General features: G+C 44.9%; 2 protein-coding genes across 3 annotated transcripts; one reads left to right on the forward strand and one right to left on the reverse strand.

Annotated features, from left to right (window-relative positions):
* Positions 1 to 201: 201 nt before the first annotated feature.
* Positions 202 to 37,595, reverse strand: Pla2g7 (phospholipase A2 group VII). The gene is made up of 12 exons (XM_040729308.1): positions 37,402 to 37,595; positions 18,984 to 19,139; positions 13,637 to 13,758; positions 12,548 to 12,692; positions 10,684 to 10,777; positions 9,419 to 9,487; positions 8,388 to 8,511; positions 7,096 to 7,209; positions 6,369 to 6,460; positions 3,793 to 3,963; positions 1,181 to 1,329; positions 202 to 728 (listed from the first exon to the last, which is right to left on the reverse strand). The coding sequence occupies exons 2-12, from the start codon at positions 19,087 to 19,089 to the stop codon at positions 592 to 594; spliced, it is 1,323 nt and encodes a 440-aa protein (XP_040585242.1). The 5' UTR covers positions 19,090 to 19,139; positions 37,402 to 37,595; the 3' UTR covers positions 202 to 591.
* Positions 37,596 to 48,948: 11,353 nt separating this feature from the next.
* Ankrd66 (ankyrin repeat domain 66) lies at positions 48,949 to 66,546 on the forward strand. Of its 2 annotated transcripts, none has more exons than XM_040729497.1 (4): positions 48,949 to 49,002; positions 55,267 to 55,441; positions 58,241 to 58,469; positions 64,940 to 66,546. In XM_040729497.1, exons 2-4 carry the CDS (start codon positions 55,279 to 55,281, stop codon positions 65,124 to 65,126), a joined length of 579 nt encoding a protein of 192 aa, XP_040585431.1. In that variant the 5' UTR covers positions 48,949 to 49,002; positions 55,267 to 55,278; the 3' UTR covers positions 65,127 to 66,546. The 2 variants fall into 2 exon arrangements, with proteins under 2 accessions (XP_040585431.1, XP_040585430.1); XM_040729496.1 differs by lacking the exon at positions 48,949 to 49,002 and adding an exon at positions 50,984 to 51,324.
* The last annotated feature ends 5,043 nt before the right edge of the window (positions 66,547 to 71,589 follow it).

The raw sequence follows: 71,589 nt of genomic DNA on the forward strand, positions 1-71,589 counted from the left end.
CTAAAGACCCCACCCACATCGCATTTCACCATTAGCTGAAATTGGGTACTATCGCCAATCCTGCATCAGGACAATGACTTTATGACCAGATTAATGTAAGTTTCTTACCTCAGCCAAAAGTCATAGAAATGCTACCAGATTCCACACAGACTCTCACACAACTCAAACTCAACTCTGCTGCTCAGTACAGAAAACCAAAGACAGGATCATCTGTTTTTATTGTAAGTTCGAAACCCTTGTGTCATTTACAACAGATTTTCACTGCCATGGTTCCCATCAATAGACTTTTCTGTAAGTCTAAGATGAAAGCAGCTTTTCATTTGACATGAAGGACCGGCTGTGTGAAAACATGACCTAGACTGGTGATGATTTTATATGCTCTACTTTATGTTCTTTACATTTACATGAAAAAAAAACCTTAGTCCATTCATTCCATAGTACAGTGTACACTTAAAATGGGTCATTTGGGTAAATACATTAAGATCTGCATCTCTCTCTCTCTCTCTCTCTCTCTCTCTCTCTCACACACACACACACACACACACACACTGTCACTCTCAATTTCAAAAGAAAACTGTGTAACCAGCTCTTCTAATTCTGGGTGTGTGATCCTGGAGAGCTCTGCAGAGTCGGGGACAGGGTGACTACATCAGAGGGTGGCCCAGGGATCAGATTCTTGTCATTTCCTTCCACCAGAGAGTCCCACTGATTGAAGTCTTTATGAAGCCCTGTAATAACAATAATAATGATGATGATGATGATGATGATGATGATGATGATGATGATGATGTCAGGAATATCAAACAGTTGGGTGCCACTAGGCGGCACCATAGAGTCACAAATTCTAGGTCTTCTGTCCCAGGTCTCCAGATTGCATTAGCACACGCAGAACCTCCTGAGAGGCTTAGAGATAAGTAAACTGCTGTCAGTCATGCAGATTTACCCTGGCTCCGTAGAAGGTTCAACAAGTACTTATATATGTTATACACATACACGCATAGTGAAGAGTGCAAGGTAGTACAGCTCACTTTTCGAGATGTTTCTTTTTAAATTAATTTACTGCTCTGTCTACTAAAAGCTAAATGGAAACAGCTACAATAAGACTAAGATGGGCTGAGTATAAAATGGCTTTGCCCTGAGAACCAAGCCACTGGAGTCACAGAGGAAGGCTGTTTCTTACCTAAATGCCTCTGCAGGAAAGCTAAGGAAGCTTTGTTGGTGAGGTCGATGGCTACACAGGAGTCTATTTCTCCTTTTAACGTTAGCTTGGTTCCAATGATTTTACCAGTTACAAAAGTAAAGTCCGCAAAATTCTGGTGCACTGAGCCCCTAGAAGAGAAAGGTATCTATAACTCATGTTGCTGGAAAAAAGTATTTTATTTTATTATTATTATTTTTACAAAAGTACATAAACAATTCTGGCCAAGGTAGACAATTCTCTGCAAAACAAGGGAACAGGGTGTGGAATCTGATAATTCTTTACGTATATGAGGGTCAGAAGATGTTCATTTGGGGATCCTAAAATACAATTCCTCTTCCTGCTAGGGGAAAAAGCAATGTGCCCTAGTGTATACTTCTTGCTAGGACAGACACCACAACCAGAAGCAACTTGAGGAGGACAGGGTTTAGCTCGCTTCCAGATGACATCCAGTCCTTCATTGAGGGAGACAAGGCAAGAGCAAGGCAGGAACCTGGGGGCAGGAGCTGATGCAGAGACCGTGGAGGGTGCTGCTTACTAGCTTGCTCTCCATGGTTTGCTCAGTTGTTTTTCTTTAGGAAGCCAGGACCCAGCCAGGTGTCACACCCTACTAGGTGGACTGGCTCCCCCTCCCCCATCAATCATTAATCAAGAAAATGCCTCCAAAGAGAAGCCTACAGGCCAGTCTGACGAGGTAATATCTCATTCGAGGTTCCCTCTTCCCAGGTGACCCGATTTGTATAAAGTTGGCAAAAACTAACGGGCAATCTGTATCTTAATTTTGAAGAAGTAAGTTACAACCTTCCATTAACCAGAATACTTCTGAGAAGATGGGATGCAGTATTTTTTTCTCTCTTTTATTCTTTTTTAGTGAGTGTTCTTTTTAAGTTTTTGAGATCTTACTTGTTTTTAATTTTATGAACTGGGCCCACATACCACATGTACAGAACCCAAGGAAGCCAGAATAAAGCATCCATCTGTCTTCCCTGGAGTTGCAGATGGTTGCGAGCTGCTGTGTGGGTGCTGGGAATATATCTCAGATCCCCCAGCAGAGCAGCCGGTGCTCTTAACCACTGAGCCATCTCTGCATACTACAGAGTGTTGTTTTGTTGTTGTTTAACATAAAACAGGAAAAGTTACCAAAACAATATGTTAAAGAAAAAAGGAGAGGAGAAAAATGTGAAAAGTAACCATCTTTCTCTTTTTTCTTTTCCTTCCTCACTAGTTTACTGATCTGGGTTTATTCTCGAATACTATAACACCGTGATAGTTGGTTTGGGGTGATGCTAGGTGACTGTCAAGAGGTTTGCACATAGAATATGCATACTGGATGAAGGAATGGTTCCCACCAAGGCAGGATGGTGCATGATTTCATCATGTCACAGAGACAGCTCACACTTTAAAAAGTGAGTGGTTACTTCTAGAATTTTCCCCACTAATATTTCCTGACCACAACTGGCCATAGGTAACTAAAACTATGAAAATGGAATCTGGAAAGCCATAGTGGAATTATTCTAGGTACATCTCTCCTGTCTTCTTTTCCCCTCCTGAATTCTTGAAAGTCTTTTTTTAAATACTTATTTTTATTTTCGTGTGTGTGTCCATGTGTGTGCGTGTGCGTGCGTGCGTGCGAGTGTGTGTGTGTGTGTTCACGTACACTTGCTGACAGAGACGAGAAAAGGTCATTGGCTCCCTTGGGGCTGGAGATGCAGGCATTTGTGAGACGTCTGACACGCAAGAGGAGCACTCGCTCTCAACTGCTGGGCATCTCTCTAGCCCCGGTTTGCATAATCTTACTGTGAGTTTAAAACCATATTAGGATGTAAGTATATGGCTTTCACTCAAGGACATTCCCGTAGAGCATGTCGGAACTTATAAAATCTCCCATATATGTTCAGGTGTTCAGGTGAAAGTAGTCAATACCATATTTATCTGCCAATATAAGCACTGTAATTAATAGCATTAAAAACATTTTCACTGAAGTCAGGGGCTAGAAGGATGATGGCTCCGTGGTTAAAAGCACTTGCTGCTCTTGCAGATGATCAGGGTTTGGCTCTCAGCACCCACACAGCAGCTCACAACCGCATGCAACTCCAGTTCCAGGGGATCTGATGACCTCTTCTGGCCTCTGCAGGTACTGCACATACATGGTGCCCAAACTGACAGGCAGGCGAAACACTCACATTCATCACATCAAAAAAGAAAGAGTAAGCTGGTGGTGCTGGCGCACGCCTTTAATCCCAGCATCAGGAGGCAGAGGCAGAGGCAGAGGCAGAGGCAGAGGCAGAGGCAGAGGCAGAGGCAGGCAGATCTCTCTGTACTTGGGCCAGCCTGGTCTACACAGTGAGATCCAGCATAGCCAGGACTACACAAAGAAACTCTGTTTGGGAGGGGAAAAAAAGAAAAAAGAAAGGAAGGAAGGAAAGAAAGGAAGGAAGGAAGTGTACTGGAGGTGACAGACCATATTCTCCATATTAAAAGAAAACTAACAACTACCACGGTCGTCTTTCAACGGCTCCCCAATGGCACACGGCATCCTCTCCACCCAGTTTCAAGTCTGGAGCATCATCATCATCTAGCGCATGCGCACTTACTTGATGGCAATCATTTTCCTTTCCTTGCCAGGCTGGTAGAACCGTTTCATTTTCATGATGTCTTTAGGAGACTGGAATTGTGCAGAGTTGATGAAGAAGAGAGGCTGAGGGATTTGGGAGTACAGCTCCTCACTCACCGGAAACATCCACGGATCAAGGGCGACCCCACATCTGCAGATGTGGTTGACAGTGATGGAGAAAGACCGGTTACAGGCTGGCCCACTGGGACCTTCCTACCACTCGGACTTACTACAAGGATCTCAAGGGAGCCACGGTCGACTTTGTAACACAGCTCACCTGGCATTGCACGATTCTCTTCTATAGGACTCATAACAACAAAGAAGGCTACTTCCTTAAAAGTTTTCCATATTCATTTTTGTCACGGGGCTTTAAAATGCACTCAAATCAGTTGCAATTTCTTCAAAACCGGAAAATAGCAAATTTGCCTTTTCTGTGTTTCAAACATAGTTTTACTTGTTTGAAGCGGGAGATATGTGCAGATTTCCAAAGAAGCCAGCAGATGGCGCCAGATCTCCTGGAGCTGGAGTTGTATGAACTGCCTGACATGGTGCAGGTTCCTGCCTGCTAGATTAGCCTCTCCAGCCTGTTTCCAAAGCCTCCGGTGTTTCACAGTGCGTCTGTTACATCTATTTCATGGTAACAAGGTACCCCAGACACATAGGAATGTATTTAGAGGGTAAAACACATGACACATACCTTGTGAGGTCTTTGGGGACTAGAGAGATGGCTCAGGGGTTAAAAGTCTTTACTGTTCTTGCAAAGGACCATACTAGGCGGCTCACAACTCCTGTAACTCTAGCTCTAGGGGATCTGACACCTCTAACCTCCTTGTTCACCTGCACTCACACGGACACACACACACACACACACGCCATTAAAAATAATGAAAGCAAATTTTAAAAATTTAAAATAGGATTTTCTTCTCGCCACTAAGTTTGGTCCTGTTCCCCAGCCTTTTTGAAAATCCACCCATATGCTACGTAATGACAACAGAGACTGCCCTTACATTACAACAAGTGTCTGAAATGGTCCAGCCCACTCCCTAGACAACTAGTTCCACGTGAGTGTAGGATAAGCCGTGATTCAAGAAAAAATGTTTCTGTATGTTAGAAAATTTGGCTCTTGTCTGACTTTGGCCCAAATAACTATGATTTTAGATTTAGTGTCACCATAAAGACAAGAGAAAAGAAAACATAATGATAAATTTTTGTTTTGTTTTGTTTTTCGAGACAGGGTTTCTCTGTATTGTTTTGGAGACTGTCCTGGAACTCGCTCTGTAGACCAGGCTGGCCTCGAACAAGTTAAAAAAAACAATGTCTTAGGGAAGTTTGTAAAAATGGTGGCAATATTAGCACAAGCATGTCACAGTAAAGACATAAAGCTAAGATTCCGAGTGAACATGTGAAAGCCTTTATAGATAAATAAGGACGATGGGGGATGGATACGGGTGGGATATTGCTTTTAAAATTAGCTTACCAAGCGGCGGGTTTCTTTACCGGCATGTTCTGCACACGTGTTTGGGCTGACCCTCCCTCCAGCCACTCCTTTCCAGCTCCGTTCACCCCCCTCACTTAAACCCACTGCCTTCTGTTACATTCCCCCCCCCCCCCCGCAGCCTCTGCTTTCCGTGCTCATGGGACCCTTTCTAGTTTCTTGGACTCTAGACACACTCACCCCACTGAAGTAAGATGCACACATGAGGGGGACATGAACGCACAAAGAATATGCAAAGAGCTCAAAACAACTAGAGACAAAAGCAGCAACAATGAAAGAAAAAGAACGGGCCAGAATGGGCCAGGCTAAGAGTCCTTTGAAAGGAAAACAAATGGCTAATTAAGTACTCCTTAGCCATCAGGGAAGTGCAGATTAAAACTACTTGGAGAGAGGATCTCATCCCAGCGAATGCCAGCCAGGGCGTGGGGTGATAGGCAGCCTTGTTCACGGTTGGTAGGAGCATGACCTGCTTCATATACTTTGGAAATGAATGTGGAGGCTTCTCAAGAAACTAAAAAGCATAGCGCCACCAAGTGACCCAGCTGTACTATTCCAGGCGTACACCCAAAGGACTGCATATTTCCTACAGAGATGCCTGTGCATCTGTGTGTATCGCTGCTCTAATACAACGGCAAGGGAAAGGTTTCAGCAGCAGAACCAATAAATGGTGTCTGCCTGGGAAAATGTAGACGCTTGATGAAGCAAAGCACGATGGTAAAGCTTGAGCTGGAGAAGTAGCTCACTCAGGGGTTTAAAGCAACTGTTCCTCTGGCCAAGGACATAGTTTCAATTCCCAGCTCCCACATTGCTGCTCACAACTATCTGCGGTTATATTTCCAGGGCATCTGATGCCCTCCCTGACCCTCTTTTGGAACAAAGCAAGCACATACACAAAGACAAAGCATCCATGCATGCAAAATGGAACAGATACAGAGAATAATAAGACGGGTACACCCCAAAGACCCCTTAATCACTAGACTGTCAGAGACATTCTCTCTCCTGTGTTGGCCTGCCCTCTATCCCAGTCACTTTGGTTGTCTTGCTTTGTCTCGTTCTCTTACTTGAATCTCTGATCTTCACTAAGGGCATGGATAACTGTCGCTCCTCCAAAAGAATGTCCAATCACGGCTATTTTATCCCCATCGATAGCATCCTGGGTGGAAAACACAGGATAGTGAGTTACTGTCTCACCTGGTATTAGAGACGTAATTCTGTCTGTCATGCAATCAATATTCACTTCAGGTCTGGTCAAGTACCTTGATTACATAACACAGAGCGTGCTCGAGCACGCGCGCGCACACACACACACACACAATTTGGAAATGTTCAGAGGCAAGCTAAATATAGTGACACATTCCTGTAATCCAGTACTTGAGAGAAAGGAGGATCAGTTCAAAGTCATCTTTGACTACATAGAGTAGCCTGTTAGAAACCAGTAGACTGGAGCCAGTTTAGTAGTATGAGACAGTGTCTCATACTACACACACACACACACACACACACACACACACACACGCACACACACACACAGACACACACACACACACAGACACACACACACACACCAATTAACTTACAACAGTCCCCTACAGACCCACAGGCCAACCCAATGTAGACCATCCCTCACTGAGTCTCTCTTACTAGGTGATTCTAGATTGGGTCAAATTGACAAGCCCAACCATTCATCACAAAGTTTATCGTATACCTTGCGATGCAGCAGAAAAACAGCCAACAAAGAATAATCCAAAATCACAGTCCACTGAAGAAAGAGCTTTGCTAAATGCTCACCTTCAGCTGTCTCACATCAAAATCTGAACCGAGTATGTTCTCTTTCGGGCTTCCATGTCCAATGTCAAGAATTGCACTGAGAGCCTGGGAACATTCTTTCGCTCTTTGCCGCACCTAAAACAATAATTGGAAGCAAATGATAATACAAGATATTGTAACGCCTTAATGTCTGTGTAGGGTTGCCTGTGGGAGATCGGTTAGTTTACACACTGCAAACATCTCAATGAAAAGCTGGAATACAAGCTAGCACTGTGATTGGGGGGGGGGCGGCTCCAGCTAGGTTCAGCTCACCTCTTGCTTGCCTGATGTGTGACTTGCTTGGGTTTCTATTTATTGTATACTAATGATGGGGCCATGTGAACAATGTCCCAGAGAGGATGCCAACAGACCAAAGAGACTATTTCACCAAGTCCCACACCTAGCTGGGTGACCTGGTAAGTTGACTAGGGTCACTTACACATGCGTGTGTGGTGACTCACAAAAGCTATCTCTCCCAAGCAGGAGAACAGTCAGCTGCTTCCCACCTGTGCAGCCTCGGGAGGGACCCTGCCAATCTTGTAGCTCTCTGAGCTTCCTGGAAAGGAAGATTCCATAGTGACGTAGTCTACTTCAGTGAAATGTGTGTGGGTCTACATAGCATGACACATCTAATACACCCAAGATAAAGAAGGAGCCACTGTACTTTATCTTAAGTAATTATTCCAATGACCACGAGAGACAGGTATTGTCATTCACTATTTTGTAACCTATCAAAGCACAAGGTTTACTTGGTCAGGATCTTTCTACTGCCAAGAGATGGGGCTAGCATTCACAGATAGGTGGATTTTAAGGCCTGCACATTTCTTTTGGGGGAATAGTGGGACAGGTCTCACAGTAGCTTTGGATGACCTAGAACTTACTATGTAGACCAAGCTGGTCAAAAACTCACAGAAGTCTGCCTGCATCTGTCTCCTGAGTTCAGGGCAAGCCCTATACATTTGGACTGCTGTATGCAATCTCTCTGAAACCTTTTCAACGATGCTTCTGGGTTTGAAGATCTAGTCTTTTTTCAATATCGATTTTGAGGTTAAAAATCTATATACTTTAACAGAAGAGAATTCTGAATGCCATTGTCATTTCCTAGAGTAGATTTGTTTGTTTTTCTGTGAAACAGACATTTCAATAAAAGGAGTTGTCTCCATTGGAGAGCTTCCGACAGACCTTTAGGTAAGGGGAGAACTGGTAGTTAACATTGATGAACGTCTTCTTTGTGCTATGAAGACCGCAGCACCACTACTCCCACTGGAACGTACCTGCTGTTTCCGAACTTTCTCTGCCTCCTCCTGTTTCACCATTTTCAGGTATAGCCAAGTCCTGTTTTCCGCTTTTGCTGCTGCCTGGTCCTCAAAATAGTAAGATGCTGACGCAGACCCGTCTCTACAACACACACAGATTTAATGACACTCCATTCGTCGGACTGCCTTCCCCAGCTCCGTCCCTGTTCAATTTTCCTCTCATCTGCTGACTTCCCTTTTCCTCTGCTGCTCTACTTTTTCCTTCCACAAATAAAAGAGGACTCCAAGGGAGTACTTGGGCCAGGATCTAATTGTCCATTGTCTAGGGACATGCAAATAACCCCTCCGTTATCACAGTCCTAGAAGGCAGCACTGGGACCATGTTGAAAAGCCATTCTCATGATCTGGGGGCACAACTCAGTGGTAAAGTGTTTGCCTGATACACACAATGTCCTGTTTCTAACCCCCTGCACTGCAAATAATAATAATAATAATAATAATAATAATAGTAATACAACACAAACTCTAAAATCGAACTCCAGCCTTGTCACCTAATAGTTTTAGGTACTTTGAGTAAATTACCTGTAGTACCCCCATTTCTTTCTTTATTTTCTTCTTTTTTTTTTTTTTTGGTTTTACGAGACAGGGTTTCTCTGTATTATTTTGGAGGCTGTCGGTCCAGCCTAGCCTAGAATACACAGAGATCCGCCTGCCTCTGCCTCCCGAGTGCTGGGATTAAAGGCGTGCGCCACCACCACCCAGCTAAGTACCCCCATTTCTATCTTGTGTAAAACGAATAAAACAACCATCACATAGAGTTGTTACAAGTTCTAAAGGACTGGGAGTGTCTGAAATGCTGCAGTTTATCCCATGACAGATTTTAATGCTCTCAGGGCATAACTCTTTTGAAAGTCTTGACAGTGTAGTGCATTCTCTTTTTGTTCTCATCACGTAAACTTTTATAAGTTTATAGAACAGTTATAGGTCAAGTTAAGGACATTAACATGGTTTTTGTTTTGTTTTTGTATTTGACATACGCAAGACCATACCTGTGCTCTACAGCAGCAACTATGAACCCATAAGATGCCAGGCCAATGCCAATAGCAGAGTAAATTGTTCTGGAAAACAAAAGGCAAAAGCATTGCAATTACCAACCATAATTGCAAACCCGAGTCCACTAAGAAAATGAGGAACACGGAGCCCATGGCACCCTGCATCAGCACGTTGTGTGGCTCTGGAGGCACGTGGCAGTGTCTGGAGGTGTTTCATTTCCTCTAGGGAAAGGTTACTGGCATCTAGTGAGCAGATGGACACAGATAAGCATCCTACACTACATAGCATAGGGTCTCTAAAGCGAGCAACCACTTGGTTTAAAATGTCAAGAATTCTGAATTTATGGAGCTCAGAGGTAATGTTCCAGTTATTACATCGTGACTTTCAGAGTTGATGCATATCCACTCTACAGCACACACAGATTGAATTGTTCTCTTTCATTCCTTACCCAACCATGTTCTTCAGCTCCATCCTGGACTCAACTTTCCTCTCATCTGCTGACTTCCCTTTCCCCACAGGAAGTGCTCAGGAAAGTATCTGATTGTCCATTGTCCAGTGACATGCAAAAATACCTTCATTGTCAAAGGCAAATGCGGGGCCAGGTGGAGAAGCCATTCTCATGAGCTAGGGTCACAGCTCAGTGGTAAAGTGATCCGAACTTAAGCTTGGAGTTATTAAGTCTTTGTCATTTATTAGCTATATGATATTTAGATACTCAACTTTGTAATCACGTATGAAATAGAGCTAAAAACAAAGGCTTACATTTAGGATAGAGGAGGTAAGGTTTTCTTTTTTCAAAGACTTAAAAAGTTTTTATTCATGTGTATATATGCACAGGAAGGGATCTGGTCTACTCTGTAGACTTGAAGCCTTGCCTACTGCGGGTCAGAGGAGCTACTTCCAGCTCCATGAGAAAGACATGTCAACCCTGCTGTAGCAGTCATGGACAATGTGCAAGGTGAGTGCATGGAGCTCTGCTCCAAGACAGCTTTTATATAGAAGGCTGGCTAGACTTGGTTCTTGAGTTGCCATTTGCCAATCGCTACTGCAGCCGAAATCAAATACTTCTCTAGACTATGACTACAGAGCTGAAGATAGATACAGCCCAACTTTCCGCCAGTCCCACAGTCAGTTCTTAGGGAACCCCAAGTGTCCAGCATGGACCAACATTACATGCTGAAATCTGATTTATTTTTTTTAAAAAAACAGATCTGGTCAGGGATGGCTTGGAATTAAAGCTGTCTGGTCTCCCAAGCATTACCTGAAGGCTCCAAGACCATGAGAAAAGACAATTAGTGGATATTTTTCACCAGTCCTGAGAGGAGAATTCCAGCTTGCAGGCGTTGTCTTTGAACCTAGATAATAGTGGGAGGAAAATCAATGTTTCCTCTGGCTGATTATTGCTAGCTAATAAAGATATACCTTCTGGGCACAAACCCCAACCCATGGAGTCTTAACTATGATTTTATAAGTTAGTACACTCATTTCAAAAGCCAGATACTAGATACTCACCAACCAGGGACTCCAGTGTGCCTTCCCCCATGAGGGCATCAATTACTGGTCAGTGCTCACTGCCACTGACCTCACAGGGGGAAATTTTCCTGCTTACAGGCATATTCTGGAAGGACACTGCTTGTTTCTGTTTTGAGGGTGGGAGATAATGCTGAACATTTAATTTAAAACTAACCACCCAGGAAATCTTAGATCATTGTGCTGAGAGCCAGGATCTGAGAACCAGAGACTACTCTCAGGAAGCATCATAGTCCAGCAAAAGATGGAGAGATGGTGAATTCACACACCAGAGGGAGCTTTTCATGGGACTGCCTCTGCCTTGGGCATGGTCCTTGGCAAAATGGTGGGAACGATTATAATCTTAAACACTTTGAATAAAATTTGTATCTAACCAGGTTTTATGTATAAGGTATCCATTTTTATGTATAAAGTACCGTAAAGAGCCCAAAGCTGGAAAATATCACCTCCCTTCCGTAGATGTTTTTTCATCATTTCTGTCATGGTCATTTCAATGTCATTTTCTTATCATAAATAAGTATATGGTCATGAAGACTGAAGGTAGTGGTTGCTATGGGAGCGGCTTATAAATTACTCCATGCTATACAGTAGTATTTTCTAGTTTAGGCTATTTTCCTACTTTAAAGCAATGTCTATGAAAACCTGAAGATAATCTTAAAGAGAATTCCCAAAGCTGAAAAATTTGAAGGTGTAATTAACATCAGCTCAAATTTTCACCCAATCTAACAAATGTTCGTGACTTCTGTCTTGCTTGGTATAATGCAGACATATTAAGTAATAACTGCCTCAGACTGTAGGACAGAAGTGGGTCCTTTGGGGTGGGGGTTGGGCATGAACTGAGATATTTTATGATAAGTGGGACATTGCCTGGGCTTGGCTGCTATTTTCCCATGTTTTTCTGACACAAAATGCACAGGCAATGGTCCCACCAGACAATATGCTACTCTGACCACATTGTGGTTTCCACCACAGGATGTAAGAAAGGAAACTGAGGATCAGGCATAAGAAGATATCAAGACAAATATGTCATTCCATCCCATCCCATTCCAATAAGAATGCTTAAAATGACAAAGATCCCTCAGCGTTGCCTACTCCCTTAGGAAATCCTATCTTTCTGTATAGGGAGATCACGCACCTGATAAAGTGTCTGCCTTGCATATGGTAGTATAAGAATACCAGCTACATAGCTGTAATCCCAGTGTTTCATAGGCTGAGAAGGAGGGTCCCTGGGACTTGCTGATATGTCAGCCTAACCTAAATGGCAAGCCCCAGACTATAGAGGTCTCCTGTCTCAAAAAAGGTGGACTGTGTTTCAGAGAAATATCACCTCAAGCTGTCCTCTGGCCTTCACATGAATTAACACTCATGTGCAGAAGAACACACAACACACACACAGTTTAAAAAAAGAGAAGAAATCCCATCCTTGACATCTTAGAAGAAAATCAACCTTAGTTTTCTTACTACTTGTAACTTTTGTTTCTTATATACACTTACACATATATACACATACACATACATACACACACACATATATATATACACACATATATATACATATATATAAAACTTTAGAACAGGACCAACAGAAATCTTACCATATAAGAAGTGCAAAATGTTGCCTACAAATTGAGGTGTTCCAATAAATTTACTAAGACCAAAAAAATACTCTTTGTTTGGGATCCAAACTGTGTCAAGGTGGTCTTGATCTTGAGCTGGGTAATACAATCGCAAGAAGGCACTCTGGTGGGTAAAGAAAGGCGCATCTCTCAGTCAAACACAGTCCAAGTGCAGTACTGTGAATCTTTGTATTACCAGGGCCCAAATCCCGTTCTTCCCTTAAGATACCCAGGGAAGTGTTTAAGCTCCCAAGTCCTTGAAGATAAAGATAAATGACCCAGTGGCTGATATTGGGGCTCAAATTTCAAGCTGAAAATCAGAAAAGCAAAGCAGTTGGTCACTAGCTTTCACTCAGACTTAAACGTGATCCTGGCTCCTCGAAACCTCAGACTGCTGCATCTCTTCAGCGTGGCTGGAGAATTCTAAGACTTCAATGTCTTCCTGTCCTCAACGTGGCTGGAGAATGAATTCCTGATACCGACTACTGAAGACCCTTCTCCTGTCTTTTATACCCTCTAGTGCTGGGGTTAAATGTGTGTGATCCCAGGTGCTGAGATCATCTTTGTGTGAGCTGTTTCTCTTTAGGACTGGATCAATCTTGTGTAGTTCTCGGTGGCCTTGGATGCAAAGAGACCTGTCTATCTCTTAATCCTGAGTCCTAGGATTAAAGGTATGTACCACTACCTCCTAACATCTGACTGCTGGGATTAAAAGTGTGTATCACCACTGCCTGATCTCTATAGCTTGAGGCTGACTTTGCTTTCTGAATCCTCAGGCAAGCTTTAATAAGTCATAAATTATATATCGCCACACTGAAGATAACCACAAAAGAGGAGAAGAGAATAACCATGCTTTGACTAGAAGAAAAATCTGAGCAAAAATAAGATTCACCAGTAAATTAACCAGGAGTCAACAAACAACTGGAGAATGACACAAGTAGCAAAAAGTGTTGCAACAGGAATAGCCAATTAGTCATCCTCAGGTGACTGTGGGATCAAGTTTCTACCTGTGCTAGAGAGCAAGGGCCAGACCTTAGGATTTAAAGTTGAGGGGAAGTAAGACATTACCTCATTAGCATACCCGAACATCAGATCTGTACAGCCGACAGGGTAGGATCCATTTCCTTTGGGGATATGACTATGGCCAGGGCCAGCAGCAGACATCACCGATTGTATCTTATGGAACCATGCTGTAAAATAGGTTCATGTTATGTAAACACATGGCGGTAACCCGATCCACCTCAGACTTAAGTCCTGTGCTCATAGTTTCTGGCTGTGTGTGTACATCGGCTGTCTTCTTCAATCTCGTTTTTTGAAGACAGAATCCTCACTGAAGCTGAAACTCACTAGTGGGATAAGGTAACAGGCCAATGAACACCACAAATTCAACTGTTTCTACCTCTGCAGCACTGGGGGTTATAGACATATATACCCAGATGTTACATGGGTGCTGTCTGAGCGCTGATTTTCATATTTGTGTGACAGGCACATTACTGACTCATTTCCCAAGCATCCTCTCATTTCTCACCCTACTCCAGGGTCTGCTTTGTATAAACCGTGTATGGCACTTTTGGGAATAAAAAGATGGAGGTAGACAGACGTCTTCTAATTAGTGTTTGTTCTCTCTCTCTTTCTCTCTGTCTCTGTCTCTGTCTCTGTCTCTCTCTCTCTCTCTCTCTCTCTCTCTGTGTGTGTGTGTGTGTGTGTGTAGACAAAGTTTCTCTGTGTAGACCAAGCTGGCTTCAAACTCACAAATATCTGCCTGCCTCTGCCTCCCCAGTGCTGGGATTAAAGTTGTGCGCCACTATGCCCCGAATGTGTACATTTCTATACTTCTGGACCTGACATCTTTCCACAGCAATATCAAAGCCAATGGCCCAAGATGAGACTAAACAACAATCTCCCAATTCCTTTTTCTCCCTCTGCAACTGCCCAGCTCCATCCCGAACCTCAGAAGTCTCTATCTTGTTCATTTCAGGCCAGAATCCTGCAAGTCAAACAAATCTTTACACAGTCTCTATGATTTGTTCTTAATTTAGAATTCTCCCTGATCCCAGACACAATCATTTCTTCTTCAGGATCAAACATTCCTCATGTGTGGATACTATGTGATGGCATGAATGAGGACAGCTACCCAAATGAGCTACTGTTCCGGCCCCATTCACTAGTCTAAATACAGCCTCTGGTGAACGAGGTCCAATACAATTTTGTGAGAAGGAAGGAACTAAGGTGAAACACCACCAACCCTTCTTGCCCATCATATATGTTCTTTGACCCATCCACTCTTCAATTTCCTTTTCTCTCTGCAGCCCAAATGCTTCCATATACCTGCAACTGCCCTCCTTTCAAAACCATAGTCAAATTCATGCTTTACTTCTAGATGTTGGGTCCATGGACTGGAGAGATGGTTCAGAGGTTAAGAGCACTGTCTGCTCTTCCAGAGGTCCTGAGTTCAATTCCCAGCACCCACATGGTGGCTCACAACGATCTGTAATAAGATCTGACAGCTTCTTCTAGCATACAGGTATACATGCAGAACACTCATACAACAAATATAATAAAATTTTAAAAAATTACTGTTGGCTCCAAATAACAAATCCAGACTCCTATTTTTCTTTATACATCGAGCTTGCCCCCAACATCTATGTTTCTGAACTGTGGGTGCTAGTTCCTCTGCGGCACGCTGTGTTTTGTACTGCACTGGCTCTGCCAAACACCCAGAGCTATGCGAAGTGTGGCACCGCCTTGTTATCCTGAAGATTGCTCAGCAGCAAGGCTTTGAGTCTTGGAAGCAATCTTATGCACACCCTCCACTGATGACTCACATGTGAGGCACCAGCCAGTAATGAAGGCTTTCAATACACAAGGCCTCCTACACAAAGGTGATGCTCAGGCCAGCATCATGGGCATCACCCAGAGCTTAGAAATTCAGATCCCAGTCCTCACTCCAATTCGACTGAATCAAAAAGATTCAAAGTAGACTGACTCAAAGAAACGCGGTGTCTCGGTCCAGATCTCTTGGCCGGCTGCACGCATACAGCAATTATAGGAGGCAATTTCAAGAAAGACAGAGGGTAGAGTGAAGCCCAGTGTTGGATCCAAGCGGTCCTGTTTCACATACCAACGATGGTGCTCTAGCCTAAGCAATTTAGCTCCTCTCTCTGGTGCCCATCGGTAAAGTGGGAGGGAGGAAAAGGCCCTTAACCAGCCTCAGGACAGCTGTACAGATGAAATGAGTATATTGAACACGTGCCTGACACTGACTGTAGCATGTTACTGGAGGCCAAATGTCCTTATTTCTTCCCTTCTGCAAGCTGGTTAATTCTCACAATTCAAAAGATGGGCAGTCTTGGACGGGTTTAGTAGATCTATACCAGGTTTCCACTCTCCTTCAGGATACATTCAAAAATCGGGGCGTTTCCCTGAATACTTTTCTATTTTTTCACTTTACCACCTTATTGGTGAACATTCTGGGGCTTTTTTAGAATTACAAAAGGTTCTTCCTCTCCCGTGTTGTTATCTGTAAAGTCAGGCTTGGTGTAATTGGGAGGCGATAAGTTTAGAGTCATAGGATAGGGGACACCTTCTGCCTTTCTTTCTGTGATGAGCAGCTAGTGTGCCGCTCTGTCCCCACCCAAAGGCAGCCATGGCGGGGGCTAGACCAGTGAAGAAACCACTGGCTCTCACAGCTCAGTGAGGAGTCCCAGAGGACTCTTAGCTGCTTTGGAGACCCTACCTAGCAACAGAGTTCCACAGCCCACAACTGAGATCTTAATTCCACTGAAACCATGGAAACCTCTTCAAATAACCTGTGGTTCTCTAAAACCTTCTCTCCTTTAGGCTCCTCACCCAGAATCTAGGAGTCCCAGGTACTACACTGGGTGCAGAAAAAAGTGGGTGCCTTAACAGCTTGCACATCCCATGAGCCTGCATCTCCATCTCTCCAAATATCTGACGTCATCACAAGGAAGAAGAGATGTCAGGACAACCTCATCTTGGATGCTTGCGAACCAGAGTTTATCTTTTCCCAATCCTCTCCAACTTTATTTAAATGGGAACTCTGGACCTATAAAATGCCTCTTGGTATATTACTTTTGGTATTCAAATATTCCTGAGTCTTAAGATGTATCCATTCTAGAAAAGCTGCATTTGATTTTATATTTTCATTATGCCTCATCAGCATGTGCTGTATCTCTAGCCCATCTGACAGCACGTGCCTGTAATACCAGTGCTTGCAAAGGGAGCGGGACAAATAATTCAAGGCCATCATTCGCTACACAGTGAGTCAGGGCTCAGACTGGGCTACATAAAGCTGTCTCAAACAGCCCAAAGAAAGGTTTGGGGAGACGATTTAATGTGTAAGAGTGCCTGCCGCACAAGCATGATGACCACCTGGGTTTAAATCTGCAGCACCCCAGAAAAAATTAGGCATGGCTTCTGGGACCTGAAACCCTAGTCCTGTGGTAGGTAGAGACAGGAAGATCTCTGAGTTCAGTGTGAGACCCTGCCTCAAGGGAATAAGGTGGAAAGTGACAGGACAGGACACTGGGCATTTTCCTCCGACTTCAGCCTGTTTATACAGGTGTGGATGCGCACAGACACACATGTACTCAGAAACACACGCAAACGTAAATCATAACCTGAATAGCCTATATTTTTCTTTTGCATTCCTTTAACAAGAAATTAATCATCTATTGTTTTAATCTATTAATTATAGATTTGAAAGCATTCATGAGTCCACTTCTGAGCATGTAGAATGGCTGTGGCATTGGGCTAACACAAGTCCCAGGAAGACGAATAACTAATAACCCTGTCTTCAAGGAACAGATTTCTAGTGATGTGTAAAGAGGACAGAAAACAGGTCTTCAAATTCTCACCCTGCACCAATTAGAGTAAATGCTGTAAAATATATAATAGTTGGCCCATCGTGTGACATGTTTTCAATCCCTGAAACTGACACTTGGAAAGATTAATTCCATTTTAAGTAGATCACAGGTTCCCTGATGACAAGCTCCGCACCTTAGTCACAGCTGTATACATAGTGCCTCCACTTCCTGGGAAGCGTTGAGGGATGAATGGACCTCTGAGGTATTAGTCAATTACCTGCACAAACACCAATATAAGGCACAGTCCTTTTCCTATTGATTCAACCATTTCCCCAATTACCAAGTAGGGCAAAGTTTATATGGACAACACGGAGTTATGCAAGCCCTTTTGTCGATGCCGTGGAAAGAGTTGTCCAACCAGCTCAAGTAATTAGATCAGAGTGAGCACACGTACTTAGGTATAGAGATTTGTGGGTGTAGAGAGTATGACATCATTCTCTAGATACCTCCTGCTGTGCTCTCCACAGGACACAGATTGAAACACGTTTGTGTCGCGGTTCTTTAAGATAAACAGGCATTCGCGATGCTCCAGAAGCAATGTCCTTGTAGGATAGGTCCCTTTTGGTGTGGTGACATGAGATGTACTTGTCCCCTAGCTACTCTTCCTAGTGTGGTCTAAACCTTCCTCCTCTTTTCTCCCCTACTTAACACAACTGAAGAGAGAAAGTGACCATGTCCATTCTCCTCTAGAACGCCAGGCACCTACCTGCCTCCAGGTCTCCTCAGCCTTAGAAACAGCCCTGTCCCTTTGGACCTCAGGAGTCCAGACTGTTAACCTTCTCACACACCTTTCCACCTCCCCAGGCCTAAGCTTGCTTGCCAAGACACAGACAGGGTTGGAGACTGCCTTCTAAATGCCAAAGCAAGTGTGCTCCTGCACCTGGCAGGAGTTGAGTAGGGGCAGTGAAAGAGGGGAGGGGGAGGTGTTTGGGGCATTTTCCATGCTCGTAGCAAGCTGACAAGAAAACACGTGTTTTTTCAGCTTGGGCTATAAAGAGAAAAGAGTGAGGCCCCTTCCTGCTTCAGAATGAATATTTCCCTGAATATATTCTCATGACTGTGTGCATGCTCGTGTGTGTGTGTGTGTGTGTGTGTGTGTGTGTGTGTGTGTGTGTGTGTAAGCCCTTGTTAGCATGTGCACTCACATATGCATGCTCAGGTGTATGTGCATATGTGTGCACATGATTGTAGAAGCCAGAGTTCCATGAGCAGTGTCTTTTTATGATCACCCTCCGTATTTGCTTCTTTGAGGCAGGACCTCTCACTGACCCTAAAGCTCTTCAAGCCATCTAGGACGGTTTGCCAGTAAGTTTCAGGGATGGCCCCGTCTCGGCCCACCCCCTCCCACAATACTGCCAACCTCTTACGTCAGTGTTGGGGATCCAAACTCAGGTTCTCAAGCTTGCACAGCAGGCACTGGGTCACCCGGGCTATCTCCCCAGCCCCTGAATGAGCACTTCTTCAAAGGACTTGCTCACACATCAGCACACGCGGCGTCCTGAAGTCACTTGGAGTTTGAAGCCTCTTACCTGACGACCCGAAGTCAAAGGGAGGTGGGTCTTGCCAGTGGAAAGGGCGCACCAGTGGGAGGCAGCAGAAGAGGCAGGAAAGTACATGCAGTTTGCGTGGCACCATCTTGGGAGCTGAGCAGCGGGCTTCAGTCTACGGTTCTTCGGAGCAGGCAGCTCAAAGAAAAGAAAAGGAAAACCACGCAATGAATGTACCGAAGAGGATTTAAGTGGCTGCCAATCAGTGAGGTCCCAGCAATGTTGGGTAGCAATGAAACACACATTTCTTTTCAGAGCTGGCGTTCAGATAGATACTGAAGTAGCAGAATCCCTTATGCTGATGGGTGACAGAGCATAGACATAACATTTTGAGATAGTTAAATATGATTTTCTCTAATTTTATTACAGTGCCATCTGGTTATAAAGAAAAGCGCCAAATCATAACAATTATAACAAATGTGTCCCCATTGTCATTATGCCCCAAGGCATGTCTTGTACAGACGACTAACAGCAGCTAGTGGGCTCTTGACGATGTTTCTGTAACAGTGTCTACTGTGGTTGTAATGCTCCGCTGTAGTTGGTTTTGATGTCGTGAGTGTGTGACCTGTCTAACTACTTGACTTCTGAAGGCTGCTGATATTGGAGAAATATTTCCTAAATCAATAGGTAGATGAAATGATAGAATATCAGAATTGGGGTAGTAAAACTAATATTTTAGTTAGATCCATATGCAAACATCATATTAACAAAATGTACTTTGGGGTGATGGTGGCTCATGTCTTTAATCCCAGCACTTGGGGAGGCAGAGGCAGGCGGATCTCTGTGAGTTTGAAGCCAGCATGGCCTACAAAGTGAGTTCTGGGGCAGCCAGGGTTGTTACACAGAGAAACCCTATCTCGGAAAAACAAACAAAACAAAACAAAACAAAACAAAAGGTTCTCATATCTGTGCAATAATTTCCTGCTTTAATGTGCATCTCTCCAGGCAAGGGACTTAGCTCATCTGGTCGAGTGCTTGCTTAGCATTCCTGAAGCCCTGGGTCCAATCCCCAGCATGGCCTAAACTAGGTTTGGTGACAGATGCCTCCGATCCTAGTACTTGGGCGGTAGAGGCAAGAGAAGTTCAAGGTCATCCTTACCTACATATCAAGTTCAACACCAGCTTGGATGCATGAGACTCTGTCTCAAAAACAAACAAACAAACAAACAAACAAATAACAACTAGAAAGAAAATGTGTATCTTCAGCTTCTGGAGGAGTTGTTGGAAATGGTCCAAGCCACCATTGCCTCTCATTTGAATTTTGGCAATAACTAACTGCCTCTCTGCTTCTGTCCCAGCCCCAAAGTCTAAAGCCAATATAATTACAGATGACTGTACTATGCCTCAGCCACCAAACCTCATTAGCATCATATGTCATAGGGCAAAGTAGCATAATGGCTGTCTTTATACTCAGTGGACTTGAAACCTTACCTCTGTCCTCTCTAACTGCACACCTGTTGACTCTACCCAGGCTTCCCTGCCACCTGCCAAGCACACAGGTATCCTGACCTCCCCACCCTACCCCAAAGTCTGCGCATATTCAAGGCTCTCTGCCTGGACACCCAAATGACTCTCATGTCCAGGTTTTCACCCCTGTGTTACCTTTACAGTGAGTGTTTCCGATTTATTCATTTAAAACGGGACTCCACACTACTTCCCCACACCAGTACAGATCTAATGCCCCATGTACACTTCTCCAATATTTGTTACCAAATGACACACTCTGCATTGTTAGTTTATTATCTTGCTCTAGAAATTCAGCTCTTGCAGTGCAAGAAGTCTGGACTCCATTCCCCACCCCCAACCCCCCTCCCCACTGTCTTCCAAAGTCCTAGAATAGCACCTAGTATACAGGAAGCGACAAATAAATGCCTGCTTAAACAAATAGGAATCCTAGCAGTTTCTGATACACATGGTTTCTAACACACACAAACAAGCCACACAGTCCACGGGAGTGTCAATTTTGCTGACTCTGAAGGAGGCACTAACTAGACAGCGTGGTTATTTTCCCGGAGGTTTAGTACAGAGAGGTGGCATGGACAGCCATCAATCCTGCATGTCCCTATGTTCCATGCACATTCTGGTCTCTCTTATGGTTGGAATCCAGTCTTCACACTAATTCCTGATTAATGGAAACCTGAGAAGAACTGGCCTGAGACACTTGAGGCAATGTGTCTCCTCTCTCCTTTCTTTTTTCCAATACGAAATGTGGAAGTCAAATTATGGTCCAGGAGGCTCCAGCCTGAGACGTCTAGATCCCTAGTCGCTAGGCAGAAAAGAGCTCTTCCAGTGTGTACAGCTTGCCATGGATAAGAAATATGCTGCATAAAAGCATTCTATCTAGAAGTAAATCTAATGAGGATGAGGCTCACCCTTATTATATTTGGAGTGATGTGCTGAGTCCCTTAGAAACGACAGATCACTGATTCTGAGTCCTGAGTGACAGCTAGGGAGTCTTCCAAATCAGCATCATACTTCTCAGCTTACCATCTCCTACAGATAGCCTCTGCTACAGCATATAACTTGCAAACAGCTGGGGAAATTGTCACTGGAATTCTAACCTTCTTGATCTCCTTGAATTTAAAAGCTCTAGAATATTCCACCCCTGGTAATTTTAGCTTGACTAAGGCAGGGGAGGGTCATTCGATCCATTTGGGAGATCACTGGATGGGGGGGCGGGGAGAAAGGAAGACAAATCGGGTGCAGATGGATGTGCTGCCTCAAGGAAAGCTACTCTAGGCAAAGATTAGCCTGCACACAGAGCCTTCATCTGCGCTACATAGTCCCATCAACATCTGAAAGAAGCCTTAGAGATAGCAAGTGCTTCCGGCAGGGTGAGGCTGCTCTGCCCTGTAGGGCCATCACCTTAGGTGACGTGTACAATGAAGCAGGGCAGAAGTAACACACAAAGCCGCAGAGGTTCTTGGGTGCCCTTCCCAGGACCTCTATCCTCCAGGCTGCCTAGGTGTCTGACACAGCCAACCCTCCCTGCCCCAGAGCAGTGTCTGGAAAGTGTTGAAAAGGTAAAATATCACCATTTGTTTGTTACATACTTTCCCCATCACATTGGATCTCTAATTTTTATGCTCAAAGCACAGATCCTATCAATAAAGCATGACCAGTTCCTCATATTTTCTATATTTGTTTGCTCACGTATTCATTTACTTGGTTTTAGGGAAAATTTTCCAACTTGTAATAATTGCAACTTGGATAAATCTAACTGGTTACAATGCTGTGTGAAGTATTCAGTTTTTAAGAAAACTTCTACATCAAGGCTGGTAGGTCAGCTCAGTGGGTGGTGTGCCTGCCCTGCAAGCATGAAGACCGGAGTTTGGATCCTAGGCATCTATAGAAGTGCACGTGATTGTGCTGGTTAGTTTTTTATCAACTTGACAGGAACATAGACATAACTGGGGCATCTTGAGAAAATGGCTCCATAACACTGACCCTTGTTAAGTCTGTGGGGTAGTCACTTGATTAATGATATGGGAGGGCTCATTCACCTTTTGTGGGTGGTGCCCCGCCCATGGGAAGGTGGACCTCGGGTGTGTAAGAACGCAGTCTGAGCAAGCCATGGGAAGCAAGCCGGTAAGCAGTGTTCCCCATGGCCTCTGCATCAGCTCCTGTCTTGAGTTCCTGCCTTGGCTTCCCTTGATAGACTGTGGTCTGGAATGTATAAGCCTGACAAGCTCTTTCCTCCCTGCATTGCTTTTGGTCACGTCGCAGCAATAGAAACCATGACTAAGACATTGAACCATGTGACCCCAGCACCAGGGAGATGGAGCAAAGATGGGTTGATTCCTAGAGCTGGCTGATCAGTCAGTCTAGCCAATCAGTGAATGCAATTCAGTCAGTCTAGCCAATCAGTGAGTGCAATTCGTGGGAAGCTGTTTCAAGAAAAAAAAATATAGAGAGTGATAGGGATAGGGTAGACACCCGAGGTCCACCTCTGACTTACACACACACACACACACACACACACACACACACACACACACACACACACACACAAAAGCCACCTTCATTACTTTCAAAAACCCACTTGAGGCTTAGCCTAGACACCTAAAGGTACTACACTAAAGCTTCCAGAAGTTTTCTCCAAAGGAAAAAAATCCCCTGTCAGTGGAGAAAGATGTTTTAAAGAAGACAGGAATCTGCTTTGTTTTGTTTTGAGACTATGCCATATAGGCTGGCCTTGTTGTAACCCTCCTACCTCAGTCTCCTGAGTCCTGGGTTTGCAGGTGTGCTAGAGAGGACTTCTAATGTCCCATAGGTCAGACCCCATGCAGTAATCCACTCTGGATGCCCCAGTGCCCCTGGCCACCAAGCTTTAGACAGGGATGATGGGGCAGCTGTGAGGGAGCAGCTGCTCACTGTCCGTGCTGCCCTTGAGGGCTCAGAGGCTTCCTTGATGCCTCCCCCTGCAGCGTCAGTCTGTGGGAGTCAGACCGGAAGGGCACACTTAGGAACGCTTGCTTCAGGTGCAGGATGGCAGAGCAGGCAGGTGTGCTCTAGTCACGCTGCTCTCGTTATAGTGAACAAGAACAAGGGGAGGACTGTTCTGCTGGGAAGCAGTGTTCCCTGATGGCCTGACGGTGGCGGCACAGAGGGGTGACAGTGAGGTGGCCTCTGCTTCTTTCTGAAACTGCTCTGTGCTCTTGGGACAAATTCCTAGAGAAATGAGAATGTTTTGACACTTTTTCCCTTATTGGGGTGGGGGAGGGTAAGAAAGAGTCTTGTGTACCCAGGCTGATCAGGAACTCTGCTGTGTGACCCAGGATGACCTTGAACTCTTGCCTCCACCTTCCAAGAGCTATGATTATAGATGTCACAGACATATACCCCCCCAAGGAGGGGCTCAGAAGATGGTCTCAATGGGTAAAGTCCTGCTGTGCAAGTGTGAAGACCTGAGTTCAGGTCCCCAGAATCTACAGCAGGCTGGACATGCTGGTGGGTGTGATCCCAGCCCTCCTCCTGTCTGATCGGAGGAGACGAGAATCCCTGGAAATGTGAAGGCCACCTAGCCTGTCATAGGCAGAGGTGAACAAAAACCCTCTCTCAAACCAAGAGGAAGGTGACTAGCCACGCCCAAGACGGTCCTCTGACCTTCACACATTCACGGTAGCATGTGTGTACATGCATTTACACACATAAAAGGACACAAACACCCCACACACAAGACTGAAAAACAAGACGAAACTTCAACGAGATCCCTGCAAACCAGGAAGAGATGTGAAGAAGCCTCTTGCCTGTTTCTGGAAAGATCAGCAGTGCTCTAATGAATGCAGCATAGGCATCTGAGGAGATGTGGGCTGGACTTTCTCATACCTCAACTTGTTGGTCTGGGTTTAGGTTTGTTTTCACCTTAGGCGGGAACTCCATAAGCAAAGTATTTTTCCTTCTATTTAGACTTCTGGAATCCCAAATTTGATAAGGGCTTATGAAACTTAAAAAAATGTATGTGAAGTATGAATGTCTGCTGTCTTCTCAGTACCTGCTGTGGGCAGCACTGTCCGGCTTCATGCTTCACATGGTCTCTGTTTCTTATGTGATGGAGTCTTTGGGTGGCACCCCTGATGCCATCTGAATGGGTCATATGAGTGGCGTTAGAGCCCAAGGAATGAGTCCAACACTCTGATGCAGATTAGAAAAAATTTAATGTGGCATGGTCTTGTTTGTATTTAAAATATATCATTTCTACATAAATAGAAAGAAAAATCCAAATAGACACATCCCCAGGGTGTTTTCAGTGGTTACTTCTGAGGGAAGGACAAAGGTTGGTTTTTCTTTTTGTTTCAGTGTGTACTTGGCATTCCCTGTCTGCAGACAAGTCATGGCAAGCAAAAAGGGAGTTGTCCCCATCTGAGACTCAGCAGGCATCATCAGGAACAAAACAGCACAGGCAACGGTACCAACCTGGCATGGGAGAGGGGATGGGAACATACACTGGGACATGAAGAGGGTTGAAAACTATAAGGAAAATAACAAGCTAGGACAACAAGCTGGCCATGTCCCGCACTCAGGAGGCTGAGGCAGGAGGACAGCCCCAAGTTCAAGGCCAACCTGGGCTACTTAGTGAGTCCCAAGCTAGCCCAGACTATAGAGTGAGATCCTACAATAAAAATTTAAAAACAGACAAAGAGAAGGAACAATAACACGTGACATAGTGGCACATACCCTTAACCCCAACGCTCGGGAGGTAGATGTAGGAAGATTGGGAAGGTCACCCTTTGCTGTATAGTTAGTTCCCAACACTAGTCTATGCTACATGGGAGGTTGTCTTAACAACATACAAACTCAGAGAGGTGGGACAGGAGAGGAGAGGAAGCTAAACCATAAGTCCTCTTGCTAAGTATAGGCTTTAGTCAACATTATAAGAAAGTTTCGGGGGGGTTTATGTTTACTAAGATACATGGCTTCATCAATAAAGCATCCACCTTCCGACAGGTACCCATCACACTTGCTTTCAACATACTACCCAATCACCTGGTGCCTTCCCTCCAAATCTTCTTAGCTTTCCTCGTTGGAGCCCCACCCCATGGTACCCAGAGCAGTGTGTCCGTTCTTCTGTTGATTCTTCTCTCATGGTAAGCTCACACATCTCATCACGATGAGTAGTAACCGTGGTATTCACACCATGGTATTCACGGGCCACGCCACTTGTCTCACGTACTCAGCATCCTCGGCCTGTGATGCTCTCAGCACTAAATACATGACTGGCTTCTATGGGAGCACTAAATCCCAGGGAGGGAAACGAAACAGCAAGAAACTGCTGGGCTTTTGTCCTGAGGCTAGTATGTTTCCCACGGCATTCAGTAGTGGGGGGCTTTTCTCCCAGCAGGTAATACACATATCTACTGGGCTAACACAGGAATGTCTTCTGCCATGCAGAATCGTGTGTGTCTTTAGTCCAGTGATGTGTGCTCGCTTCAGCCTTAGGGGATACGGGATGGACTTTAGCATGATAAATAAAAGATCCAGAGGCTGATATTGGGGATCAAGCTTCAGGCTAAAGATCAGAAAAGCAAAGCAGCCAGCCACTAGCTCTTACCTCTACCTCAGCTCAGACCAAAGGGGCGAGCCTCAGACTGCTCCCGACTTCACTGCTCCTCAGATTCACTCAGACTGCGATGCTCTCCTCAATGTGGCTAGAGATCTCTCAAATCCTGGGGTTAAAACCTTGAGCTCTGATTGACTCTCCAGTAGCCCAGGGCAGATCCATCTACCTCTTAATCCTGAGTAATGGGATTAAAGATGTGAATCACCACTGCCTGATCTCTCTATAGCTTGAGGCTGGCTTTGCTTTCTGAATCCTCAGGCAAGCTTTAATAAATCATAAATGATATATCAGCACAATGGGCAGTTCAGTGGTGTGTGCATGCTCCAGTCTTAAGGGATATGGGATGGACATTGAGCGGTATGTTGCCTCAGCCTCTGCCCTGAGCACGGACCCATCTGTGTCAGGGAGCCCAAGGCAGCCTTCCTGACTCCTTAGCTCCCATCTCACCGCTCAGCTACTCTCTCTCCTCTTTCCACATGATTTCCCATCCCGTGCAAATGAAAACATTGTCCTCTAAGAAACAGGGACTGTTGGAGTCGTAGACCTCATGTGACCCTCCCTCCGAATTGCCTCCTCTGTCACCATCCCTGTGCCCTATGTCTGGGGAATCTTGAGCTTCTTGCTACTAACTTCAGTTTCCCAAGGGCCTCTGCAGCCCCTCCAGGCCATTGTCAAACCACACTTTGACTTTGTGCTGATTTCTGCTGCTTTGGCACAATTAAGAGGGTGGGGGAGGGGCCGGGCCAGGGGCAGGGCGGGGGCGGGGGCGACAGTTCTGTGAAAAAGTACATGGCTCTAGACTTCAGTCCCACCACCATAAAGGAATCTTTTTCTCGTCCATTCCCCAACTTGGATCTAATAAACTTTATGTCTTAAAACCTCTAGATGCTCTCTGTACCTGGGGAGGGGTGGTATTCACAGTACATTCCGCTGGCTTCTGGTCTGTTTGCCTATCTTATTTTGTCTGTCAGCTGTTTTCTTGTTCACGTGATTTTACTCTAAGGCACTGCCAACGCTTTGAAAGTATTATATATTTTGAATAAACATGGCCCAAATTTCCCCAGGTTACAAAGATGAAGACAGAGCTTCCTGCTTTTCCAAACAAAGCCCTAGTATAAAGAGACAGATGCCCTTGGCTTCCCTGGACACCAGCTGTTTCAACCTTCCAAGGGTCACTGAGATGTGTGGGAGATGGCCGCAGCCCTTAAGGGTTTTTTTTCTTACAGTGGAACACAGTGGAACCCTTCATAGGTGGCTGTAACTCCCAAAGCCTCTTCAAGTTCTCTGCCTGCAGATAAGTGCTGACTTTGGACATATGAAATGTCTATTTTTATCTGTTCAGCAGTGCTGGGAATGGAACTGGGGGCCTCTTGCTTGCTAGGCAAAAACTTCCCCTGAGCTATAACCCGAGCCCATAAAAGGATCACTTAGCAATCTTCAAGACCACAACATACAGAAGTCCTTTTCTGCAACCACCACCACCGGCCAGCACAACACAAACACGCAGCCTGCTCTGTGAGAAAGAGGGAACTAGGCGCACAAACATCAGCGGGTAGATCAAAGCCCAGGAACAGAGCATCTCCTTCGACTTTAAAATAGAAACAAAGTTGGCCATCCTAGTAGCTAAGATTCAAAACACAATTTGAGAGCTGGAGGTATGCCCCAGTGCATAGGAGTGCTTGCTGTGAAAGCATGAGGGCCTGAGTGTAGATCCTCACACCTGCGTAAGAAGCCTAGTGTGACAATGGACATGCCTGTAATCCCAATACTGTCTAAGCAGAGGCAGGAGGATCACTGAGGCTTGCTGGATGCCAGTCTAGTTCTAGGCTCAGGAGAGACCCTGCCTCAAACTAATAGGGTGGAGAGGGGATGGAGCAGTGACAGACACCTGACAGTCTCTTAAGCACCTCTGTCTCTCTCTTTCTGTCTCTCTCTCTCTGTCTCTCTCTTTCTGTCTCTCTCTCTTTCTGTCTCTCTCTCTCTTTCTGTCTCTGTCTCTATCTCTGTCTCTCCCTCTTTCCCTCTCTCCCCCCACTAATAGAAAAGGCAATTTTGCAAGCCTTAAATTTGTTTGTATCTTCCACTGATCTTTTAACTAAATTTCTAGGATTAGTATAACATCTTATAAATGGGAGAGGGAACTTTGAACTGTTAACTCAAGCCGAGTGTGGTGGGTCACACTCACAACCCCAACACTTGGGGAAGCTGAGGCAGGAAGGTTTAAGTGCAAGTTTGGCTTGCAGTGTAAAGCAAGATCCTGACTCAATAAAGCAGCAGCAAAAATACAGCTAAACAAATAAACAAAAATTTCACGTGTGTTCAGAACTACAAGAGCCAGCATGTACAGGGATATGCATGCACCCACAACTGAAACACTACAATGTCAGACAGCCAGGACATGTTATCGGTGGGATTTTATTTCACACATTCTAAAGATAATTCTTTTTTATGAGACAGAGTTTCTCTGTATTGTTTTGGAGGCTGTCGGTCCAGCCCGGCCTTGAACTCACAGAGATCCGCTTGCCTCTGCCTCCCGAGTGCTGGGATTAAAGGCGTGCACCACCACCATCTGGCTAAAGATAATTCTTATGACTGAGAAAGAGTCATAGTTTGATTTTAGTTGAAAAAAATGTAAAACTGGCAGGTAAAAGTTAACGTTGAGCAAATGACTCTCTCCTGAGAAGCTAACACCCTGTTGAGGGTGACTGTTTGGTTCCTGACCTCCTGTCTCTCTTTCTCTCAGTGTTCACACTTAAATCTCTATTAAAACACTTATTAAAACACTCCCTTTATAAATAATGCTTTTATCAATTCACCGAGAATTTCAGTCTATGTATTCTGATCAAATTTACTCCCCTCCCCACCTCTCTGCCATCCATTGTCTCTCTCTCTCTCTCTCTCTCTCTCTCCCCCCCCCCATCATCAAGTCCATAACTGTTTCTTAACAAACTCCAGCTCTGATTAAAAAATTAAAAGGCGTGTGTACCATATTGTACAACAGAATATGTTGTTTTAGTAAGAATTAATTGAAAAGGATTTGGGTTTATACGTCGTAGCGTGTTTATGTTTGTAACGACCAGAAGAGCATAATCTCTGCATTCAGACAAAGCAGCATATGAAACAGATGTGGGGGGGGGCGGCGCTGTTTATATCATGGTGGATCAGGAAGTCAGAAGTGAGAGAAGAGGCAGAAGGAAGATGCAACCTTCAAAAGTCCATGCTAGGGATCTACTGCTTCCAGCCAGGATCCAACCCCTCCAAATACACCAACATCATCTGGGGAAGGAGCCTTCACAAGACAAAACTATGGGGACATTTCACAGTCCAGCCAGAACGCGCCCTGAACCACTAAATGACAAATTGTTACAGCAGCCACAGAAAACTAATATGGAGCGTGTACACTTGCTGGATGAGATGTGGGAGCAGATCATAGACTAAAGTCTAATAAAAAACAATTTAACTACCTCAAGGATTGATTCGACACCAGGCTGAGTAGTCAAGGAACATAAGAATCTTCCCCTTTGGACATGATGATGTAAACACCTGTGTAGCAGTTTGCAACCAGAGTGATTTTTGTTTCCCCAAAGACACTTGGAAATATCAAGACATGTCTTCAGTTGTCTCAGTTGTCAGGGAGCTGCTACCGACAGACTGGGCAGAGGCCCAGCATGCTGTCAAGTGCTCTCAATGCACAGACTGCCCCCCACCATACATAGATACCCCAAATCATCAATGATTAATGTTAAGAACCCCTGGTCCACCCGGGCATGCTGGCACATGCCTTTAATCCCAGAACTAGGGTGGCATAGACAGGTGAATCTCTGGGTTCAAAGCCAGCCTGGTGTACAGAGTGAGTTCCAGGACAGCCACCGTCTCTAAACAGACACACAAAAACAAACAAGAACCCTTAATCCACAAGAAAGCTGGAATAACTGCATTTTTTTTAATGAGGAAGAAATAGTGGTCGAGGAGGTGACTCAGCCAGCAGAGCGCTTGCCTTACAAGCACACAGCCTAGAGTCTGAGCCCTGAGAATGTATGTAAAAACTAAGGACACACTGGCACACCCTTGTAATCGCACTCCACAGAGGGAGAGACAGGAAGATGCTTGGAGCGCCACAGCCACCCAGCTGAACCCAAACCCATGAGCTCCAAGCTAATGAGACCCGTCTTAAAACACAAGGTGAATGGCTCCTACAGAATGATGCCTGAGGTTGTTCTCTGGTCTCTACTTGCTTTGAGTAGACATGTGCCCATGTACCTCACACCTGCACACATACATTAAGAGCACATACACACAAAAGAAAGAGATGACATATTTCGTATTGTCCAGATACCTAGACAAAAGGAAAACATGTTGATAACTGGCTCATTTATTTTTATTATTTTATAACAATTAATTAATTGGTTATTCTGAGACAGGACTTCTCTTTGTAACAATCCTGGCTGTCATGGAAGTTTCTCTGTAGACCACACTGGTCTCGAACTCATGGAGATCTGCCTACCTCTGCCTCCCAAGCACTGGGATTAAAGGCGTGGACCACCACACCCTGTTTTTTTTTTTAATCTTATGTGCATTGGTGCTTTGCCTGCATGTCTATCTGTGTAATGGTGTCAGAACCCCTAGAGCTGGAGTTACAACAGTTGTGAGCTGCCATGTGGGTGCTGGGAATTGAACCTGGGTCCTCTGGAAGAGGAACCAGTATTCTGAGCCATCTCTTCAGCCCCAATGATTGGTTCATTTATAATAACTACCTCAACTGCCATTTGAAGTTGAGCTCTGCTAACTGGTTCCTTTCTATGAATGTTAAAACAAGGACAGTTTGTGGATGGAATTGAACTCTTTTGTCCCACTTTCATCAGACACCGTGTGTGTGTGTGTGTGTGTGTGTGTGTGTGTGTGTGTGTGTGTGTGTATGTGTGTGTGTGTGTTTTAAATCAGCAAAACAATTCCTACTCAATATTTGCTAGTATCAAACTAAGAAAGAGATCAGTTACCTACTCTCTTAACACTGTGTGCCTCCCTATCTCGTTACCCCATGAACTTAGAACTTAATGTCATATTACCTCAAAGGTATAAGAACCATGAAACTTCTGCAGAAGTATCTAAGCAAGCTTTGGGGACAGTTCATATGATTCTTGTGTAATCGTTTCACAACATCAGAAACAAAGTGGGGTCAAGAAAAGGATACTAAAATGTGGTTTGTTGTTATGGAAACTACACAACTACTTATGGTAACACCTGTACTCAGGGACTGGGGAGGTGACTCAGCATTTAAGAGCACTGGTTACTTATCCAGAGGACCCAGGCTTGATTCCCAGCACCCACATGGCAGCTCACAACTGTCTGTAATTTTACTCCTCAGGGACCTGGCATCCTTTTTAAAAGTCCACAGGCACCAGGCATGCACTTGGTGCATAGACATACATGCACACAAAACACCCATACATATAAAATAGAATTATGTAAATTAAAAAATCAAAACCCCTGTGTCCAAATGTGCAAAGAGCCAGGTTTTGTTCACTCTCTCACAGGAAGAAATCTCACAACAGCACAGTGCCAGAGTTAGCCTATCCTTCCATGCCTTGCATTCTGCTTCCCCTTTGAGGCCATCATAAGTCACATCAGGATTCCTTAAACACAGGACAGTTGATCTGGTAACCACGAAAGCTGCTAAGTGACTCATGGGTGGGCAGCATACACAGGGTAGACACAGTGGATGAGAGGCGGTTCATACTGTTAGCAGGCTGGGATGGAGGAGAGCAGGGAATCATGATGTTCCGTTAGGCTGCTCAGAATGGTACACGACTTAACACTCAAGCATTGTTTATTTGGGGACGTTTCCACCGAATACTTCCTGGCCATCATTTGAGCACGCGTGACTGAGACCACATGTCTGGGAGGGGTGCTGCTATAATGGGGGAGTCATAAAGGGAATCTGGTGGGGCTTTAGGGATTTTAGCCCGTGAAAGTTTATGCATAGATACAATAACCGAACAGTCACCTGAAGGACAAAGGGTCAGGACAACAAGTCACAGGAGGAGCTGCTGAGCAATAAGGAAAACTCATGTGACTCACGACAGATACAGTTCTGCACAGAAGGTCATTTGCTAGGGGCACCCAGACTACAATAATAGACTAATGAAGCCTTTCAATAGTCAGCAAGGCACAGGCTGTGCTGTACTGATTGTGCTAAATGAGGCAAGCCACACTAGACAGCCCTGGCCCGAGGTCAAACTTAGAAGTCCACGGGTAACTTCAAGGAGGAAACAGACCTATGCAACAGAACAGAAACTGTGGCAAGCTGGACTAGCCACAAAGGAGCATTGCCATTCCACTCCAGGAGACTGCTTCCACGCAAGAAGGAGACCTGAACATCACTACATCTTTCAAGAAAACCGGGGTGACCACATTCACCTGTAACAGTCGCTGGTTTTTGAAGGATAGCAAGACATTGAACGTTTCAGTACATCATGTGAGTCGAACGAAAGTGGATCCAGAGCCCTTGAGTCTGACATGATGGCTTGGTTGTAAATTTCTTGCAGCATAAGACTGAGGACCCAAGCTCAGATCCCCAGAGCCCTTATTCAGAGCAGGGTGTGGTGGCAAGCATCTGTAGTCTGAACACTGGAAGGGGAAAGCAGGAAGGTTTTGGAGACTGCCCAGCCAGTCAATCCAGCTAAATAAGGAAGTTGTGGGTTCAGCAAGAGACAGACTCGAAATAATAATAATAATAATAATAATAATAATAGTAACAATAATGTGTGGTGTGAGAATGAAAGATAGGCAACACTGACTTCTGACTTCCATATCTGCATGTACATATACACACATGCCACACACGAGAGAGAGAGAGAGAGAGAGAGAGAGAGAGAGAGAGAGAGAGAGAGAGAAAGAGAGAGAAAGAGAGAGAGAGGGAGAGAGTCAACAGAAGATGTGTGACCAAAGAGGCTGTAACCTCTCCCTGACAGATGCCCCACGGGCTCCCAATCCTAAGGAAATGTGGTGGATATGTCCCCCAGTCATTGTCACATCTTGTCATCAATTTGAATTAGCAGACTACTCCAGAACCAGATGCAGGCGTTGGCTCACTGACTGCTTCACCATGGCATCTAGCAAGAGAATGTAAGCCACAGGCTGTCATGAGAGCTGGGATTTCCACAGATCGCAATGCAAATAAGGAAGGGGCCCCTCTTCTTCTAAACCAGGACATCTAATTTTTGTAAGCTGCACCTCAAAGTGAGGAAGGAGAAATGGGGTTGCCTCACATAGTGGTGAGTTGTCCTGTCACGGGAGGGTCATCCCTTCTCTAGCTGGTAAACAACTTCAAAACCCTCATCTCTCTCTCTGTCAGCAACCAAGCAGGGAAGTTGCGGAGCCTCCTCTGACAGAGAATGCTTCACTAAGGGAAAGCTATTCAGTGCTTGTCAGGGCCCTCTGGTGGATTCTGCTGCCCCATGGGGATTTCCATTCAGCAGATCTGTGCACTCTTGAACTCTGGCATGGCCCTATTCAGGACAAAGACCCATTTGTCCTCTGAAAAGATTCTCAACTGTTTTTTCCAATTCCCAGTTTCAAATGCTATATTTTTGTACTTTACTCGAGCATGTTCAACTTTTAGGATTAAATTAACTCTTGTTTTAGCCTTCGTGTCATTATATTCTATCGCGATTCATCTAATGGTTTCTGATGTATGTTCCAGAGACAGCTATGCTGTAGTGTGTGTGTGTGTGTGTGTGTGTGTGTGGGTGTGTGTATAGTATTACTAATAATATCTTACATACACTTAGGAGCACATTCATAATATTTTTTAAAGCATACTTATTAGTGTGTCTTTTACAGAAGGTCAGGGGTAGCAATGGCAGATCCATTTTGTGGGTGGGAAATTTGAGACACAGAAACAGGATGCAACTTTTCACTGTACCTTCAAAAACTGCCCTGTGCTCATCTGTCACTTACACCCTCAACTAGACGCCCACCAGCACATCTGAAGTGTCCTCTCCCGCATCTTCCATATAATCCATCCTCCACGCTACAGCCTGACCAGTCTCCCCAAACGGAAGTCTGTGGATTCACATCTCTGCTCAGAGTATATCCAGCTTCTTGCTATCATATTTAGAGTGGGATCTACGTTGCTTGATTTGGCATATGAGACTATGGGTGGCCTGGCCACCACCCCTATGTTTGTCCTTGTATCCAGTCCTCCTGTGACTTCAGCCACTCTGGCCTGCCTACTGGGCCTTCTATACATTGCACTCGATCCCACACACACGCTAGGTCCCTCTGCCACAAGGGTCTCATCTCAAGGACTTTTTTTTCCCCAGAGAAATTGCTCCTCAAAATTCCAAAGGGCTGAAAAGATGGTTCAGTGGTTAAGAGCCCAGCACCCACACAGTAGCTCACAATCACCACTGAATAGTGTTCCAGGGAACCTGATGCCATCTTCTTGCCTCCAAGAGTACAAAGCACATACATGAATGAAGGTAAATATCCACACACAAAAATAAAAATAAATAAATCTAAATAAGAAGAAAATTCATCCAAGAATAGCCCCTGCTCTTTGCCCAACGCATGTCTGCACATTTAAGCCCATATCCATAGTGCTGTACCACAACGCTTGGTTTTCCTTCAAACCTTTTATTACTGTCTGAACTCACTCTGGTCATTCCTTGATGTTTGCTCATCTCTTGACTCCAGAATTCTTTGACACTAGAAAGTGTATCTGGCTTACTGTTCCATATTCACACCCTGGTACTCAACAGCAGGCATCTACCCGTCTGTCCGTCCATCCGTCTATCTGTCTGTCTATCTAGTCAGCTAGCTGTCTGCACTACCTGCCTATTGTCTGTTCCAGAGTTCAGGACTCAGTTAGACTTTGTACACACTAGGCAAGTTCTCTACCCTTGAGCTATAACACCCCCCCCATACCTGTGGGTTCTTTTTTATTGAGACATGACATTTTTGTGTTATCCAAGCTGGCCTTAAACATGTGAGGTTGCCCTGCTTCAGCCTCCCTAGCCCAGAAAATACAGGGCAGCTCCCGCCAACCAATGTTTTGACATGGATGAATGAAGGAACGAGTTAACAGAACTTTTGCTAGGAATCAGCTGCCAACTAATTCAGTGAGCGTTCTCACAGTAACTTCCCTCCTCAGCTGCTGAGTTTGCTTAAAAGCAAAAGCCATACGCGTCTGTGTGAGTCCGTTCTGTCACTGTGTTATACCTGGCTCTCATTAATCCCTCACAGCAGCAGGGATGGCAAGCTCCCTATGTCTTCTTTGTCCTTGTACCCAACCCTCCTGAAAGAGACGGGCAAGAGCCCCATGCCAGCAGCCTCAGAGCTTCCTTGGAACCCTGGAACAACATGAGTTAGAACTAAACACTCCCTCATGCAATTTCTTTCTATTTAACACTTCCTCATCCAGGCTTTACTTGATGGAAATTTCTGTGTGTTTCTCAGGGTCAGTGAGTCAGTCAGGCTCGGAATCATCAATCATGAAAAAAAAAGTCATGTTTAAGATACAGAGTGCATGGTGGGGGTGGGGGTTCTTGAGCGAGGTGGCTCCGTGATTAAGAGCACTGGCTGCTCTTCTAGAAGACCTAGGTTCAATTCCCAGTACTCACAACACGGCAGCTCACAATCATCGGTCCCAGGGGATCTGGTGCTCTCCTCTGCCCCTCTTAGGCACTGGGCTCACACGTGGTGCACAGACTTAGAGTCCGTGTCCAATATACATAAGATGAAATATTTCAAAAACTATGACTGGAGGTGTAGCTTAGTCGGTAGAGTTGCTCCCCAGTACCTCGGAAGAGTAGGTGGGGTGCCTCAGGCAGTGGTCCCACAACTCAGGAAACAGAGACACTAAAGGTCAAAGTTCAAGGTTCTCAGCTACACAGCTGGTGGGAAACTGGCCACATGTGACTTTTCACAGTAGAATAAAAAAGATAACAACAAGAGGGGTCCCCTTGAAGACGTCCTGCCCTGGGACTTGCAAGTACCTCTTGTCTCTTAAAGCTCTATGCTGAGGCAGTCTCAAAGTGGGTGTTAAATTGTACTTGTTTACAAACAAAGCTAGGGGTTGGTGGTGGTGGGTGTTCGTTAGGTCTCTTGAGTTCCTTACGAACAGTGTGAGTAGACACAGTGGAGAAGCCTTCAAAGCCAGCTACCTTGCTGTGAGGTAAACCTGGACCAGCCCTCCACACTTCACGGGGGGGGGGGGGTGCTTTCTCAATCGCCACCCCTCCTCACAAGCACTCAGTGGCTCAGTATGTTGAGTCTTCCGTCTCAGCTTCAACTAGATCAGAGACCATCCAGAAGGACAGACCATGGTACCAGTTCAAGGGTAGTAATCAGCACACGGTGAGGGAAGCTTCTGTGTGCAAATGCCAGGGAAGGGAAATCGCTCTCAATGCCTGACTTCAAGGGGCTGAAGTTGGCACACCAAGGATACTGAATTAACAAGCTCTCTCCTTCATAAGGCTACCAGGGTCCCCTTGGGGAGAAAAACCTGCCTGGGTGCCCACAGCTCTCTGGTGACCAGAAGATATTCTCTTTGTTTGGACTCTGCTGCCCTGATCAATGTGACTCTAAGATTCGTTTGCCAGCCTCTGGCATTGTGCTTGCTTCAGGGAATATACCCCCTCCTGCTCAGACACCAGTCCCCAGGCTCTCATCTGGGTCAAAGACAGCTTGTGCAAGTCTGATTCAGTAGCCTGTGCCGCCCAAACCAGAATCGTTGTGTCTTTTGGAGGTGACAGCTCCCATGTCTAAGAGCCCGACACACCTCTCCTTCCTTCCTTCCCCCGACTTGGCAGGGATTCCCATGGGTCCCAATGGAAGCCTCAAGACTGTGTCCTCTTTTCTGGTCTTGCTTGGCTTTGTAAAAAATCCAGCCTTAAGGGTGGAATAACTAACATTTTGTCTGGCTTGCAGCAGGATGCTCCAAGCAGGGGCGATATTGCTTTATTTTTATTATTCTATTCTCAGATTCCTTAAATCTGGGCTATCCCTCACATGGAAGTGTGCCTCGGCGTCCAAGAATGAGATCTACAGACAAACATTTTCCTGCATGCTCCCGGTTCATCTGCCCCCCCCCCCCGCCCGCTGGAATTGACTTCTTAGGGTGGCTTTCTCAGAAACATTCCCTCATCTTCCCTCAACAATTCTGGATTCCTATTCCTGGGGGCCTCTGTGGTCAGTTCAGAATCAAACAGGAGGGCTCTGTGGTTCCAGCCCTCCCTCCCTGCTGTCCTCTCCAGTCTGCGCTCCGATGTCCCAGTCACAGCCTGGTCACAGCCTGGTGACAGCGCCAGAGGACCCTCGCAGTCCCGGGTTCCTTACCTAGGCACCGCGGTGAGTTTACTCCCAGGTACCCGGGGCTCTGGGCGCACCGATGCCACCAGCGCTAGCCAGATCCAGTGCTTCTCACAGCCAACACCGCAGGCCTCCAGATGGTCGTTTCCACCCTGGGCTAGGGTATCTCTGAGATGAGATGAGCAGACGCTTAAGATCTATCCCTAGGCTCCACACTCCCGCCCCGGGTTGCTGTGGAGGAGGGACAGGGGAGGAGCCTGTGGCCCGGCCTCCCGCCAGTACTGAGCAGCTGCAGCTCAGGCTCACACAGTGCTCGCCCCAGGGCGGGCCACTATCTGGACCTCCTCAGGAGCCCACGCACGTGGATGCCGCCTCTCCTGAAGTTGCGATGGGTTCCTAGGTTCTTAGTTAGACATCCCAGGCTCGCCAGGTCTGTTACTCGAGGAGCTGTGCCCCCCAGCCCCAGCCCCCCCGCAAATCCACAAAGTTCACCGAATCACTGAGCACGGTTTGGAATCTGAAAAGTTCTGCACAGTCCGCATTTTGATACTTTGTACCCGGAATTCCAGTTCACTCCTTGTGTACACTCTGCCCCAGAATGGAAGGCCGGCCGTTGCGTAGCCTTTGCTTTGCGATTTTGAGAGACATCGTATTTAAGGCTCTGTCTCAGCTCAGTCTAACTCAGTTATTAGCGCTTGTGGGAAGGCAGTTCCCTCCGAGCAGAAACATATTCCCCCAGATATGGAACTTTTTGTTTATCTCCTGAGGCTCCGGAGCTTTGCCCCTCTTTAAACAAAAAGTCCCGTGTCTGGAGGAACAGAAACTTGGAAGATTCTCGAGGACCCCTCCACAGCAGCCTATTTAAAACGCAGCAAAAAAATGGAGGTGAGGGAGGGTGGCAGTTGGAGAGTAGAGGAGGGATTTGGCTATTTCCTTAGCAGAGGTGCTTACAGGTATGCAGAGAGCTGCAGGGCTGCAGCTTTAATGGCTCTTCTGCCCTGTCCCCAGCCCCTGCCACTCCCCCTGTTGTGTGTCCTTTTCAGTGATGGAGTTGTTCATTCCTGCTCCTTAAAAATAACCCTCTGCCTATACTCCTGTTAGGAGCCCCAATGCAAACTCATCGGTTTACTAAGATAGACACCGAGGGAACTGTAGTATGTATGAATCAGTCTGGGTTCCCTTCCTGGGGTTTATAGACATGCTTTGCATCTCCTTCACAAAGTCTGTCACGCAATCCTGTTTTCTCTGAAATGCCATCCTTTAATTTTCAAAGTTTTCTTCTCAAACCTATTTTCCAATAATTTTTAAACATCTTTGTGTCGATATTTTGCTTATGATCTAACAAATAAAGCTTTCCTGAAGATCATGGAAGCAAAGCAGCTAGCCACTTGAGAATTCTCACCTCTACCAGTGCTCATACCAAGGATCCTGTCCTCTGATTGCTCCTCCAGACTGCACTGCTCTCCACCAAACCTCAGAGTTCCCTCAGCTCCTGTCTTCTCCTCCCTATATTCCTCTCTAGTGCTGGGATTAAAGGGCATGGGATCCCAAGTGCCGAGATCACCTTTGCATGAGCTCTGTTTCTCTTTTAGACTGGATCAATTTCCTGTAGCTCATTGTGGCCTTGACCTAACAGAGATCCATCTGCCTCTGTCTCCCAAGTGCTAGGATTAAAGGTGTTTACCACCACTGCCTGGTCTCTACGGCTAACTAGTGTGACTGCCAGGATTAAAGGTGTGTGCCCAGCACTGCCTGGCCTCTACGACTAGACAGTGTGGCTGCTGGGATTAAAGGAGTGTGACACCACTGCCTGGCCTCTTTGGCTAGCTAGTGTGGCTAACTTTGCCTGATCTTCAGGAAAGCTTTATTTGTTATATCATAAACAAAATATGTCCGCACATCTTCATCTAAAACTATTTAAAAACTTGAGAGAAAGTAGGTTGAAATTTGTATGTAGTACTACAATATTATATTTTTAACATTTTTTTTGGTTTTTTGATACAGGGTTTCTCTGTGACTTTGGAGGCTGTCCTGGAACTAGCTCTTGTAGACCAGGCTGGTCTTGAACTCACAGAGACCACCTGACTAAAGGCATGCACCACCACTGCCTGGCTAGATAGACTGAATTTCATTTAGTCCTTATGAACTTTGAATAATTTTCTGCAGGGGTGAGAGTGGAGAGACAGTGTGGAGTAGCCATTAAGATACAAACCCAATAACTGAGAACTGCTTCTAAGATATTTATGGAGGCCTGCAGATACCAGTTCAGGGGCAGGGCACTTGCCTGGTGTGCATGAGGTCCTAGGTTCAGCCATCATTACCAAAAAATAACATTTGTGGAGTTTAAGCAACCCAACCCAAACAACCAACCAAACAAACAAACAAACAAGGATAAGGTATGGCTGTAGCTTGAATAGGAGAAAACATGGATGGTAAGAACCTGGGGGTGATATGGGAATCTCCCTGGATATGTGGGAAGCTTTGTAAGTCCACATGGTTGATGATAGTTAAGCTGGCTTCATAGAAGTGGAGTCCTGCCATCTGGTGATAACACCTCTCCTGGTGACATCACCTCCAGTGGTGGAGTCCAAGCCATGAAGTGATAACACCTGTCCTGGTGACATCACCTCCAGTGGTGGAGTCCAAGCCATGAAGTGATAACACCTATCCTGGTGACATCACCTCCAGTGCTGGAGCCCAGCCATGAAGTGATAACACCTGTCCTGGTGACATCACCTCCAGTGCTGGAGCCCAGCCATGTGGCAATACAACTTTCCTGAGAACAGAGAGGAAGTGTAAGGACCCCCAAGACAAAGTTATTAGCACAAAGAAGATTTATTTGCCCCAGGGAAAAGAGGTGGGGATAAGGGACAAGGACAGGAGATAGAGGATGGGAGGAGAGAAAGGGAATGGAGGAGAGAGGACGGGGTATTTGTCCTGGAGTGAGACAAAGGACTGCCTCTGGATAGAGATGAAACAGACGTGATACATAAGCAAATGGCCGTTTATAAAGACACAGAGAAACCTTTGTTAGGATGAGCTGTTTTATTTCAATAGTACATGTTAATCAGGGCAACCAAAGGAGGCTTTTGATTGCTGGACCTTGGTAGTCAGCCTCAGGAGGAGGAAGTGGCCGTATAAGGGAGTAGGCTTCGGTGACTAGTTTCAGGAATATAATTTAATAGTTTTTAGCAAGGCAGAGAAAATGGGGAGATGGGCAAGGCCTGCCAGAGCCATGTTTTCCAGGCCCAGAGTGGCCAGAGTCCCTTCAGGGATGTCACTTGTGCCTAGAAACTGCGAGGTGGATTAAGAAAATTCAGAGTTGACAGTAACTTTAAGAGAAATATTTTCATGGTCAATGCATAACACTGATAAATTATTGCATCTCTCAACCCTTAGCAGAGAAGCTTCAGTTTGCAGCATATGTTGATTAACACAGAGACCCATAACTGCTCAAGGAGCAGAGAATGCTTAGCCCTAATTGGAACGCCTACTGTGCCCTCTCCTCCCAGGCCCAGGGATCATTATGGAGTGGGGGTGGGGGAGCAGAAAGACTGTAAGAGTCAGAGGTAGAAGATGAATGCAAGGAAACAGTATCCCCTGGACACAGCGGGACAGCCACACAGAAGCTGACAGAGTGCACAGGCTCCCTGAAAGCTCAAGCCTTGTGGAATCCGGGCATGGAGAAGTGAGGTAGACAAGAAGTCCCTCCCCTAGCTGAGGAGTTATTGGCTTCTGGGAGATGGATAGTCAACTTTCTTTAAGAGGGTTGCCCACTGGTAGGTGGTCAATGAAGGCCACACACCCATGATTATGTGCAGGACAAATGGATTTGATGCATGAGGGGAAAAAAAGATACAGAGTTGGTTGGTAGGGAAAGGGGAGTGGATCTGGGAAGAGTTACAAGAAAAAGCTAAGAGTAAATTTTAAAAGTGATATGTAATAGCTTCTCAAAAATCTAATCAAAATAGAAAAAATAGAAATTAGATATTCTTCCATAGACTGATGTGGGGCATTCACCAGAGAAGACTGTTTGGACATGGGTTTAAGCCAATAGACAGTCTTTAATAGCTGAGCAGCAACTACACTGTGTGTTCCGGATCCCAGCACAGCACTGAGCCTTTCTCAGGGTGACCTTTTAAGTACAAAAGCCATGCTCTGGGTTGACACACTCCAGTTAACAAGAACAGTTACCCAGAAGACAAAAAGCAAGATTAGTACATCTAGAGACTTTCCCAGAACTATAGACTTTGATAGATTAGACCTTTGTTCTAGTTTTGGAAGGTAGTACTGTCTACATATGGTGATTTTATGGCCTGAATGGAACTTCTGTCATAGAGTCAGTTATGCTAAGGTCTGGGGGCCTACTAAGGTCTAGGACCCTGTTACAAGCCTAATTTCATCAGACAATTATTTGACAATTTGGTCAGTTTGGTACAATACTACAGCTATATTTCAAATACAAATATAGTGATTAAAATCAGAGAGCAGCTAGGTGATGGTGGTGCACACCTTTAATCCCAAAACTGTGAGTCTGAGACAAGCCTGGTCTACTGAGCAAATTCCAGGACAGCCATGGTTATATAGAGAAACCCTGTTTCAAAAATAGATGGATAGATAGATAAATCGACAGACAGACACATAGTTGCACAGGGCAAGGAAACCTGGGCTTGAATCCAGCTCACTGAGTCTACCTGCAAGGCCTTGGGCAAGTTTGACAGGTGTTGAATCCCCAAGCTTTCTAATCTACAAGCTGAAAATAACAGTAGCTTCTGAAGGTTTGCATTGAGAATTCAAAGGGATAATTCAACCATGGGTGAAAATGCACAGCTGTAATTCAAACTGTTGGGGTGTGGATATACAATGCAAAGCCAGTCGGGTCCATATGAATGAAAATTTATCTTAGTAAATAAATAAAAAACATATAAATAGAACAATATATGTAAATGCTTAGGACAATACTTGGCCAAGTGAGTTCTTGATAGATGTTAGCAATTTATACATATGTAAGGCATGCATATTCATGAAATACATAGGGAAGCTAGTTAATTTATAAGTGAACATGAATTTCTAGGAAGAAGTGAAAAATACTGATGTTGTCCATGGGTGAGGAGAATATTCACAGAGACAGTGTTACAGGAGTAGCTAAATAGAATATCAAGTCAGAGAATGGAGCCCCAGGGCCAGGAGTTCAAAGGTGTCAGGGTATAAGAAGTCCAGAACAGTAATTCTTCTGAGTTTCCAGAATAGATACAGTGAAGAATCGAATCTCCTATTCAAAATTTTAGCCAGGTCTAAGGTTGGTTATCCAACACCAGGTTTGACTTTAGTATCTTACTGGCAATGACATAACATCTTTCGTGGATTTCATTTTCTCCATTCACTTAGGGGCTCCAGATCTAGGACTGTCAAAACCCTTTTATGATTTCAGTGTGTGTGTGTGTGGTGGTGCACAGACCATCTAACTGTTATCTGTGGTATACCCTTGAGAACACCCCTGCTGTAGCAGCTTGTCAAGTCCAAGGCATTGTCATTGTGACTGAGGCACCTAACTCCTTCACCCGTTATGAGTTATTTAATTATCTATTTGAGTCATTTGCTTGTCTTGTTGCGAGTTATTTGATTCTACATTCAGAGTATCATCCATTGACTCCACCATGCTTATTAAGTGCTCAAGAGCTACACCCTTGATATTCACAAAATGCTTGTTGGTATGAATTATACATGCTTATGGGAAAATGGTATTTATTACTAATTCAACGTAGAATAAGTTTTTTCTCCTTATTCTACAGATGTAAATGAGTATTATAAACATTGAAGTTGTTTATAGTGTTTATAATGTACTCTTTTCATTTAATAATACAACACTAATGTCCTTCCAAACCAATGTAAACACAGCTACAGTATCAGTTTTAAAGGTTATAGATTTCTTCCTTGTTAGTGAAAACTTGGGTTGTTTAAGTTTCAAAATGGCACTTCAGTGAACATCCTTGCAGATAAATCTTTGTGCATGTTTATAATTCTTTCTTCACTGTGAATATCTAGGAACCGACTTTACGAGGCAGAATACATGCATTATTTTCTTCTGTTTCTCCCTCATCCATGGGTGTCGTGATTCAGGCCAGAATAGATTGTATGTTATTGTGGAAAAGTTACTTCTCCCAAAATGAGAGCTCTGTACTTGAATTGACTTCCTCATTCTGAAACTGTCAGTGTTTTCCACTACACGGCAAGAAATACCGTCAGTCACGCTGATGTGGCATTCATGTCCTTGGCAGCATCTGGCCTCCCTCACCTCCTGGCTCAGTTTACATTCAACCACTCTGGGTTTAGTGCCATAGCATCGCCTTTGATGGTAGGATTTATCTTTTCTTCTGTTGTTCTGGTCCTGGTGGGAAGTCAAAGGGATTATTCAGAATTCAGGGAACAAAATCAACATTGCTTTTGACCAAGCAGCACTGAGAGCCCTGACCAGCCATGCACTAGAAGGAACAAGTATAGAAAGCAATGGCTGAGACTTGGCCAAGGTTACTCTTGGGAGAAAACCACCCCATAGGGCTGTGACCTTCACAGACAGGCTGGCAGGGCTCCCAAGGGAGTCAGTTTCCTAAACCCTATTCTTCATATCCCCTCCTAACACAGATGGAAGTTGTTGGCATGAGAATCCATGGATGGTATCCAAGTAGGTCAGCCTCTATGGGGGCAGAATGATGGGGGGGTGGATCTAATGAGACAAATAGAAGATTTCCAACTTACTCCAAAATGCTGGGTCTCAAAGCACTTTGTGCTATTCTTAGGCCATGTAACAAGACTTGTGCAATATTTCACTTCCTCAAATATACTAACACCCCCATAAAGAGAGATCTGACATTTTTCACATGCATTATGAGAGACTCAAAAATATTTGTTATGAATTTCTCTCAAAGGGACTCCCTAGGGCTAGGGTGATAACTCAGTTGGTAAAGTGCTTGTTCTACAAGCATAGAACCCCCCAGGACTCACTTAATAACAAACAAGAAAGTAAAATAAACAGATAGAGCATGCTTATGGGAGTTAATTCCTGCTCTGGGGAGGCAGAGACAGGTGGATTTCTAGGGATTGCTGCTGAGTAAGCATAACCTGCGCAGCAGCAGCAGCAGCAGCAGCAGCAGCTGTGGGTCAGTGAGAGATCCTGCCTAAAAACACATGGTGAAGGTGAAGGGGACTCCCAAACAGCAGGGGTGATGGGAGATGTCCTTCTGTATATATGTTTCTCTTATTGGTTGATGAATAAAACACTGATTGGCCAGGAGAGGCAGGATAGGTGGGGCTAGGAGAGGAAGGCAGAGAGATGGGAGGAGGAAGGCAGAGAGAGAGAGACCATGGAGAGATGCCATAGAGAGGCAGAAGGAGTAACATGCCAGGGCATTACCAGGTAAGCCAAGAACACATGAAACACTTAGATTAATAGAAATGGGTTAATAATTAAGAGAGAGAAGAAAGAAGTCCTAGCCACTGGCCAACAGTTTTATAATTATATAGCATCTGTGAGTTAATTTGGGCCAAATCGCCTGTGGACCAGGTGGAACAGAAACTCCCTTTTCACTAGGGCTTCCTCCTGGATCCTGAATTAGGTGCAAACCACACCTGTGGTGATATATTGTTTATGATATAATAAAGTTTGCCTAAGAATCAGAATGCAAAACCAGACACACTAGTTAGCTATAGAAATTGGGCAGTGGTGCCCACACCTTTAATCCCAGGACTCAGGAGACAGAGGCAGATGGATCTCTGTGAGTTCAAGACCACCCAGGGCTACATGATAGTGAATCAGTCCAAAAGAGAAACAGAGCTCATGCCTTTAGTCCCAGCACTAAAGAGAATATAAGGAACCCAGTGCAGTCTCAGGGGCAGTCTGAGATTTAGTGAGGAGCAGTGCAATCTGGAGATGTATTCTGAGGATTTGTGGAGACAGGCTCAGCCTTTCAATCTGAGGTAGTGCTAAGTAAGAGCTAGTGACTGGCTGCTTTGCTTCTGTGATCTTCAGCTTGAACCCCAATATCTATTTCTGGGTTTTTAGTATTCATGTTACACATACCCAAACACCTGTTTGCATAGAGAGATCCTTTATTAAGAGGAGAAGAAAAGCTAAAGTGGCTGCTTTCTGACTCAGGCAGAAAACAGCAGCAAATGACCTTGCAGATGTAATATAAGAAGAGAAAGGGGGAGGTCTGTGTTAGAATGGGTTAGGATGCTGTGGATGAGGGGGAAGAGGACAGGGGAAGGAGGTATTTGTCCCAGAAGGCCAAAGAACTACCTCTGGATAGAGAGGAGACAGATGTGGCCCATAGGCAAACCCAATGTTAGCATGAAGTGTTTTGATTTTAATTAGGCATGTTAATTAGTTAAAGGGAGTTTCTGATTGCTGGGCTTTGGTAGTCAGCCTCAGGAGGAGGAAAAGGCCAAATAAGGGAATAGGCTTTGGTAGTTAGCTTTAGGAAAGTAATCTAATGGATTTTAGAAAGGCAGAGGGAAGGAGGAGAAAGGCAAGACCTGCCAGAGCCACAGCTGGAGTGGGCACGTGTCTCTTCAGACAGTATCTAAAGAGCCACAGCTGGAGTGGGCATGTGTCTCTTCAGACGGTAGGTATCTAAAGAGCCACAGCTGGAGTTGTCCTCTGGCCTTCATATACGTATACCATGTGAAACTACACACACACACACACACACACACACACACACACACACACACACACACACACACAGCAGAGAGAGACAGAGAGACAGAGAGACAGAGACAGAGAGACAGAGACAGAGACAGACAGAGGGAGGATGAACGGAGACCCTCTTAAGGCAGTTGAACTAAGGCCTTCCAATGATTCAGAAGATACACTAGAAAAGATAATTGCCTCAACAATATGTAATGTGTAGTCTTCCCGGCAGTCTGGTTCCAGAGCCGCGTCAGTCCCAAATGAACACAAAGGAGGCTATATTAATTATGAAGCTGTTGGTCATTTGCTATTGTTTCTTATTGTCTAGCTCTGACTTAATTATTGACCCATAGTTACTAATATATACTTTTATAAGGTCTTATCTTACCGAGAATGCAGACTTGAGTCCCCTTTTTCCCAGGAATCACATGGTGACAACTCCCTTCACTACATTTCCCAGAATCCTCCTAGACTCCTAGTCCCACCTATATTGCTTCCCTATTGGCCAACAGTGCTTTAGTCAGCAACCAATAAGATAAACGTATACACAGAAGAAATTCCCCATCAGGTATATGCATGCGTATGGGTGGGTATGTGCATGTGTGGGTGGGTATGTGCATGTGTGTGGGGGAGGATATGTGCATGTATGGGGGTGGGGGTGTACATGTGTGTGTGGGAGGTATGTACATATGTGTGGGTGTGGGAATGTTCATGTGTGTGTGTGCATGTGTATGGGGGGAGGCATACACATATGTGTGGGGGTGGGTATGTGCATACCAATGTAGGTGTCTGTGGCAGTCAGAAGAGGCATCAGATGCCCTGTGGCTGGAACTAGAGGCGGTTCTGTGTTGACTAATGTGGTACTGTGAACTTGGTCTTTAGGAACAGTAAGTACACAACCACTAAATCATCTCTCCAGCCCCTATTTCCTATTTTAATTTAGGTTTTGATTCTATATGGGAAAAAGTTTCACCTCAGCCAGAAATGTTTGAGGCAGAGTGACCAATGACCAATGATTGATCCACAGAGTTGATCTATATCATAGAAAAATCAAGATCCCTCCCTCCCTCCTTCCCTCTCTTCCTTCCTTTTTTTCTCTTTTTTAAAGACAAGGTTTCATGTATCCCTGGATGACCTCCAACTGATAAAGTAGTCAAGGATGACCCCGAACTCCTGATCCTCCTGCCTCTACCTCCCAAGTGCTGGGCTTACAGGAATGCACTGCCATTCCAGGTTTTATGCTATGCTGTAAATCAAACCCAGAGAGCGCTACATGCATACTAGGCAAGCACTCTTCCCAGCTGAGTCAGCTGAGTCATATCCTGGCTCCAGGATATAGATTTTTGGCATTCATATAGCTGACCATAGGATCACATTGGGAAACACCAATTACACAACCCATGTATCCTGTTGACATATTCTGTTACATGTAATAAATAAATATTTTATATTACCATGATTTTACTTGTCCGTGGCTTTGTGTATTACTTAATCAAATTTTTTTTCATTTTGTCATTTCAATATATTACATTATATTCAAGCGTTTGGTGTTAATTCTTTTTTTCTAATGTAGTGGAAGAACTCATTGTTGAAAGCAATTCTGGGGCCTCTCTTTTTGGTTGGCCTCGCTCCCTGGCCAGCTCGTGACTGGGAAGAGGTTCAACCTTAGAAATGTCTTTATTAGAGGAAAGACTGGTGGAGGAGGTGTCTGGCCCCAGAAGCCTGCGGTGTGCTGGTGGGCATACCTATCATCTTCCTTCCACTGCCCATCTCCTATCAGAATTCCTCTGTCCCTTATCAGGAGGACCTCTGTCCTCCAACCCTTGCATTCCCTGTACAGAATAGCTCTCGGAAAGTGTTCGTCTAGAGAAGTCAAGCTCAACTGGAGCCATAATGAAGCTTGGGAAGAGCCATGAGCATGAGCGTTGGAGGCTAGAGATCGGCCTCTCACACATGCTGTTTCTAGCTTGCAATAGACACCCATTAAACACTATTGCCTTTCACACAGCTGATCCTGTTCCCTCCAACTACGCTCTTCTCCCTTGGACTTTGTGAAGTCCTTGGCAACGATCTGTCTTAATAATTCTTTCTCTGTTACCAGACTCTGGGGAAAGGAGGGCTTTAGGCTCGGGCTGGAGCCTGCCCTATACGGTGATCAGTCTTAGTTTATCTTATATATTCTTTATGCCTTTAAGTGGCCCATGTGCTTGTGATTTTTGAATACGTAACTTGAACCCAGAGTCACGGGACTCTGAGCTGCTCTTTGACATTTCGTGCTGTATAGGTTTCTCAAAGTGATATCAAAATCTACCTCTTAATCCGTGTTCTTCCATCGTCTAAAGCTGGCCTCACAGTATCCATTCCCATTCCACCAGCCTTGATTATCCCTTCCCCCCACTAGTCAGGTCCAAGACATTGACAAGATGTCAGTATGCCATTATTCCCTCCTAAACAACTCTAGCTTCAGCACTTCTCTCCATGACCCCCGCAACCATCACTCACCAACCCACCATACCCTCTGGCCTAGTCTTCTGCAATGGATTTCTTCAGTCTCTACGCTTGCAGTCTCGTCTCTCCTCCATATGGTACTCCAAGAGGGGCAGGCATCCCTCAAGTTCCAGGCAGCTACTAAAAAGTCGGTCTGCTTTATATTATTTTGCGGGCTGTGAGCAACCAGCTGCTATTCAATTTCAATTTGATTATCAAATGCTCTTAAGAGCCTGTTGAGACGCATCCCAGCTAAGCTAAAGTAGGCAATGGAATTCCTGAACACTTTGCATGGGAAGCCTAGAGGCAAGCCTGTATCACCACTCCCAGTACTGGAAGCTGAGGCTCACTGTTGACTTTCCTGGGGAGGAGGGGTCAGTTTCCATGGTGCAAACAAACTAACACTCCGGTCAGCTAAGGTGGCCTGCAGCACAGAGCTCCTAGGAAAGAGAGTAAGTATTTTAATCTTTGTACTTTTTTTATTAGATAAATCATACTTAACTCAAGTGTATACTGCTGACTGCTTTTTAAACCAAGGCACATCTACCTGAAGGATTGGATTTCATATACACTTGATCATATTCATAGATTCATGCAAAGGAAGTTTGCTAAATTTCAGTAGTTATAGATGAGTTAGTGAACCCAGGTCAATTCCTATCTCAAAATACTGGGTATGTTTAGAGCCTCCGATTGAGTGGGTTTTCGAATTTTAGAGTTAGGAAACCATTGCCACCAGTCTGATTTTCAAGGAGTTCACCACCCCCAAATGAAACCCTGTACTCTCCCAGTACTAATTGCTCACACCTACCCCCAACTGGTCCTAGGCAACTGTTGGTCTACATTTGACTCCATTGTTTTGCCTATACCGTGGGTGTCATGCACATGGAAGCATGTAACACGAGGTGGCCTTCTCTGACTTCTTTCGCTTAGCATGTTTCATGATTCATCTATAAAACATCTATCACTCTCCATTCATTTCGTGTGTGTGTGAATATGTGTGTGGCAGACAGAGGTCAACCTTGTGTCCTGTTCCCCAGGAGCCACGCTCCTTGCTTTTTGAGACAGGGTGCCATTGGCCTGTAGCTCACCAAGTAGGTTAGCCTGGTTGGCAAGTGAGCCACAGAGATCTGCCTGTCTCCCTGTCTCCAGGTAGAATTAGAAGTGTGCTTGCACAGGGATGGAGGGTGGACATGGAGGGACTAGGAACTGGGTGGGATTGGCATGCATGGTGTGAAGTCCCAAAGAATCAGTTTTAAAAAAGAATCGAAGTGTGTTCCCCTGCCACATCTAATGGGGATTGAGCTGGGATTCTCACACCTACATGGCAAATACTTTACATGGCAAATACTTTACCAACTGAGCTATCTTTCTGTCCTACTTCATTCTTTCCTATTGTCAAATACTATTCTACGACCTGGGTATTATATTTTTGTTTTGTTATCTGTTGGTTATTATCTAGGATGTTCTCACTTTTTGCCCATTATGACTCTTCATGAACATCCACGTCCACATTTTTATAGCTATATTTTCCCTTCTTTTTGATAGATACTCCATTTAAAGACTCACTGTGAAGTTGTAACAGTCGAGATTGCAGGAATACCAGCACAAAAGAGAACAGGATAGCAAGTCTGGAATATATATAACCATATGCTCAAGTTCATTGCTTTTCACAGTTGTTTATATGTGGGTATATATAACGTACAGATAGATAAAATATGTTCACAATGGACCACAGATACAAATGAAAGATTGAAAAATGTTAAAACAGGATAAGGAGAATTGCCTATGGCCATCTAGCAGTCTCAGCACCATTTGCTAAAAGCCTCCTCGTTCCCCACTAAACTGCCTGCCCTGTGTGCTGAAGTCAGGAAGTCAGGGTCCTCTCACCCTAGCCCTTTTGAGATTGTTCTGCCTATTCTGATATTGTTGGGTTTTTTAATGCTTTTTTGTGTTTCTCCTTTTTCTTTTTGCATTTCTATATTATTTTTCTGGCGGCAGGGGATCTGCTTTTCAATGGTCTGGAAAGGAAATATTGCTGCTCATGCAAACTTCTCCTGTCTTTGACCTCCTCCACAGGATGTTGTGCAAGCTCTTTGGTGTGGATCTCAGATGTGGAACAGATGGGGGTCGTTGAAGCTTAGAGACTTGTACAGAAGTCAAGCAAAAAGACTTTCACACACTGACTGTAAAAGATGTTTTTCTGCTTAGTAATACCTGAAGATGAGATATATGAATGTTCATTTATTGCTGATCAGAAACTCTAGAGTAAAGGTTTTCTGTTAAATCAAACATTTACTTTTAAATCTTAGTTTATTTTGTATGTGTGCATGTTTGTGTATTTGCACACATATGTGTGGAAGCATAGGTCAACTCTGGACATCTTCATTTGTTCTATACATAATTGTTTTTGATTTTTTGAGACAGGGTTTCTCTGCATTGCTTTGGAGCCTGTACTCTGTAGATCAGTCTGGCCTCAGACTCACAGAGGTCCGCCTGCCTCTGCCTCCCGAGTGCTGGGATTAAAGATGGGCACCACCGACACCCGACCCTCTACATAATTCTTTTGAGACAGTGTCTCTCACTGAACTTCTAGTCATCTATTCTGCTAAATTGGTTGGCCAGTGGTCTCCAGAGACCTGCCTGACTCCAGCCCCCCAGCTTGAGATCACAGTCACCAGTTGCATTAGGCTTCCTTTTACATGGGTTCTGGGGACCTGAACTCGGGTCCTCATGTTTGTACAGAAAGCCTTTCAGCCACAGAGCCACTTGCCCTGGTAAGTCAAATTTAAAGTGAGATGTATAGGTTTGGGGGATGACTCAGCAGGTGCAGGTTAAATGCTTGACACCTATGTAAACGCTAGGTGTCACTCTATTGTAATCCCAGTTCTCAGGAGGCAAAAACAGGAGCCCCCAGGGAAAGCTGGCTAGCCAGACTAGCTAAATCAGTGAGCTACGGTTTCAAGTGAAACACGTTTCCTGGATATGTATAAGGTGGAAGAAGACGCTCAACCTCTGGTCTCCACATGTGCTCTCATACACATGCATGCACACCCCCACCACATAATGCATCTACACACATGCAAGCATGTGTCCCCACACATGCCAAAAAAGGTGAAATGCCAAAAAAAAGGTGACATGCTGTGTATGTCTTCTTCTCTGTTATTCAGCAAAGCAGATGCAGAATACCTGCTTCTTGCCACACAGTTAACCCTTGTAACATTTAGTCTTCCTGCCCGCTGTCTGGTTCCTGTTTCTGCTTTCTGCCCCCAAATAACACACAAGACACTATATTAATTATGAAGCTGTTGGCTGTTTGCTTGGTTTCTTATCTGCTAGCTCTGACTTGATTATTAACCCATAATTACTAATATATATATTTTTATAAGGACTTATCTTTCTGAGAACGCCAGACTTGCGTTCTCTTCTCCAGGGATCACATGGTGACCAGTCTCTTCACTACATTTCCCAGAATCCTCCTAGACTCCTAGCCCCACCTATTCTGCTTCCCTATTGGCCAACAGTGCTTTATTGACAGATACACAGGACATCCCCCATCAAGCCCTTGTCTTGTATAATCAGAGACTCTGCTGGCTTGGGTCAAGGTCAAGGGTCTTCGTTCCCAACACTCCACTGGTGATACTAAGTGACTAAGTGACTAAGCACCCCCTCTAATGGGAGCCACCATCCCCTTCTTGCTGTGTCAGGCAGGTCTCCAACCTTGCTCCCTGCCCTCTGCTCCCTGCTTTCCATCCAGAGAGAAGCTGCTGTAGTCAGGTGAGTGGTTAAGCCTACTGTGGGGGCTCATCACACATGCAGACTTCCAGGCATTTTCTACTGCCGTATGAGTCAGAAACACCAGCAGTTTTCCTAAGTGGTCTATGCAGACAGAAGTTGGCCATTTGTGATCTTTAGGCCAAATCCCATTAATGTTTGAAGACTTACAGTCACCTAAGACATCGGGCTTCGTAGGCTGGCTCTAGGAGACTCTGATGTGAGCCTTCACATCTTGACCCCAGTTGACCTTTTCACCCCAGTCACCTGCTTGCCTAGTCCTCAGGTTTCCCCCATCAGGTCCTGCTGCTCGCAGAGGTGAAAAATCCTAAATGTTTCTGAGGGGCACAGTAAAGAAACCAATGATTGGCTACTCTGTGATTAGGGAGAAGGTTTTTTATTGGGGGATAAGAGAGAGAGAGAACAGCTAGAAGCATCTGGAAGAGAGAGTCCCGAGCTGAGAGAAAGAAGCAGACTGGGCGTGGCCAGGGCTTGGGAAGCAGGCATGGCAGAGAATAGAAAGAGTGGGGTGAAAAACCCTGCTGTTCTGAAGAGAGCACTGTGTGTGTGTGTGTGAGCACGGTGTGTGTGTGAGCACGGTGTGTGTGTGAGTGCACTGTGTGTGTGTGTGTGCACTCTGTGTGTGTGTGTGTGTGAGCACAATGTGTGTGTGAGCACGCTGTGTGTATGAGCACAGTGTGTGTGTGAGCACAGTGTGTGTGTGAGCACAGTGTGTGTGTGAGCACAGTGTGTGTGTGAGCACGGTGTGTGTGTGTGAGCACGGTGTGTGTGTGAGCACAGTGTGTGTGTGAGCACAGTGTGTGTGTGAGCACAGTGTGTGTGTGAGCACAATGTGTGTGTGAGCACGCTGTGTGTATGAGCACAGTGTGTGTGTGAGCACAGTGTGTGTGTGAGCACAGTGTGTGTGTGAGCACAGTGTGTGTGTGAGCACGGTGTGTGTGTGTGAGCATGGTGTGTGTGTGTGTGTGAGCACGGTGTGTGTGTGTGTGTGCGCACGCCTGTCTGTGTCAGGAACAGTCTTGGGAGAGAGGTGAGAAAGGCAAGGAGTCTAGCTGGGCTGTGAGCTGTGTGACAAGTACATGTCACATTCAGGCTGAAGGACCCTAAAGGCCACCATGAGCTTTTACACACAACCACACATATATGTCAATGGAGAGCCAGAGGCAAGGGAAATGACTGTTTTGGCAGACTGGAACCAGTTTCACACGTTCCTGAGGAATACTGGCTTTTATCTAACCACCAGAAATTCTGTAGTAAAGGGTAGGCTGAGTCTGGACTCAATTTTGGACCAAGTCAGTGGACTGGCCCTTTGAGGGGGAAATGGGGTACCCTTTGTACCTGATACTAAGCTCTGGCACAGCCTTAAAGGTCTTAGATGAGTTTAAGAGGGACACCAAGTTTGATTGATGAAGTGTGGTTTTATTAGAAGAGGATTATTATTGCCATGGATGACAGACAGGTAGTAAAAGCGGCAGGAATCTGAGATTGGGTCCCAACAAGTGACAGGCAGCATGACAGGGTCTCTGGAGAGAGTCAGAGCCCATGTGGCACAAGTAGGGCCTTTTCTTAATACTGTTCTTAGGATGGAGGACGTTTCACAGCACAAACCAGTAGGCTCTCTCATTCATAGGCAGGAGGCGGAGAAGGGCTGAGGAGCAGGATGTGTGTCCACCATTGATGTAAACTCACGGCCTGGGGTGAAAGATCCAGACGTCTGAAAATCTGTTAGCTAGGGACTCACAGACATCGTCTCAGTTGGGAGCTTGGAGGTATCTGCCAAGGATGCTTCTACAAATTATTGTGGCCTGGATTTTGACATCACACCCTTACATAACCCGTCAGTGGTCCAAGTGCTGGTAGCTCAACACTGGTCAGCTGTTAAACTGAAATTGCCAACCCCTGGGAAGAATGTGGTCTCTGGAGGACCTTGTAGCTCTGGGGCCGAAAGGAGCCTAACCATCTCAGTGACCAGCTGCTTCCTCCTCACGCCTGAGTGCTGGATCAAGTAGAATACACATCCACCACAGGCACATTGAGAAAAGGGTAGAATGGGAATCCTCCCACTGGCTATACAAGCAGCTTTTAAGTTCCTATGAACTAGCCTCCCTTTGGTCCCTCTGTGTAAAAGTGATTTGCTGTCTTATCCTTTGTGGAAAAAAGTTGTTTAGCCCTGGTCTACACATTGACATTGGCAGCTCTTACCCTTTTAGAAGCAGGATCCTCCACTGCTACCAAAATAACCCTCATTCATGTCTTCTGGATCCAACCTTAGGGCTCTGACAGGACAGCTCAGTTTACTTCCCAGTGGTAGTGACTGGCTCATTTTAATTGTGTTTACTTTTCTGGGGTTGTTCTTACATTTCACTAAGCATCAGATACCACACCAGGATCCTCGGTCCCTTTCCCAGAGTTGCAGGTTCAGTAGGTAGATATTGAGCCCAATAATTTGCATTTCTAATGAACCTCTGGAGCTGCCGGTAACGACAGTTCGGAAGGTAGACGGCTCTCTCTCCAGTTCTCAGCAATCGGGAGATCTAGGGCATTGCATCCCCACTGGGCGTAAGTTCAAGCAACTGTCTCCTGTCTCTACTCCACATGAGCTCTGGATAGAGTAGGAAGTCCCCCTGGAAGCTGGGTGGAGGGCGCACTGCAAAGTGCCAGTCTGTTACTTCAGAGATAATTCTGGGTATAGTGGGGTCCATTCGTAGTTTGGGGGTTGCAGAATGGTGGGTGCTATCCACAGTTGCTGAGAGTTAGGCACCCGCACAACAGAACACACACACACACACACACACACACACACACACACACAAGTTTAGATGCAAATCTACAAGACAGAAAGCAAGTCACTGATGCAGAAACCAAGCAGGCCCTTGCTAGGGGAGAAGGGATGCACGGACTCTCCTAAATGGCCTATATCTCAGGCAGGTTCTGTCATGGAACTGTCAAAAATGGCTGACATGACAAAGCTTCACCAGGCCGTGGCGGCGGGGGACTGCAATTCAGTGAAGAAGATTTTGAAGAAAGGTCTCTGCGACCCAAACTACAAGGATGTAGACTGGAATGACAGGACACCACTTCACTGGGCTGCCATCAGAGGTCAGTAGACAAAGCCGCTATGGCCCTTTCCTCCTAGTCTACCTTCATGAGGCTATCAGTCTGTGTCAGACTGGAAGGGACAGTTCTTTATTTCTAGATGGAAAATTTCAGCCCTCCCATTTACCCTTACCAGCAATAGCACCTGGACCGTATTATTTAATGTTTTGGACACTCATTCTTCTATATAATAGGGGCAGTATGCTGCAGAGGCAAAGGGATCTCTGAGTTCAAGGCCAGCCTGGTCTATAGAGTGAGTTACATGAGATCCAGGGCTACACAGAAAAATCCTGTCTCAAACAAACAAACTAAACCAATACAACAGCAAAATGCCCCCAAACCAAGAAAACAAATAAAACACCCTGAAAGAAAAAAAAAACATAAAACCATAGCCAAATAAAAGCACAAACTGTGGAGTCCCTTATATGCTGGTCAACTACTCCTGAACAGAGGCCTGTCCTAGAGTGGTTGATATACCCTTTGTGGCGCTTTTGGAGGAAGGAGATTTTTCTCTGTCCCAGCAGGTGTAAGTGACAGTTGTTAACTTACCATAAGTCTCAGTGTCTTGATCACCAAGCAGTAACAGGTAAGTGTTCCATCTCATGGAGTGAACTTTAAGCCAAATCAGATGTTGTTTGCTTACTCCCAGAAGCTTTGTGTTACTGTTGCCTTAGCATATCTTTCAGATAAGACACCATTGTAGATAAAGGGTTTGTGGTGGGCTTGGTGTTCACATTTCTCTATTGAGATCACAAAGAGTACCTAAGACACTAGAACATCAGGGTGAAAGCTCTGTGTAGGCATTGGCTCAACAATTCCATATTCAATGAGTTTTTCTAGGTGTTGTTTTCAGCAAAGGGGCTTTGCTGGCAGTTTGTGCAACCTATAGTCTCGGTAACAACTTGGATTGTTTGGGGAATTCCTTGTGGGGCCCCTTTGAGCAACAACTCAATTAGGTTAACCTAATACGGGTACTGGAAGCTTTGTTTGGTGACAAGAGATGGTCAATTCAAACTTTGGGACCCCCCTCCATTATTTGACAATTTCATTTAGATCGCCTTCATAGATGTATATATTTTAGGAAGTTTCTACTGTATTAGGTTCTATATGTGATAGCTTGAATGAAATGATCCTATGGGCTCATAGGACATGTCAGTTTTCTGGAACAGGTGTAGCTTTGTTGGAGGAAGTGGGTTACCGAGGGTGGGCTTTGAGGTCTCAGACACTCCAGCCAGGCCTAATGACCGGATCATTTCCTGCTGTGTGTGGATCTCAATGCAGAACTCTCAGCTCCTTGTCCAGCACCATGTCTGCTTGCACGAGGCCACACTTCCCATTATGATGATAATGGACTAAACCTCTGAACTGTAAGCCAGACCTAATTAGATGTTTTCTTCTATAAGAGCTGCTGTGGTCATGGTGTCCCTTCACAGCAATGAAATCCAAACTAAACACTGATGCCATACTACCCCTTAAATTCCTCTTAATTTTAGCTGTCTCTCCCTGTATTCCTCCCACAATCCCCTTTCTTCTTCCCCTCTCCCCATTCTAGTCTCCCATATCCATCCGTAACTATATTCTATTTCCCTTTCCTAATGAGATATATCTACCCCCTCAGGTACCTTACTCTATAGCTAACCTCTGTGGTTCTATGGATTGTAGCTCAGTGATCACTAACTTCACAACTGATATTCACATATAAGTGAATACATACCACATTCATCTTTGTGAGTCTGGGACATCTCATTCAGGATGATTTTTTTTCCTAGTTCTACCCGTTTGCCTGAAAGTTTCAATCAAGATGTCATATTTTAACAACTGAGTAATATTCCATTGTGTAAATGCACCCCATTCCCTTTATCCATTCTCCTGCCAAGGGACATCTAAGTTGCTTCCAATTTTTGGCTATTTGTGAATGGAATAGAACATTCAAGACCTATTTGGGGGTACAGAATAAGTTCAAAGCCAGTTTTAGCAACTTAACTAGACCCTCTCTCAAAATGAAAATTAAGGAGAGTTCTAAAGACTATAACTCAGTGGTAGAGACCTTGCAGAGAACGTGTGGGACCCTAGCTCCAACCCCAATTTCTACAAAATAAATAATTAAAATAAATCAAGGATCTGTTGCAGCTGTAGAAGCAGTGAGGCTACCAGTGTGTAGTTGGGAAGGACTCGGAGTAAGACCTGGGACAGTAGACAGAAAGGAGGACTATTCTAGAAAGAATGCAGGAAGTTCTTAGTGGTCTCAGGTCTCCATGGAAGGAGGACGGCGAACTGCCTCCCAGAAAGAGGAATGAGAAGGGAGGGGATTGATGATAACAAGGCAGAGGTACCCCAAAGGTCAGACTTCTGCTGCATCTGTACTGTAGAGCCTGCTCCAGGTCTCAGGGCACTGAGGACATTTGTAGTAGGTTTTCCTTTGTGCTACCAACCAGCTCCCAAATCATAATGTGGAGAGCTCTTATTAGTTACAAAAGCTCAGACTTATGCTTTTTCCCACTTGTTCTTATTACTTAATTCAACCTGCTTCTCTTCATCTATGTTTTGCCTCGGGGCTTTTATCTTTCTTTCATTCTGATTGTTCTGGTCCTTGTCTGTCTGCCTGTCCTAGCTATTGGCTATTAAACTTTTTGTTATTAGACCAATCAGGTGCCTTAGGCAGGCAAGGTAAAACAGCAACACATCTTTACGTGATTAAACAAATTCAGCATCAACAAAAGCAACATACTTTTACATAGTTAAATACTCCACAACAGACACTTTTATCTTAACTTCATATTCTTTCTCCATGGTGTATCTAAGGGCAAATGGAGGTGATACATCTCCTGATACAATGTGGAGCCAGACCCTGCTTGGTGACCGATGTGGGCTGGACTGCAGCTCACTTTGCTGCTGAGTCAGGCCATCTGAATGTACTCAAAACTCTCCACGCACTGCACGCTGCCATTGATGCTGCTGACTTCTTTGGAGATACACCTAAGAGGATTGCACAGATCTACGGGCAGAAAGCCTGTGTGGACTTCCTGGAGAAGTGAGTACCGTGTTTTCCCAGCTGTAGAAAGAAGCCTGTAATCAGAGTTTTTGTCAGTTGACCACAATCTCAGGTAAATGAAAATGTAACAAAGAGATCTGATCCAGTGTGTCTCACCCTTCCCAATGCTTCGACCCTTTAACACAGTTCCTCGTGTTGTGGTGACCTCAACCATAAAATTAAATAATTACAGTTATTGCTGCTTCATAACTGTAATTTTGCTGCTGCTATGAACTATAATGTAAATATCTGATATGTGACCCCAAAGGAGCCATCATCTACAGGTTGAGAATCACTGAACCAATAGACTGTTATAATTTTTGACGATTATTTACTTTTATTTTATGTTTATGAGTGCTTTACCTGTATGTATGTACATGTACTATATGAGGCTAAAAGAGGGAGGCCAGAGCTCCTGGAACTGGAGCTACCAACTGCTGTAAGCAGCCATGTGGGCTAGGAACAGAACCTGATTCCTCTACTAAAAAAAAAAAAAAAAGGAAGGAAGGAAGGAAGGAAGAAAGGAAGGAAGAAAAAAGCTATTGCTTTTAACAGAATGAGTCTTCTTTCTAGTCCCTATATTAGGTTTTAAAATAGATTTTAAGATTTTTTTATTAGAATGACAACTTGAGGGTGAAAAGTACATTGATCTATTACTTTAGATTCTACAAAAGTATCTCTAATAAGAGCTGGATGCTGTTTGGGGATGGGACACGGCCTAAGTTTCATGGTCACCCTAAGTTTCTGAAAGGTACCCGAGCTAGCTGTGTGACTCTGTATGAGTTAAACCAGCCACCCGACCCTCGGTTTCCTCATACTTACAGTGCAGCGGGGGTCTCGGAGATGAATCAATCAGTGAGGTACTTGCCACACACACAAGAGGACCTCAGAAGCCACATAAAACTAGTCAAGGTAGCCACGTTGGTAGCTCCAGTGTGAGGTTCAGATACTGAAGGATCCCAGATGGATAACCAGTCAGGTCAGAACTGCAAGGTGTGAGTCCAGTGAGAAATCCTATCTCAAAACTCAAGGAGACACTGCATTGTTTCCTGGACTCCACACATATATGCACACATGTGTACATAAACTAAACACACACACACACACTGCGAGGTAACTGAATTAGACTGCTGGGTTTTGTTTTGCTTTGTTTTTAGTTTCTCTGGGTAGCTTTGTAGACCAGGCTAGCCTCGAACTCACAGAGATCTACCTGCCTCTGCCTCCAGAGTGCTTGGATAGGTGTGTGCCACCACCACCCAGCTTAGACTTCTGTGTTTATAATTAATTTTATTTAAATTAAAAACAATATTATTTTACATGCCAATCCTAGTTCCCTCTCCCTCCCATCCTTCCATTCCCCCATCCCACCATCCCAACCCCCATCCACTCCTCAGGGAGTGTGAGGCCTCCCATGGGGGATCCTCAAAGTCTGTGACATCATTTGGGGTAGGACCTAGGGCCCCCTCATGTATCTAGACTGAGAGAGCATCCGTCCATAGAGAATGGGCTCCCAAAGCCCATTCGTGCACTAGGGATAAATACTGGTTCTACTGCCAGAGGCCCCATAGACTGTCCAAGCACTCCAACTGACATTCACATTCAGGTGGCTTGGTTTGGTCTTATGCTGGTTCCCTAGATGTCAGACTAGGGTTGGTGAGCTCCCACTTGTTCAGGTCAGCTGTTTCTGTGGGTTTCCCCAGCATAGTCTTGAACCCTTTGCTCATCACTCCTCCCTCTCTACAACTGGATCCCAGGAGTTTGGCTCAGTGCTTAGCTGTGAATCTCTGCTTCTGCTTCCATCTGTTTTTAAGACCTGTCTACATTCACATATGATTCCCCTAGCCAACCTAGGACTTGTCAAACATTCATTAATTTATTTTTCTAAGTTAAGCAGTTGGATATAATTAAGTGCTAATTCTGTTGTCAGTAGTTATTGCCTTGAGATGAATGGAAATGAGTATATGATGTAAATCTTAATTTGGGTTCACAAATGATTTTCAGGTGAAAAGGGTGAATAGTCTGATCTGAATGTGGCTGCTTGGAAAGGAAGATGAGAAAACAGAAAACCTAGAAATAATGCCGGTTTATAGTAGAGGACAGTGATGGTGGCCTGTCTATTCTGAGCTTCAGATACAGTTATTGTCAAAATGTTAAACCAGGGCAGGACAGTGGCTTAAGCCTACAATACCAGCTGCTCAAGTCGTTGAGCAGAGGAAAATTGTAAATACAAGTCCTGTCTGAGCTACAGAGTGAGTTCAAGATCAGTCTGGGCAAATTAGTGAGACTCTGTCTCAAACTGAAAAAGTAAAGTAAGAGCTGGGGGATGTGGCTTAGTAGTGGAGTGCTCCCTTAGCCCATGTGAGGCCCTGGGTTTGATCCCTGACACTGCCATCCCCCAAAAGTTAAACCAATAAAACTGTTGTCTGCGATTAGATTGGCAATCCACAGAAGTACCTCAAGAAGACCTTGCCTTAAAAATAGTGTCATCATTTAAAATATCACAAATGAGGAGATGGAGACAGGCAAGCTTGAAGTCCTGTTCACAAACTCTTCTCCCCAGTTCTGGGTGTCATCTAGGTGTCACACTCGGGACCTCTGTGTACCATGGCCCTGAGCACCAGCAGACACTCTCCATTGAGTTTTCTGCAGATTCTAATAGCATCCTATGTGACATGGCTCCCTTTATCTTACTGCTTCCCAGGTTCTCACACGGGTATCTGAATCTGAAACCTCTTGTCGTTCAAGGTTTTTCTTTCCCAACTATTGTTGGTTGTTTTTCACCTTTTTGGCTTTTTTGGAGCCCCGCTACTACCCAGCTCCCAAATAAATCACATATGGAATCCTATTCTTACTTATGAATGCCCAGCCTTAGCTTGGCTTGTTTCTTGCCAGCTTTTCTTAAATCATCCCTTCTATGTTTTGCCTCTGGGCTCTTATTTGTCTCTATTCCATATACCTTCTTTCCTTCTTACTCCGTGGCTGGCTGTGCAGCTGGGTGGCTGACTGCCAATGTCTTTCACTCCTTCCCCTTTCTTACTCCTTCTAGATCTCTCTTTTAACTCTTCTATTTATTCTCTCTGCCCGCCAGCCCCACCTATCCTTTCTCCTGCCTTGCTATTGGCCGGTCGGCGCTTTATTAGATCAATCAGGTGTTTTAGACAGGCAAAGTAACACAGTTTCACAGAGTTAAACAAATGCAACATAAAAGAATGCAACACATCTTTGCATCATTAAAACAAATGATTCACAGCATAAACAAATGTAACACATCTAAAAATAATATTCCACAACACCCAACCTATCACCCGTGTGCAGGAAGACTACTTTCCCTGCTATCTGGATACCATGGTAACCCATTCCTTCCTTGCCTCTATTCATAACTTTTAGACCCTTTGCTATCTGTACCTTATGACCTAGCATCACCAGTTGTGGATAAATCTCTTGTATAAATTCGGTTTCAACACCAGATCTACAAAGTGAGGACATGACTCCTCCAAGGGATGGTTTAAGAGAAGGATTTTATTGTAGGTAAGAGGGAGAGGACAGACAGAGGCATGCCAGTGCAAGGAGAGAACATGGCAGAGAAACATGGCCAGTCAGATGGACTGGGCCATGAGAGGAAAGCAAGAGAGGAAGAGAAGACAGAGAGACAGACAGACAGTAAAAAGGAGAGAGAGCCAAGAGCGAGCCAAGAATAGCATGGCTGAAATTGCAGGGTTATATAGGGACAAAAAGCTGGGCGAAAGGATGTCCTGAGCTGGAGAAGTTTAGGGTAGGAGGTGGGATGAGAAGAGCTGGGATGCTCCAGTATGCCAGCATGGACTTTGTAGCAGGTATTTGTAATGCCGAGAGAGCCTGGAGGCCAGCATGGGCGTTGGTATGCTAATAGGCACCGCAGTTAGCCATTTGTCCCAGTCTCTTTTGGACCTGACATTTCTATATTCTCTACTCCTGGACTTGACAGACTACAGAAAGGCCCAGAAATAAGTAGATGAATACTGGCAGGGGACTAGAGATGTCTACTTGTTAACTCTTCTGATCCTTGGTAAACCCTAGTACCTCCACACAAAAACTGTCTCTCAGAGGACACGCTATCTACCAGAAGTCATGAAGGAGCAGGCTTTTCAACACCCTCCCTGCACCCATACTTCCAGTTCTTACAAATCCCCACATCTGTTCACCCTTGCCTTCCCATCATTTCTGTGTCATGACGTTCCTCCATCTCCAACAGTGGCTCTCACCCTTCCTAATGCTGCATCCCTTTAATGCAGTTCCTTATGTTGTTGTGACCCCCCCAACCATAAAATTGTTTTCTTGCTGGGCAATGGTGGTGCATACCTTTAATCTTGCCCCTTGGGAGGCAGAGGCGAATTACAGGACAGCCAGGACTGTTACACAGAGAAACTTCATCTCAGAAAACAAACAAAAAAATTTCGTTATTACTTCATAACTGTAATTTTGCTACTGTTAAGAATTGAAATGTAAATATCTGTGTTTCCTGATGGTCTTAGACAACCCCTGTGAAGGGTTGTTTGACCCCTAAAGGGGTCACAACCCACAGGTTGAAAACCACTGATCTAGAATCTTCTTCATCTCTTCTACAGGAAAGCCCTGTGTTATTTCTTCGCTTAGTCTTCACTTTCTCCTGTATCGTTAGCTGTTTCTATTCACTGCCTCCTCACTTCTTTTTGGTCTGTGAACACGGTCAAGTAGACCATATTAAACAAATGAACAGAGTTAGAGGTCCCTCCCGCTGGTCTCTTCTACCCCAGCCTCCTAAACTGCATGGGAGTTAATTTACAGAACTGGTTCTCCTTGCTCACCTCTCATTCACCTTTTGCAAGTCTTCCCCATCTGAAATGTGCTGACAGAAATGTGCTGACACATTTCTCCTACAAATAATCACAGAGTTCCTGCTACTGACACGATGATCCCTTCTCCATTCACAGTTAATTTTTTATGTATTTCTCTTCTTCCTCCCTCTCTCCTCTTAGTTTCCTTTTCTCCTTCCCCCATGCTTTTCTCCCTTCCTTCCTTCCTTCCTTCCTTCCTTCCTTCCTTCCTTCCTTCCTTCCTTCCTTCCTTCCTTCCTTCCTTTTTTGATCAGGGCCTTGCTCTATAACCCAGCTAGGTCTCCCAAGAGCTAGGATTACAGCCAGGTGCCATCATGCCCCTTTCCTCAGTATGTACCCTAATGTGCCTTTCACATGGTAGAATTCCAGAGTCTTGTCCTTAGCTTTCTATGGATTATTTTTTTCTGAGCCATACTGGCCCCTCCTCAGTGACCGGATGTGTATGGCATTTGGCCCAGCATGACTAAAATGGAGTGGGCAGTACCAGGGAAATTGGGCAGGCAAGGCTGCGCAGATGAAAACAAATGTCAACTGCATCAAGTGTGAATCACGTGGACTTACCATTTCCCACCAGGAACTTACTCCCCTTCTGCTGTCCGAGGAGTCAGAGGAAATAACTCTGGATGAAGATCTGGCCGAGGGAGGAGAGGGAGAACCTGATGGTCTGGGTGTAGCTACCACGTTGGAAATGTGCATAAGTCAAGCGTGAATGAGAAGAGATGGAGGGAGTACAGAGGGATGAATGACCTATCTGACTGGGTGTTCACAGCCAGGAGACTTGCAGGCTAAAGTGGGTGGATGAGGAGCATAGTTGGGCAAGAAGCCAGTGCTGAACTCATCATGGGATTGATGAGCTGAAACAGGTGGGCTAGCAAAGTTGCTCACACAATAGACGATGTTGCAGTGGGCATCCTGTAGTGGGATTAGAGACTTGGTCACTCTGGACAAGACCACTGGCTTTCTTCACAGCTCACATTGTGAGGAGGTGTACTCCTAGGCTATTTTCGTTTAATTTACATGTACATACAATGTATGCAATTATCATATTCTTCTTGCACTTCCAATCAGCTTGATTGATTGGTTGATTGATTGATTGATTGATTGATTGAGATCAGGGTTTCACTCACTATACAGGAGAGGCTGGCCTTGAACCTGTAGCAATCCTCCTAACTCATTGTCCTGGGTGCTGGAACTGCACAGGTGCCAGGCTATACTGTAAATTTTTGAACAACGAGCACGGGTTGCTTTCATAGGCAGGAAAAATAGAATTTAAAGGAACAGCTTCCCAATAACATGAAGACTGCTCTGGAAGTATGAGCACTTTAACAATGAGCAGCCCCTCCTTCCAGCCATCTTTGAGTTGGAGATTAACCACATACATCCAGGCCATAGCAGCCTTCCCATCTTCAGGTAGTTCCTCTGAGATCTGAGACCTTCTGAACTTTAGAAGCACATTTTAGGATCTAAAGCGTGCACTTGGACATGTGTGAACTTGACCTCCTTCCTTCTCAGTTAGACAGTGAATGTCTGCGCTGGGTAGTGCCCAGGAAGCAAGGTCAGTCAGTGCCAATGCTGGCCAGGTTCCTTTCCCACACTGACAGGTGGTTCTCTTTGCAGGGCAGAACTGGAATGCCGGGACCACCGCCAGAGAGGGCTGTTGGTTGATGAACGGGACCCAGATTGGGACCTCAAGAAAAGGGAGCTAGAGCTGTCTCTTCCTGACCCGGATCGAAACACCAACAAAAAGACTAAGAGAATCCAAGGCTCCACAAAGCTCAGCCATTCCAAGGCCTGGAGGGTATGAGAAGGCGGAGCCCACTGATCAAGTGCACCCAGGACCTAGCTGGAAGCCAGAGGGGTTGTTGGGTGCCCTTGTCTTCACAGGATTTGACTCAACCACCTTTACCCAGGCTTCTTCAGAAAGTCACAGCAAACCGTTCAGCTGGAAAGTCTTGCCACAGTGTTCTCCATCAGAGCCAGTGTCTCTTTGCTAAAACCTGAAAGCGAGACAGCCAACAGCTGCTTGTGCTTTGTTTCTGGTGACTTGCAGTGTCAGCACCGTTTCTCACCCACATCCTTAAAGAATGTTCCAGATCAAAGAAAGAGCTCTTCCAAAGAAATTGATTAGTCTGAGGCAAAAAAAAAATGAAATAAAAGGCAAAACAAAAACAAAACTCTAGAAACTTCCCAATATGATTGATACAATCTATTATATAATGTATATTATTATATACATTATAATTATTATATATGTTATAAATACATATGTATTATATTCAAAAAGACTAAGCAAATGCTCTCCCAGTGTTCAGCTTTTTTCTTTTCTTTTCTTTTCTTTTCTTTTCTTCTCTTTTCTTGTGAGAGCCCTCACTCCTAGCTTTGGCAATTTTACCCATAATCATGTCCACCTAGGAGCAATGGCGTGGGCAATGTACCCACTCAGTGAGCAACAACTGGAAAGCCTGGCATGAAGGGAATCTGCCTCGCCTCACGTAGCATCTGCAGAAGATGATGACATGTGGGCTTTCTGGTCTAGATTTTCAATTGTAGATTTTGCAGGATCTACAGATCAGTTATTTCCAAGGAAAGTATAGCATCTATTGAAGCTTTGCAGACAGTACAAGAAAAAGTTAAATGCCTTGTTAACTACTCTTAATATTGATTTGCTGATATGTCAGGTGTTTTAATGCTAAGTAAAACATACTATGAAAATTAGTTTTCCTACTTTCTATTTATCTGTTTTTAAGTATGAGTAGATTCTGTAGGTCTTTTTGCATTTATATATCACGTTGATTTGGGGGGTCACGTGCACATGCCACATTGTGTGTGTATCTGTGAGTATGTGTACATGCTCTTGAGTGCCAGAGAATAACTTGTGGGAGTCAGTTGTCTCTTTTGATCATCTGGGTCCTGGGAATCAAACTCAGTGGTCAGGCTTGGTGACCAGGACCCTTACCCACTGAGTCACCTTGCCAGCTCCGCCTTACTTTTTAAAGCTTATGTCTGCTAGAATGTTTAAGCACCCTATGTGACTTGCATTTAATTTCTGTTGGCACTGCTGTAGAATTCAGACATTTGCAGCCTCCCGTAGGAGATAATGCTGGTGTATTTTGCACTATTCCCAGGGCATTCGCGCTGCTTCCTGCTCCTGCCTCCCTGCCTCCTCTCCACCATTACGGACTCTATCTGTTACTATGAGCCTAAGTAAATTTGTCCTTCTATAAGTTGCCTTGGTCATGGTGTTCTATCCCAACAATAGAAAAGTAGCTAATACAAATGTCTTATCTGTAGTGATTTGTGGTAACAGTCCTAGAAAACTAATTCAAAAGCCTTTTGAGAGCAGCACTGATCACAGAGTGTGGTATTCTCTGGTTGTTCATCACCATGTTAGAGAGTGTATTAGAAAGATATAGAAAATACTTTCCAAATGGAGCCATTTGGGTCCTGTGGCTCTGAAGGGAAGAAATGAAGACTGTAACACACTTTCTTAGCAGGGTCTCACGTCCTGATTGCAGGGGCACTGTGATCAGTTGTGACCTTCCTCAACTTGTCTTTGTCTCCACTGGGGGCTACCATCACGTAAGCTCTTCTTTTTGTTTTTGTATCTAGTTTTAAATTATTTTACTTACTTTGAGTGAGTGAGTGAGTGTGTGTGTGTGTGTGTGTGTGTGTGTGTGTGTGTGTTAGGGTTTTTAATGATGTGAAGAGACACCATGGCCATGGCAGCTCTTATAAAGGAAAAACTTTAGCTGGGGCTAGCTCACAGTTCACAGGCTTTCTCCATTATCATCATGCAGGGTGGCATGAAGGCAGACATTGTGCTGGAGAAGGAGCTGAGAGTTCTACATCTGATTCAAAGCCAGGAGGGAGAGGCTGAGACATATTTCCTCCTACAATACCACACCCACTCCAACAAGTCCACACCTCCTAATAATGCCACTCCCTATAGGCCAAGCATTCAAACACATGAGTCTATGGGGGCCATACCTATTCACACCACCACAGTGTGCATGTAGAAATGTGGACAGTCATGTCACTCTGTATGGAGATCAGAGGACAGCTTGAGGGATACTGTTCTCTCATTCTAATCATGTGGGTCCCTGGGATAGAGCTCAGCTTGGTGGCAGCTGCTTTAACCCAATGAGCCATCTCACTGACCCCTTGAATTGCCTCTTGCCTCTATAAATCCCATTCTTCTTGAGGGCCATCTGCCTCCATCAGAAAGTTGTTCAGGGTACCAAGCCCATTCGACCTAGGTCTACTCTGAATCTCACTACTATTTGATGATTTATTCAGTTCACTAGCCCTGAGCTCTCCCATAAGGCTTAGTGTGTGTCACACACACACACACACACACACACACACACACACACACACAGAGAGAGAGAGAGAGAGAGAGAGAGATTAGAATATATTCAGAAAGTAATGGGGTCACAGATGTTTTCTAGATAAGGGAGAGGATTCTACTCCCACTAAAGAAAAAGAAAAAACAGCAAGCAAATAAAGAAACAACAGCAACACAATCCTTCCAAGACTAAGCTGGAGAACTTGAGAAATTCTAAGCTGTTTCCTTAGCCATTCTCTCTCCCAAGCCTGGCGTTTACAGGCATGCACAAGTTGAATTCTAGTCCAAGTGACTGAGCTGGTTGCAGTGGTAAGTCCCAGGAGTTTCTGACTGAGAAGCCTTGACTGTGCACCAGGTATTCTATGATCCCTTTAGAGTACTCTACTGACCCAGCAGACCAGGTGTTTTCACACCTAAAGCTTAGTAAAGACATTTGTCTGAAATCAAACAATCAAGTCATTCCTGTGCGGGGCTGCACGCCATGCCTGTGCTGGCCTTGCTAAGTGCCCCCAACTATAGGACTCCAGGGCTGCTTTCCTTTGCTGTTTGCAGATGTACCTGCCTCTTAGTCTTTGTCTGGAATGGGGAGAATGCTTTGCCTGCCTCCCTCCCTTCCTCCCTTCTCTCTTTTTCTTCTTCATATCTCCCAGTCTCCTCCCATCCCCATTCTTGTTTCTTCTTTCTTTCACAAAGAATGTAAATTCTTTGGGGATACACTCCAAAGAGAGCAGCTGGCTTCATGGTGACAGAATAACCACCCACTCTACATAACCATTTATGATGCCAGTTTTCTCTTTTGTAACTTAGTTCAAAGGCACTGGTTTCTAATGCAAGTTGTTATTACAAAAATACACACAAGCGCACCCTCAAATCCATGTGCAAAACAAAGCTGCAAATATGAAGTGCTGTAGGAGAGGAAACACAGCTTAACCGCTGTTTTAGTTAGGTTCACGACCAAAAGCAATTTGGGGAGGAGAAGGTTTATTTCTCTTTACAAGTCTCAGGCCACACACCTTGACTGATGGACGTTAGGGCAGGAGCTCAAGGCAGGAACCTGGAGGCAGGAACTGAAGCAGGGGCCATGGAGGGGGCTGCTTGCCACCTTGCCCCTGTTGGCTTGCTCAGCCTGCTTCCTTATAGAACCCGGACCGTGAGCCTAGGGAGGCAGAAGCATCAGGAGTGCATGATGATCATCAGCTGCATAGCAAATTCAATGCCGGATTAAGACTATGGGAGACTATGTTGGAAGGAAGGAAAGGGGGAATGAAAAAAGGGAAGGAGGGAGGGAGGGAGAAGAGGAAAGGGAAGGGAAGGAAAGGGAAGAGAAGGAAAGGAAAGGAAAGAAAAGGGAAGAGAAGGAAAGGAAAGGGAAGGGAAGGAAAGAGAAGGAAAGGGAAGGGAAGGGAGGGGGACGGGAAGGAAAAGGAAGGGAAGACCACTGTTTGTAATGGGACAGCAAAGTGTTTGTGGCATGGTTTGGGAATGCCAGGGGAGGGGATGACCCTGGAAGTAAGCAAAGGCAGGTCACAAATGCCCGTGATGTGGTCCCTAGAATGCTTCTGACAGGCTCTAGGGAGGGTTGCTTGTGACATGGAGACATTACTAACACGCTGGGACAGGGCAAGCATGCTGACAGGGAGGACAACCAGGATACTGTTCAAGTGACTGGGGTAAGCTATACTGTGTGGAGGCAGCCCAGCTATCAGCCCTGGGAAGTCCCCAGTCATAAGATCTGGTCTAAGAGGAGTCCAGTCTTAGGAAATTTACTCAGTTCCTCTAAACTACTTGTCTGTGAGTTCTCCTGTTTGTGAATTAATAATGGCAGCACTTTCCTCTAGATGAGTGGTTCTCAACTGATTTAAAGTGGCTACCCTTTAATACAGTTCCTCATGCAGTGGTAACCTCCAATGATAAAATTATTTTCATTGCTATTTCATAACGATAATTTTGCTACTGTTATGAATCAAAATGCAAACATCTGTGTTTTCTGATGGTCTTAGGCGACCCCTGTGAAAGGGTGGTTTCACCCCTCAGGGTGGTCCTGTCTAGTGGTGAGAGTGGGGTGTTAAAGTCTCCCACTAAAAGTGTGTGAGGTTTTATGTGTGATTTGAGTTTTAGTAATGTTTCTTTTACGAATCTGGGTGCCATTGTATTTGGGGCATAGATGTTCAGAATTGAGACTTCATACTGATGGATTTTTCCTGTGATGAATATGAAATGACCTTCATCTCTCTTGATTGATTTTAGTTTGAAGTCTAATTTGTTAGATATTAGGATAGCTACAGCAGCTTGTTTATTGGGTCCATTTGATTGGAAAATCTTTTCCCAACCCTTTACTCTGAGGTAACATCTGTCTTTGAAGTTGAGGTGTGTTTCTTGTATGCAGCAGAAGGATGGATTCTGTCTTTGTATCCATTCTGTTAGCCTGTGTCTTTTTATAGCTGAGTTAAGACCATTAATGCTGAAGGAAATTAAGCAACATTGATTGTTAATTCTTTTTTTATTTGTTGTTGGTGGCAGTATTGTGTGTGGATTTACCCTACTTTTTCTTTTGACTTTTGGCAAAGTGGGATTATCTATTGCCTATGTTCTTATGAGTGTAGTTGACTTCCTTAGGTTTTACTTTTCCTTCCAGTATTTTCTGTAAGGCTGGATTAGTTGATATGTATGATATGCATTGTTTAAATCTGGTTTTGTCATGGAATATCTTGTTTTCTCCATCTATAGTGAATGAAAACTTTGCTGGGTATAGTAGTCTGGGCTGGCATCCGTGGTCTCTTAGTGTTTGTAGAATATGTATCCATTTGGGCTTTCAGAGTTTCTATGGATAAGTCAGGCATAATTCTGATAGGTTTGCCCTTATATGTTACTTGGCCTTTTTCTTTTGTTGCTTTTAATGTTCTTTCTTTATTCTGTATGTGCTGTGTTTTGATTATTATGTGACATGGGAATTTTTTTGTGGTCCACTCTATTTGGTGTTCTGTAAGCTTCTTGTACTTTTCTTGGCATGTCTTTCTTTAGGTTGGGAAAGTTTTCTTCTATGATTTTGTTGAACATGTTTTCTGCACCTTTGAACTGGGTTTCTTCACTTTCTTCTATACCTATTATTCTTAGGTTTTCATGGTGTCCCATATTTTCTGGATATTTTGTGTTAGGGATTCATTGGACTTGAGATTTTCTTTGGTCGATGAGTCTATTTCTCCTAGTGTATCTTGAACACCTGAGATTCTCTCATCCATCTTTTGTATTCTGTTGGTTATGCTTGCATCTGTAGTTCCTGATCATTTACCAAGCTTTTCTATTTCCAGCATTCCCTCAGTTTGTGTTTTCTTTATTGTCAGTTTTTAGGTCTTGATCTGTTTGAATTGTTTCCTTTATCTGTTTGATTGTTTTTCTCTTGGCTTTCCTTGCTTTCTTTAAGAGAGTTGTTGATTTCTTGTATTTTTTGGTTTGTTTTTTTTTCTTCCAGTGGGTGCAGGTAGGGTCTCTCCCTCTCCTGGTAGACACAGGTCCAAGACTTTCTTCCCATGGGTGCAAACAGGTCCAATACTCCAATGGGTCTCAAGGTGGGTGCAGGTGGGTCTGAGAGACTCCCTCACTTGGTGGGTGGAGGTTAGACTAGCACCAAAATGTCAGGAGATCCCAAAGAGGGCAAGCGGAAGTTGGGCCTGAGACAGGGGCCCACACTCACCTCTCCCCTGAGCGGGGGTAGGACTCGCACATGGATGTCAGCAGACTCTGGATGATTTTGTCTGCCTGGGGCCAGTCGACCTTCCCATAGTCCCCAGGCCAGGATATCCCAAAGAGGGCAAACAGAAGTCAGGCCTGAGACAGGGGCCCAAGCTCACCTCTCCCTCGAGCTGGGGCAGGACTAGCAAAGGAATGTCAGCAGACTCTGGATTGCTTGGTCCACTGGGGTAAG

The sequence above is a fragment of the Mesocricetus auratus genome, unplaced genomic scaffold, assembly GCF_017639785.1.
Source record: "Mesocricetus auratus isolate SY011 unplaced genomic scaffold, BCM_Maur_2.0 Super-Scaffold_100021, whole genome shotgun sequence".
In the NCBI taxonomy this organism is placed as follows: Eukaryota; Metazoa; Chordata; class Mammalia; order Rodentia; family Cricetidae; genus Mesocricetus; species Mesocricetus auratus.

What these genes read in the sequence shown, in the direction of transcription:
- Pla2g7 (XM_040729308.1), bottom strand. Translation starts at nt 19,089, where the DNA reads ATGGTGCCACGCAAACTGCATGTACTTTCCTGCCTCTTCTGCTGCCTC. An exon ending in CTTTGACTTCGGGTCGTCAG is followed by an intron (nt 13,759 to 18,983) that starts GTAAGAGGCTTC and finishes CCTATTTTACAG; the next exon opens with CATGGTTCCATAAGATACAA. An exon ending in TTTCCTGCAGAGGCATTTAG is followed by an intron (nt 729 to 1,180) that starts GTAAGAAACAGC and finishes TTGTTATTACAG; the next exon opens with GGCTTCATAAAGACTTCAAT.
- Ankrd66 (XM_040729496.1), top strand. Translation starts at nt 51,250, where the DNA reads ATGGGTTCTGGGGACCTGAACTCGGGTCCTCATGTTTGTACAGAAAGC. An exon ending in CCACAGAGCCACTTGCCCTG is followed by an intron (nt 51,325 to 55,266) that starts GTAAGTCAAATT and finishes CCTATATCTCAG; the next exon opens with GCAGGTTCTGTCATGGAACT. An exon ending in TCACTGGGCTGCCATCAGAG is followed by an intron (nt 55,442 to 58,240) that starts GTCAGTAGACAA and finishes GGTGTATCTAAG; the next exon opens with GGCAAATGGAGGTGATACAT.